Consider the following 72,089-nt stretch of genomic DNA (forward strand, 5'->3'; position numbering starts at 1 on the left):
TGATCTACTTACGCATTTGGGGTGTGATGTCTTATCCAAGGCATTGACCAAGTAGATAAGATCATATGTATATGGGTACATTGGACTAGGACTGATATTGATTATTGATAGATAAATAAGTATTGTTGTTATCGAATCTAATCAATGTCACAATGTTGACCATATGTCAAGTTAAACTTAATTCTGAGTGATAATACTCTACTAATTATATTATTTAAATATTTTGACTTGTTTGTTACTAGCTTACCCTACAGTCTAGCCCATACTTACATCTTGGAGATTTAGTAGTGTAATTGAGTGGGAGTATTAATCATAGACATGAAATACATAGCTTCTGTATGAGAGGTGAAAATATGCCTTCTTTAATAGTTTAGTCTTAAAAGGTAAATGATTGAGCGCTCATATCTGTGATTAAGCTCACAAATTTATCATTTACAAGAGACTTAGTGGGAGTTAAGGATAAATACAAATGTGGGGTATAACAGTAATTTGCACTCAGCTCATTAGTAAGTCAGCAATATAGGATTGAATGACTGCAACAGTTATAACAATAGACAACATATTTGTGGTTTGGTAAAATATGTTATGTGAACTCAAGAGTCCAATTCCGAGTCTATAGTGGAGTCACGATGAATTAATAAGTTGTGAGATAATTTATTGTGATAAATAAACTCATGGGAACTTATTGTAGCTTGGGTTCATGGATCCATGGTCCCCATGTCGTATCTTATCAAATCAAGTTTAATAGTCTCAAAAAATTGATTTAATTATCAATTAGAAATATTAAATTGACCAGGTCAATTTAGTGATATTTACATGTAGTAAGAATTTGGGAATAAAAGAGAATCTTTGGGCAAATTTATTAATATTGATAAATTAGTGTCAATATATATAGATAATATTAAATCAAGCTTCAAATTATAATTAGTTATTTAAATAAGAATTCATTTATTTAATTAATTAAAAGATACATTTTTTTTAATTTAGTCCCAATTGAGATTTAAATTCAAAACAAAGATATTGAGCTCAAGTCCATATGTGGGTTTTATTATTTTAATTAATTTAAATTTAAATAAAGGCCATTAAGTTGCCTATATAAGGAATGTGAGTAAGTTGAGTCTGAGTTGATTCATTGGGTAAGTGAAAATCTAGACATTCTAATTCCCTTCTTGGTCGCTCATTCTCTTGTTCTTCCCTCTCTAATTCTATCGCGTGTGTTGAGAACTTGTCCACTCTTTGTTAGATTTGAAATAGAGATAGGCTTGGAAGACTTTGCCATAATTTAAGCGGTTTAGATTCTTGGCAATACCTTGCTACCACCAGGAATCAAAGGATAGAGAATCTAAATGAATGAGTCATTGTTTTGCTGCGTATTCGTAAGTTTCTACATCTTTGTATTGTTTTAATTTATGAATCTGATGTTCATGTATATGCCATGCTATTCTATGTTTCTATTATGTTTTTGGAAAAATAATAGGGAGCATGCATCTAGATTTAAATTCCACTTTCCTACAATTGGTCTCAGAGCCAGGTTGTCTAGATCAAGATGTTTTGAATGCATAGTTTTGTTTATGAACTTTGACATGTTTAGAAAATTGGATGATTGCATGTTTTAAAAGTTGATGCTCTGCCATGCGTGGTGCTGCCCAAGTGAAAAAAAATTATTTTTTTTTGGGAAACCATAAATTTCAAAAATTGATATTTTTTTGGGAAACTGATTTTTTTTTTAATTTTTTAAAATTTCAAATTAATTATGGTTATTAAATTAATAACTTTTTTTAGTTTCCTTATTTTGTGGGATATTTTCTAAATTTAACAATCAAATTTAAATTTAATTAATTAATTGAATTTTTTTTTATGAATTCTTATATTTAATTAATTGTTTTTAAATTGATAAATGCCTAATTAGTGTTGGTTAGTTAGGATTTATCTATTTTTAGGTAAAATTGTTTATTTTGGAAATAAATGTCATAAATGAGTAACATGTCATATAGATTGATATGCTAGGCCCATCAAATTGTTAGCATGTCATGCATTATAATTAAGTTATTTTTTACATTTTTGCTTTAAATATAAGTATAATGATGACCCAATTTTTTGTTTTGAAAATTGTGGGAAAAACTCAAATAATACTTTCATAAAATGTTAGGTTTTATTTGGGCCAAATTAAACATGTAAAGTTTAAATTCCTCTCTTGTGGGTGGTTCCACTTATGAATGTCCATTCGCTTTGCATTACAAAATTGGGTCTAATCAATTGAATGACAATTAATAAAACGAATGATCGAATTTCTGACTTTTGGGGCTTTATATGGAAGTTAGGGGGCCTTAGTAGTGGGTCCGACATACTGAACCCAGCTCTCGCTCAAATTGTTAAGGCCCATTTACCTAAGTTGGACTTAATTGTATTAGGTTAATCTTTTTAGCTGGACCTAATAATTGATTAGAAACAAATTAATTCTAATTTTTGAAGTAATTTTCAATGGGTAATTTTAGAATTAATGGGAAAATTATAAGCTATGGTTTATTGATTATTTTAATAATTTGGCAAACCTAAGTTGGTTTATTGATTATTTTAATAATTTGGCAGACCTAAGTTGGTTTATCGATTATTTTAAAAATTTGACAAGTCTAAGTTTGTTTATTAATTATTTTAATGATTTTGCAAAGCTAAGTTGGTAATTTTCAAAAGAATAAAGTACTAGAAAAATTAAATAATGTGTTTTCAAAAAATTGAATTCGATCTCCACTGTTGATTCAACAAAGTTAAAGTTTAGTGGGGCCTCATGGCGCTTTGATTTCGTCTCCCTACGGAAGTTGTTCACTGGACTTCTTAACATGGTTAAATTTTTTAGGATAGATGGTATTAGATGAACCTTCTATAGACTCATCCCTACGATAACTATAGGAATTAAGCCTATAATAATCAAAATTGTGGGTCAAACTCATAAAGTAAGAAATATTTGTGACTCTCGCCTATCGGGACACATGGATTTTCGTTACTTTGATTGGATAGATGGGTAGTTAATAAAAGTCTAAATGTTTTATTAATTGAGATGTTTCTCTATTTAACTAAGTGAATATTTGTGACTCTCGCCTACTAGGACACATGGGTTCATGGGAAGTTAAAGTACCTAAGAAATATAAGATAACTGTTTTAGTATTTTTCTTATCTCAAAACATTTTGTATGTTATGCTATTTCTAAAAATTTAATAAATAAATGTTTGTCAAGCAATGCGTTGATTTCTACTTAGTTAATAATCGTAGTTCTAGGCTTCTCACCTCATATTCTCTCTAATCTCTAAAATGTTACTCTATGGTGAGAACCTCATAAAATGTTTGTCCAACATCGAGTTCGTGATAATAAAATATATTCCTATTTTTCCTAGGCAATGTTCACCAAGTCCTTCAAAGAGGATTGTTGAAGGTGGATCGAGCAAAGGAAAGAAGGCTAATATTACTAAACATGTTCAAGGACAAGCTGCCTCAAGCTTCTTCTACAAAGAGCAAATGAGGAAGAAATTCAAACAAAAAGAACAAGAAGTCCACTGGCAAGACACCAAATGCTGTAAAGCATCTTGGAGCAAGACCTGATTATAAGTACACTAAAGGGAGTGTTTCCAACTGCAAGGAGATTGAGAATTGGGACAAGATTGCCCGGTGATTAATTCCCAAAACGTGCATCCACAAAGCGGTGGTTATAGTATAGATCGAGCGGTCGATTCCACAAGGAGGCAAAGAAATAAAGTTAATCAATAAATAAAGTTTAGAGATAAATAATGTGAGAAAATTAGAACAAGTGACAATTTTGTGTTTTTGAGATTTGAAGATTATAAATAAAGATATGATAAAAGTGTGATGTAACAAAAGGTAACAAGTAGGAAGGAGCAAGAGTGACATATATGCATACTTATTTATTTGGATATTTGATTCACAAAAGTTATACAAATGAATAGTTCACATCCCAACTATTTATTTGGAAGATTTAACATTACATCACAAATATATTTCACAAAATGTATTTAAGTGATTAATATTCTTTACCATGGAAGGATGAGATAAATCTCATGAGAAATCTAAAAATGACAATATACCATTGACAATAATGCAATAAAAGATTGGACATAAAACCTAACACAAATATTACTTTTGCTATTTATAAAATACATAGAAATAGCATGACTAATTCTATATAGATTTAGCAAAAGTAAATATATATGAATGAGATCGAGAAAATGAGAAATATATTATCTATATTATTTTTACTAATTTGATAATACATATAAAATGCTTGACAAAATCTATATACTATCAGTAAACATAAATAAAGATAACAAGATGAAGAAATAGAGATGAAAGAAAATAAATCACTCAAATATATAAACTTTAAGCACATGGTGACTAAAAAATACCAAATAAAGTCAGAGTGCATATAGGATCATCCTAACCTTCCTAAGAAGGTTAGCCTATTATGCTAGACATTCTCATAAAATTCTAGAGAGAAAATATGAGAAATGAGACTAAAATTTGGTAGAGTTTTGCAACCTAAAAATTACATATGAAATAGATAAAATAAGCTTTTATTTATAGATCCTAAAACGGACTAAAAATAAATAAATAAATATTAATAATAAATCTTGTATTAAAATTATTTCCATTATTAATATTATTTTTATTGTTGTTATAATTATTGTTTTCTCTTTTAAGCTTTAATTCTTTTAAAAAAATTTTTCATTTCAAAGTGCCAATTTAATTCCTAAAAAATAAAACAAATTAAATATTTTCATTCATAAAATATATCATAATAATTCAATGAACATAATAATTAAAACTTAATTTATTTTGACATTTAAGATCAATAAATGTACATTATTCACCACTAATCACCCAGTACTCAATGCATATGGAAACCAAAATAATGAAATATTTGTCTTGGATGTATGTGATTTTAGAGGATGATTCTTCAATTTTAGATCTTTGAATCAGGATCTACAAAACATGCATGTACTTTTTTTACAACTTTTTAGCATTTGGAAATCCGTTAAGGATGAAAATCTGAAGCTTGGAATCTGAAAAGGGTTGTTCGTATCAGACAAGGAAAAATGATAAGCTTGAATGGATTTTGGAAATAAATATATTATTTTAAGACAATGTTTATTCCGATTGTCAGTGGAAATTTGAATTTTAGATTTCCTTATTACATCAACAACAATTTGTAGTTACTTTCACAAGTAATAAAATCCTATTTCTTTAAATGGATGTGAATTGTGGGGTGGATGTATAGAAAATGGGCTATACCTATTGCAACCAAACGAACCCTATGTACTAAATAATGAGTTGTTTAAGATAGCTAAACCTAGGACCGCTGAACAACAAAAGGTCAATAACATTAGAAATGACGTACCTTTGGCATCTACTATTAGGTCATACTTTCTATGATAGGAGTCAAAGACTAACAAAGGTTGGGCCTTTGAGGGAACTCACCTAGGGTGACCTACCTGTTTGTGAATCTAGTATCGAGGGAAAAATGACAAAGCGTCTGTTCTCTGTGATAGGAGATAGGGCCAAAGAACCACTAGGGCTAGTATATTCAGATGTCCGAGGACAAATGAATGTTTAAGCAAGGGGTGGTTATGAGTATTTCGTCACCTTCTGATTTCTCTAGAGACTAATGTAAGTACCTAAGCATAGGAATTCTAAAAATTTGTTAAGAAGTGCAAAGAATTCATTGTTATGGATTTAAAACCAAATTAGGTAAAACGTTAAAGATCTTGCGATCTGATTAGGGTGAAGGATATTTGGATAATCAGAACCAAGATCATTTAATTGAACTTGGAAAATTATCTAAAGCAACTTTCCTAGGGACTCCGCAACAGAACAATGTTTCTAAGCGGCGTGAATCGCGCGTTTATGAAATATTGTGTTCTATGATAAACTATTCAAATCTACTGACTTCTTTCCCAGATCATTTTTGGAGACATACTTCCTAGACCACATGCGACATTTTTTAAATGTTGTGCCATCTCAAAGTTGTCTCTAGTACGCCACTAGAATTATGGAATGGTCGTGAACATCGTTTACCTCATTATGAAATTTGGGGGTGTCCTGCTCATGCCTTGAGGAAAAAGGTAGGAAAGCTAGAATAACGAACTGAGGTTTTCTTGTTTGTTTGTTATCCTAACGGTACTCAGGGTGGTCTGTTTTATAGTCCAGTAGACAAGAAAGTGTTTGGATCTATAAACGTTACTTTTCTCTATAATGACTTCATAATGAATTTGAAGTCTCGTAACAAAATAATATTAGTTGAAAAATGATAAACTATTGTTCCATCTTCACCGACGCAAGTCGATGAAAACAAGGTAGATTTAGAAACCACCAATCCAAGTCAGAACATTATGGTTCCTCCGTAGTGGGAGGTTTTCTCGGAACTCGATACCTATGAGATGGATAGTGAAGCCCACAAGCTTGTTGGGGACACAAGTAACAATGATCCATTGGACTTTAGACAGACAATGGGTATGTCTGAAAGGGATCTTTGTGTAACGTCCTAAATTTGCTAATAAGGCTTAGTGCCTAGATTAGCGTGTCGGGATGGCAATAATTGATTTAATTGTATTATTACATGATTAATTGTGATATATGTGCAATAATACTTAATTGCATGAGTTATAATATAATGTGAATGTATAAGCATGTTTAGGAGAATTAAATATGCATGTGGGCCTGTTCTTGTTAATAAGGACATATTTGTAATTTTGACCTGTTGATGACATAAATGTGATTATGTGTGTGTTATGCTTCAGACCACAATATTGTGGAGATATATTTGAGATGTGTGGTCTGAGGCGGTCCTAAGGAGCGGATTCCCAGAATAGTCACAATGGGGTCAAATGCCTGACTCAGGGTGACCCTAGGGGTATTTTGGGGAGTTAGTGTGTGTTCGAGATTTACTGGGTAACAGGTAGCTATTTAACGATTATTTGGGTATTCCAAGATTAATTGGGGATTTATAGGAAGACTCGATGAATTAGCTGGAATGTGGCAAATGACAAATTTACCCTTGGTGGTATTAAAGGGCTAAGAGTTATGTTATGAGCAATTTGGTCATTTTCAAAGGATAGACTTGGACTTGTACCTTAGGACTCTAGAACTAATCAGAAAAAACACACTCTCACACCTTATCTCTCTCTCTCACTCTAACTTTGGGAAGTTTTGGTACATTGGAGAATTAGCTCAAGGAATTGGAGATTTGAAGCTTGGGGACTGGGAATTGAAGCTGGGATTAAGTGGGAACAACTCAAGGGAAACGAATTCTTGGATTGAGGTAAGGGTTCTACTCTGATTCTTGGTAGTTTCTGTTGGAACTTTGGGGTTTTTCTTGAGGTATAAACCTTAGGCCTGATTTTGGATTTTGGTAAGGATATGGGGTAGTTTTTGGGGTAGTTAAGTTGATCATGATGTATTGATATGGATTCTGGACACAATTCTAGGTTTAAGATTTGATATGGGTGGATTTCAGTGCTTTTGGCTCAAGAAAAAACATAGGAAATTCTGGGTTCTAGAGCTCGAGTCGCGGCCTTGTTCTTCAGGCACCGCAGTCCGCATGAACCTAGAAGGCTTAGGAAGTCTCTGAAATTGTGTAGGTAGTGCGGCCTGCATCCCCCAGAAGAGAGCATTGGGGCTCTCTGACTTGTAGCGCGCTGCGACCCTAGGGGGCTGGGCCACGACTCAAATTAGGGAAATGGCCAAAACATGGTTTTAAGCTCTGAAACTCAAACTTAAGGGCTCGGGAAGGATTCTACTACCTGGTTTAGTTGGAATCGAGGTCTTGGAGGCAAGAATATTATTCTGAATTTTTTAATTGGTTTAGGGTTTGATGGATATTTATTATTATTGCGTTGTAACTAGGTTTTACCACTATGGCTCGAGATTAGGGGATCGTGCTAGGGATCGCACTATACGGTCAGCTCGGGACTTAGGTAAGAAAACTGTTTGTGCCCATAGAGCAGGGCATGGCCTGATTATCTGTGTTTAGTGTTAGACATGAATTTTTATAATCGTTATGCTATGCTGTGTGTTTATGAATGATTGGAGAAGGTCGGGATCGACAAAGGTCGGGATCGGCGAAGGCCAGGATCAGCGAAGGTCGGGTTCGGCAAAGGCTGGGAATGACGACAAGCATGTTGAATGCAAGCCGAACGGAAACAAGCATGCTAAATGCAGGCCACCATGGCATGGCCATCTACGGTGTTGTACTCACCCGTTCGATGAAGACTGTGAACCCAATGCATGGTAATGCCCTTGGTCGGCATAGGCCGCTATGTGAATAGTTTGTTGTATCTGTTTAAAGTTATGCATTTACTGAAATGAATTGTTGCATGCTATGTGTATGGAGTTTTCTTGCCGGGCTTTGGCTCATGGGTGCTCTATGGTGCGGGTAAGGGCAAGGGAAAGGCCGACCAAGCATGAGTTGGAGGGCATGGAGCGACCGTACATGTTTGGCCTACCTGGTCACCACGACTGGGGTAGTTTTGAGGAACATTGTGCAAACGTTTGATTTTGTCGCCTAGGTCGACTGTACCCTAACTTTTGAGTTGTAAATATATTTTAAAACAATATTTTGGGATCCCAATGTAACACCTTTATGATTTAAATGAATGTCCAACCTTTCTATTAAAGTTACACAAAATGAGTCTTTATTTTGATTTAATCACACTTTGGTCTAATACCTCGATTAGCGAGCTAATGGCACATTTTAAAATCATAGGTAACGACTCTACGGTAAAAGGGCATTACACTTTGGCCCGAAGCCAAGTACCAGGAAATTGAGTCTAAGTACCCTAAATTTGTCTGAGATCTTGTAGATGCGGCATTGGACTTTAGGCCCATGGGATGCAATGTAAAACGCCCTAAACTACTACTTTGTAAAACATCTTCATGCTCATAAACTTATAGAAGAAATCCTCTTATTATATGATGAAAATTCCAGTGGGGCCTTGCTAAAACATGCAAGTTGGGCCCAATAGTTTAAAATAAAATAAAAGTTCTCATGCAACGTTTTTAAAAATAAATATAGTTCAAGTCCTACTGATAAGTTTTGAAACCAAAATAAAACATAACGTCATTCTTTAAAATTGGCGTTTAAGCTGATCGTTTACTCGCCCATAGGATACCCCCACGCCATACACACTTTGACGTCGCAACTCCCCACATCACCACGCGTGCCAAAGAGAAACCTTATTTATTACCTGAAAGGAAAGTAAGGGGATGAGCTAAAAGCCCAGTGAGGAAGTACCACTACTACAAAAATGGGATTTCCTGACAGTTTTTAACCGTCACTATTGAGCAACGACGATAGTTGACTAACTGTTGTATTTTCCTATGCCGGCGTAGGGGTAGCTACGCCGACAGTTATTAGGTGTCGTCGTTGCTGGCTACGCCGACAGTTATTAGGTATCGTCGTTGCTAGCAACGCCGACAGTTATTAGGTGTCACCGTTGCCGGCTACGCCGACAGTTATTAGGTGTCGCCGTTGTTGGCAAAGCCAAAAGTTATTAGGTGTCGCCGTTGCTGGCAACGCCTACAATTTTTTGGTGTCGTCGTTGCTTGCAAAAAAAATTATTTATTTTTATTTTAAATTAAAAATTATGATTTAAATAAAACGTTTATATACAAATCTAAAAAATTATAGATTAAAATAACAAAACTTATACAAAGTATTTACAAATCTAATAAAACAAAAATTTGACAAATATAACACTACTACTTGACTCAAAAATCATATAGCCTTGTCTATAAACATAAACGTCTTGACCTTAAAAAATATATAACTAGATTTACAAAGTAAATAATTAACCACTCAAAAAAGAATAATTTACTCTAATAAAAATTACAAATAAAATAAAACACTAAATTTATTTTCATACAACATATATTTCTTCTTCTTGTCCTTGTACTCACCCTCATTACCAATAGTCTTTCCAAAATAAGAATTTGTATTGCTTCCTACAACAATTAAAAAAAAAGTTAGGATTCTAAATAGTCCAAACTATGATTAGTGTCAAGAGTTTAATCAGACTGTGATTAGTGTGACAATCATAACTGTGAGAAAGACAAAGAAATAGAGATATACCTTTGCCTTATGGTGTAAAAGCAAACTTGTTTCAACACTCTCACGCATTCCTGAGGTGCTACTTGTTACCTTCTGTCGTGAACTTACCTGGAAGCAACAAAATCAATAAATGGAGTCACCCTACAGGATACTAGAAGAACCATAAGTCACGAGACAAAATTTAACCAAACTTTTGAATATGATTTCAGCTCAGATGGACAATATATAAAAAGAGCCATTTCTACAGCTGTCTCAAATTCAGGATCTGTTTTCATACCATGATTTCAAATTATCAACAAAATTTGAACTCCTTACTATTTGTACCTGTTTAATCTAAAGGTACAAGTTTCATAAGAATTTATTTCAATTCATATATGTAGTTATTTCTATATATAAAACATGCAATAATAAAATAGTACACATAAATCTGAATACACCAAAACAGATGGAAATATTATATCAAATTAGATTAAATATCTTTAATGACCCAACTATTTCTAAGACTTAGATCATTAAACCTACTAGACATAACTACTACTTTGAAGAGAACATAAATGTGAAAATTCATAACTTTATTGAAAACTTTAAAATAATATTTGTAATACATAAATGAGCTCATTGTTTCAAAATAAAACATAACTTTAAATGAAATTGTTTACAAAGCTAAATGCGGAAAAATACATAAAAATGTAATTTAAAGAGACTAAAGAAAATAATGTCGTCCTTGAATCGACACGCAGCCCATCCACTCCATTCATCTCAGCACACACAACAAGTTTTCAAGAATCCTTTCGCCTTTGTATCTATTTTCCTGCATCACACTAAAAGTAAAGGAGTGAGCCTAACGCCCAGCAAGGAAAAACTACTAACAACATAAAACATATACATAAATCATATCATAAATATATATTATAAACATATATCTCAACTATAACCCATGTACATGGTAAACATTGGGGTTTGCTAACTAAGCAACTATAAGCCTCAAAATACAATGAGGTTTGCTAGCTAAACAATTATAAGCCCCAAGAACATAAAAGTGTTGGGGTTTGCTATTTAAGCAACTATAAGCCCCAAAAACATATATATCATAACACATAATATCATATCATAACATAACATATTATAGCATAATCATAACATATAAGCATACAAAAATTATCCTATTTTCCTTACCAAAATCGGGATATTTAAGAACAAATGCGAGAATTGGAACACTCATAAAACCAACAATAAGAATGGTGAGTATTTCTAAAGAGTAAAGAATGAATGTGGAAACTAAACCTTCAATAAGAAACTTACCAAGAAAGATCTTTTAGTTTCAAGAACCTAATAAAAAACCAAAATCAAAAGTTAGGATCTGAATAAAAGGAACTAAGGAAAACTAAAGAGTTTTAAAGAACTAGACTTAAAGAATAAGAGTACCTTAGTTGACCTTAAGGATTGGTCTAACTTCAATACCGAAATACACTAAACCTCACTTCCCAAGTATTTTATAAAGCTTAAGAATGGTAAAGCTTTTGCCCAACCCAAGTGTTTATCACTCTATGGTAGTACTAGCACCTTGGAGTTTGATCACAGCTGAAGAGTGAGTGGAAGGGCTGGGTACTAGGTCTTATTTATAGAGTCCAAGGAATAAATATCTTCTTTTTGGATTGAATAAAAATTAATGAATAAAATTGGATATTCGTCAATCAGAGGCTGAAGACTCGGTCAAAATTATCCAGGGCAAGTCTAAGGAGTCAAAAATTATTTAGAAAAAAAAACATCTACTAATGGCGATATATCGCCCCTTATGTGGAGATAAATCGGCTCTGCCCTAATCTCGAGCCTCTGTTCGTACGATCGTGCAACGTCAACGTGTTTTTCGTATTCTTCGTCAGGCGATATATCGGCTTCAATGCTGCGATATATCGACATACGTGAATATTTTAAACATGTAATTGCACTTTTTCAGTATAATTAAGGTTGGATAACTGCTTTGACTGAGTCAAACTACGACCCTAACAGTTTCCGGTGAAGATTAAAGCTTATATTTCCTTATTTTATCATTAAAATACTAATTTCTTAATAGTCATACTAATGACAAGTGTCATAATCCTATTGGCTCTATCTAAACCTTAGGTTATAATAAATATCATATTTATGACAAGCAATATTAATCAAACCTTATGTTATAATTAATATTCTTAAACTATAGGTTAAACTTATAAAATCCATAACTATTGCTAGGAGTTTCCAACAAAGTCCCGGTTTGAACCAAAATCTACGAAATCTAGAATACTACAACCACTACTAACTAGCTAACTAAGTAAACATTCTGGGACTCTACAATATCCCCAATTTAATCATCAAAAAAATATAAAGAGAAAAATTATCCAAATCTAAATAAACAAAGCAATATCATAAACAAAGTATCCCACACTAATGCAGTATCAATGCATTATATTCACTCAGCTATCACTAGAATTATTCTTGCTTCATTTTTTTTTGCCCTTGATGCATTATTTTTCAAATTAGTTCCATAGAAATTACTAGTCATAAAATCTAGTTATTGCTTTTTTTTTCCTGGTTATGATACCAAAGTAGTAGCAGGGCAGTAGGCACCTCAAATGTATGGGTTTTGTCATGCAGTCCCGTAAGTTGAACATGCATTAGTCTTGAAAATTTCTCTCAATAAATGGGGCTGAGATCAGATAAACATTGTATCAACGATGAGAGGAGAAATACTGAGATCATAGTGAGAAAGAATATGGCAGTTATATGGAAACTGAAAGAAATCATCATATTCATAATTACTACTAAGCTGAAAAGTATCACAATATATAAAGTGTGGTTATGAGGAAATGAATAGATTTCATGCTCAAAATCATGATCAAAGTGTCCAACTAAGATACAGGTAATAATTTGTTGGTTTTTATTGATCAAATCAGAGATTATGCGCAGCGGAACAACAATAAAATTGTCAGATTAATCCCATAAGATTTCTAGATCTACTTCTTCACACTCATATATATATTGAATCAAGGACAAGAATAGAAACATTACCTCAGGTCCTTCCTTGCTGCTATCTTTTCGTATGGCTGAATCCTTGAGATCTCACACCAAGATCTTCAAAAATGTTCTCAGTCACCCAAAGAACGAGTGTGGGCTCACTATACAAATAATAGGCAATAACTATTTATCAGATATTCTCAACACATGAGATCTGATAAAGTTTGGACCAAGGTTTTGTGAAGAATAATGACCTTTGTTTTTGTCACTGATCTTCTTCTCTGAGAGAATTCTAGATATTTTTCTATCCCTGAAAACTTGCGTTCTGTGAAAACTGATATCCAATATTTAATAATATCCAATATATTAAAATATTTGTTATTTTAAACAAATTCAAAATAACTGATCAGTTATCAGATTTTTGTTTAAATAATAATATTTAAATCAAATCAAAATATCTCATTATTTATTTAATATTTAAATAACTAAAATTGTGGAATCAAGAGACCAAGTCTCTCTCTTATGCGTGTAGCACAGTGCACATGCACTGTGCCACACGTGTACTGCATGCATGTGCAAGCATGTGATTTTTCCCAATTTTATTATTATTTAAATACCAAAAAATCCCAAAAAATAAATTAATTCAAAATTAATTATATTTTTGTTAAATCAAATAATTAATTAATTCTTAATTAATTAATTACACATAATTAATCAATAATTATGTTTGATACATAGAAAAATATTTTAGTTATCACATAAGTCCTTTTTGCCCATTTTTGTATTTGCCTTTGACAGTGATTATTTGAGCCATTTCGGGGACCATGGACCTATAACATTAAGCTCCAATAAATTGAAACTAAATAATTAAACTCTTTAACTATAATAGTTAATTTATTAATTCTGATATTACTCCACTATAAATTCAGAATTGCACTCTTTATGTTATAGATATACTTTTACAGAAATCTTTTTCTTAAGTCGTCCATAGATATAACCATCTTGCAATAGTTCAACCCTCTAATTAATTAGTTCATAAATTAGAATGGAAGAATTACCATTTAACCTTTCTAATTTACTTCTTATTACTTAAGTACCATTAATTCACTAGTGAATAATTAATCTATAATCTAATTATAGATTTGAGCTCAAAATCATTCAGTTCCAGAATTAACCCTTAAGAGAACTAATATACGATCCGTTAGGAAAGATTAGATTCCATATTGTTGATACATGTTCCCAGCCATCCATGATATTAAATCTCCAAAACAAAAGTCATTAGCCTCATGCTTTGAAGAGACCTTAACGAGTGAATCAAAAGATTTAATAAACATGAACAGGAGTTCATGAACACTCAGGATTTAGGTTGATCTATAAATGATCATCTGTTATGATATGAATTACAAGTCTTTATTGTTAAATGGTTTTTGGATAAAGAGTTTAATTCATATCGGTCCATGTCATATATAATCATATTATATAAAACACCTTTACCGAGATGTCTTTCCACATCAATAATCCGAATATAGATTATTTGTATCATTATGATACTCAGTAAACCGTACTTACAACTCCAATTAAAGAATACCATAACTTTAATTTGTTGTTGTTGACTATTTTTATTCATTCATGTGATCTTAATTCTCTCGTACTAATACAAGATCACACCCTCGATAATGAATATGGAATTTTTATGATATTTACAAAATTATTCAAACAATAATTTAATAATCTAAATATGACAATAATAATAAACCATTGTATTTATTTATTCACAGAAAAAACAAATGTCTTTACATTACATACTTTTAGGACACACTCCTAACATAATTTACATAGAAAACCCAAAAACTTTCCCCTTTTAGACACAAAAAAGAGAGAATAAAATTAATACAACAAAAAATTTAACCTGTAAAACATAACAAATCATGTAATCAAGCACCACAAGCTTTAAATTTGGAAAACCAAGAATATAACAAAACCTCCTTAAATCAGTGCAACTAATGACAATCATACAAAAATTAGACATATTTTTCCACCAAAGTCTCACTTTTTCACTCCATTAAACAAATCTCAAAACAAATAAAAAAACTACAGATATAAACAAAAACAAATCTATAGATCATATTTATTTATCAACAAAAACAAAAACCAACTACAAATCTCATATATTTATCAACCAACTGTAAATCATATATAAATAAATACATATATATACCACAAAATCAAAACTGGTTTTGGGTGATTTTCTTCGTAGTAGCAAATCAGAGACAGAGAGAGAGAGAAAAAAAATGAAGTTAAAACTGAAATAAAATGAATAAAATATGTGTGTGTACCTGGTGAGAGTGAGAGTGTGTCAGGAAAGGTACCTTTCAACTTCACCACTGACTTAACATGACCCTTGAGTGTATGCAACTCCCTAAGTCTGCAATCATAAATCGAAACAAATATTTTTTCTAAGCAGCTCGACAAAATTCAATCACAACAGTTCTTATGATCAAAATATGAGTAACAACACTTTGCTAAGGCGATAGACCCTTAAAAACCTGCCTAGTATGGCAAGCAATACAACTTAAAATTAGAAAGCTGCACTTGCTCACCTTGCCACCTCAGCCCTGCGCTTGGCTTGTTCTGCAATCTATGAAAGCTCCCTGAAACTACTTTTTTCGGGAAAATATTGTTGGATTCCGGTGGTTGAAGACCATGGAGTGTCTTCTGTGTTGCAGCCCATTGTGCTTCTCTCTCTTCTTTTCCATAGTCTTTATTTGTGGTAAAGACAGTCTGTTGTAAGCAGAACGCAAGAAAGCAATCAATAAAACAAAAATGAGAAGTTTAACCAATGATTTGACCTATTCTCCAATCACACGAAAACTTAACAAACTGTCTACGCCTTAATTAATCATGCGCTCTCTTTCGTGTGTGTGCATGTGTTATCCTTGCACATGTATATATAAATATATATATATATATATATATTTATGCTCATATGTATTTAATGTCAAAGACAAAGGCATCATACACGCGTTGAGAGTACTGATAATAGGTAACTTCTGCTATATACTTTGTACTACACACATCTCAATTGCAATTATATCTAATGAGCCACATGCATGATTAATTAAAGTTTTATGACTATTCTGTAATATAAATCATAACATTCTGTTTCAATGCACTAAAAATCAGTGATGAGAAATATACAAAAGACAAAAAAATATATATTGAAGTTTATAACATAGCAATTTATATATATACTTGCAAATTACCATGGAATTTCATCACTTTCTTTTCTGCGCCATATATACATATATATACCTGCACATTACTGATACTTGCATTCATGAATGAAAGGATCCAAAATTTAAGAGCTAAACCAACAATCAAACTCACTCTCATCCTTCATTCTTCCTTTAACTCTCTCTAGTGTGGTGGTCCTTTCTCACTCACATCCACATAATCAAACTTACCACTCTCATTCTATGTGCACATATATAAACCATCAGAACATACTAATTATAAAAAACATATAATACATAAAAATATCAATATTGACCTATTAAAGTTCTCAATCTATAAATCCTCATCCCAGAACATCTAGTAAAATGCGTTAGCAAACCACTTTTGATGAGTCAACATACTATTAATGACTCAAAGATTATAAAAAAAATATATAAGCTAAAGTGTCAAACCAAAGATCTAAATAAAGCCAAAATAGTCAAATACAATTTACCATGTAGTTCTCAGCAAATTTTGGGTTCAACAAGCTTAACCAAGAAAAATTTATGCAACTAAATATTAATCTCTGCAACTAAAAAACAATGTCTGCCATTTATCAAATAGGTTTAAGTTAACCTTACAAAAACAATCTCTGCAACTAAAAACCAAATAGATGCTGAAACCATTCCTGTTCCACTCTGAGAGATCCAGCCCCATCCTTGCGCCCATCGTCAACCCAGCTTTGCCTTCGCTGCGAGCCACCGCACACCTCCGCTGTGAGCAACGTCAGGCCTTCGCAAGCCTCTTCGTGCTCCGCCTTCGCGAATGCTCACCCCGCGGGCTTGACTGTGGTCTTCCATGGATTTGCGAGAAGAAGAAGGGATATGGAGAAAGAGAGAAGAAATGGAGTTCAAGAGAAAAATAGGGAATTTGGGGAGGGAGCGGCAAACAATAAAGATAGCGGGTATTTGGGGATTTAAGGTTTTATTATTATTATTAATTTGATAAAAGGGTTTCATTATTAATTACAGACAACATGTATTTATTTTTTAATTTTAGTTTAAAAAAACACTTATTATTTTAACTTTTTATCTCAATATGTATTATTAATTTAATATATAATAATTGATTAAAAGTACAATATAATAAAAAAACAATTATTAAGATATTAAAAAAATAAATTATTTAAATAACTCATTTTCAACTAAATTACTATAATATATAATGTTAAAAATTATTAATAAATATTTATTAAATTATTTAAAAGATATAAAATTTAAAATAATACATTTACAATTAATATTAATTTTAAAGTATTTTAAAGAATAATAAATATAAATTTTGATATAAAAATGATTATAAATACAAAAGTTAATAATATGAAAAATTTAGAAAAAAAAAATCTAGTTTTAAAAGTTTTTAATAAATACATAATTTTTATAAATATATATTTATATAATTTAGTTTATTTTTTAAATTATACTATTCATTAATTATAATTTTAGATTTTTTATTTGAATTTTGGCGACATTTTATGACTGTCGACATTGGTCTGGAATTAACTGTCGGCGCTGGATCAATAGCGACGCATTTTAACTGTCGGCATTGGTCTCGAATTAACTATTGGCATTGGGGTCAATAGCGACACATTTTAACTGTCGCCATTGGTCTCGAATTAATTGTCGGCATTAAGGTCAATAGCGACAGTCAAAAGCAACGGTGACAGTTATTAGCTGTCGGTGTTGGTCTCTATGCCTATAGTTTTTAACTGTCGGCGTAGAGTCCCACTAAGCAATTACTGTTAGGAACGAGTTTCCTAATACGCAGCGGAATAGTGGTGGGGTTGGCCCGGTGTACAACAAAAATTTTGTAACATATTTAAACTACCTTTAAATATGTGAATCCATTAATATACATACATTAATCATAAGCAAGTTAAGGATAGAATTCATACCTCTTGAAGCCTATCAAGTGTCATTGCTATCTTTTCGTATTTAGAACGATCTTCCTATCACGCTCTCATGTACTCACACCAAGATCTTCCAAAGCGTTCTCTACACCTCAAGAAATGTGTGGGCACTTAGAGAATGAAGGATAGTTTATTTGTGATTCTACTTGATGTACTCAACACATGAGATCAAAAGAATAGGCCTGAGAATTGGTTCTTTATTTTTCAGGGAGAGAAAACTATCGTCCTATTTTTCACAGAGCGAATAGACTGAGTTGTCTCACTTATCTAAAATTTTCTGATTAGTCATACTTAAAAGAAAATATTCAAATTTTAAAAAATAAATATGTAACCAATTTACAATTTACTTTTTAATTAATTAACTATTCTATTAATGAAAAAATCCAAAAACCAATTTTTTGAATTATCCATTAATTAATTAAATAAAAATGAAAATCCTATCCCTGAAAATACCCCTACACGCCAGTGCACGTGTAGCCTCCCTAATTTTAGGGATGTTGGTTTTTCAATTTTTATTTAATTATTTATTCAAACTACTTTGTCAGATAAGATCTAACAACCTCATAATTAATTCAAATTTGAATTAATTATCTTTTTAACTAATTATCAAATATAATTAATTATTTGAATAAACATCAATCTTTTAAATTCAAATCCAATTTGAACTTATCAGATAATTATCTCCCACTCAAATAAAGATATTTAATTAATTCTACCAATTAATTAAATCCAATATTATCGAAAATAAATATTTAATTTATTATAATTTTAAAAATTATAATTAATTAATTATTTAATTAAAATTTGAAATTAATTAATTATTTAATTAAATTTCGAAATTAATTTAATTATTTAATATAATTTCGAAATTAATTTAATTATTTAATATAATTTCGAAAATTATACAATAATTAAATATTAATTAATTTTGTTAACTACAACTAATTTGTAATTAATTAATTAATCACTATTATCATATAATTGCATATTTGGCCTGAAGAACAATTTCTTCTTAAATATGTCTTTAAACTATTTTTCCCTTCATATCAACTCTTACATTGAACAGTGTTGATAGAGCCGCTATAGGGACCTATGGACCTATAATTCCAAGCTCCAATAAATTTGCGATTATTAATTAAACTCTTTAATTAAATAATCTTAATTTATTAATCTCATGATTATTCCACTATAAATATGAGACTGCACTCTTGTAATTATAGACATTTCATTTACTGAGTACTTTATAATCATAAAGCGTCCATTGATATAATCATTGCATATAACTTGACCCTCTAATAATGGTTCATAATTAATCGGAAATAAAATTACCGTTTTATCCTTTTAATTAACTCTTGTTTCCTTAAGTACCATTGACTTTACTAGTGAAGGTTAATTCATAACTAAATTATGAATTTGAGCTCAATAACCTTTCAGTCCCAAAAGTCAACCCTTAAGAGAACCATCATTCAATCTCTTGCGAGAAGGCATAGATTCCATATCTGTATACTATGTCCCCATCCATCTACATTAATGAGTTCCCAAAACAAAAGTTTATAGCCTGATCATTTTGACAGACCCTAACAAGTGAATCAAAGAACTCATATAACATAAACAGGAGTTCATAGTAACTTCAGGATTAAGATCAATTTGTATATGATCATCAGTTGATATATTTAATTAATACTTCGAAACGGTATTTAACTAAGTATTAATAAACATATCTGGTCCAGTTCTATATATTCTCTAATATATAAAGCACCTCCACTAAAGTGTCCTACCACACCAGTGATCCGGATCTAGATCACATGTATTCATAATACTAGTGGACCGTACTTGCAGTAATTAATCTAAAGATTCCATAACTTTATTTTACTACGAACTATTTAAGTTCATGTATCTCAAACACAATCCTCCGGTACCAATACGTGCTTGAGATCACATATATGAACTTAGGAATATTCTTGATATTTACATAATATTATCACAGAATAATATAGTCCATAAAATATATGCATAACAAATTCAATTTATTTATTTATTTCATAAAACAATGTCTACTACATATGCTTTCAGGGCACATTTCCAACAATTACGACAGTCAACAGAGTTGACTGTCGTGGTTGGGTGTCGTGAAAGCCCAGTTTTGTAGTAGTGTACATACAACAAACAAAGAAACACACAACAAAACATAATCATATCGTAAGACTCCTACAACCTCATATACACACATTGTCATACATCATACTTAACATCATCATCATACATAGTACATAAACGTTATTATCATACATCATAATCATGCATCATATATCATTAACATATTCAAACATCATCATCATGATATCTTTGTTAGGAGTGTGTCCTAAAAGTATGTACAGACATTTGTTTTTTCTGTGAATAAATAAATACAATGGTTTATTATTATTGTAATATTTAGATTGTTAAATTATTGTTTGAATAATTTTGTAAATATCAGAAAAATTCCATATTCATTATTGAGGATGTGATCTTGTATTAGTACGAGAGAATTAAGATCACATGAATGAATAAAAATAGTCAACAACAACAAATTAAAGTTATGGAATTCTTTTATTGGAGTTGTAAGTATGGTTTACTGAGTATCATAATGATACAAATAATCTAGATTCGGATTATTGATGTGGAAAGACATCTCGGTAAAGGTGCTTTATATAATATGATTATATATGACATGGACCGATATGAATTAAAGTCTTTATCCAAAAACTATTTAATAATAAAGACTTGTAATTCATATCATAACTGATGATCATTTATAGATCAACCTAAATCCTGAGTGTTCATGAACTCTTGTTCATGTTTATTAAATCTTTTGATTCATTCGTTAAGGTCTCTTCAAAGAATGAGGCTAATGACTTTTGTTTTGGAGATTTAATATCATGGATGGCTGGGAACATGTATCAACAATACAGAATCTAATCTTTCCTAACGGATCGTATATTAGTTCCCTTAAGGGTTAATTCTGGAATTGAATGATTTTGAGCTCAAATCTATAATTAGATTATAGATTAATTATTCACTAGTGAATTAATGGTACTTAAGGAATAAGAAGTAAATTAGAAAGGTTAAATGGTAATTCTTCCATTTTAATTTATGAACTAATTAATTAGAGGGTTGAACTATTGTAAGATGGTTATATCAATGGATGACTTAAGGAAAAAGATTTCTGTAAAAGTATATCTATAACATAAAGAGTGCAGTTCTGAATTTATAGTGGAGTAATATCAGAATTAATAAATTAACTATCATAATTAAAGAGTTTAATTATTTAGTTTCAATTTATCGGAGCTTAATGTTATAGGTCCATGGTCCCCGAAATGGCTCAAACAAACACTGACAAAGGTAAACACAAAAAATAGGCAAAAAGGACTTATGTGATAAGTAAAATATTTTTCTATGTATCAAACATAATTATTGTTTAATTATGTGTAATTAATTAATTATTTGATTTAATAAAAATATAATTAATTTTGAATTAATTTATTTTTGGGATTTTTGGTATTTAAATAATAATAAAAATTGGGAAAAATCACATGCCATCACAGACATGCGGTACATGTGTGGCACAGTGCACAGGCACTGTGCTACACGCATAAGAGAGTGTACTCAGTCTCTCGATTCCACAATTTTAGTTATTTATATATTAAATAAATAATGAGATATTTTAATATGATTAAAATATTATTATTTAAACAAAAATCTGATAACTGATCAGTTATTTTGAATTTGTTTAAAATAACAAATATTTTAATATATAGGATATCAGTTTTTCACAGAACGTAACTTTTCAGGGATAGAAAAATATCTAGAAATCTCTCTTAGAGAAAGAGAACAATGACATAATCAAAAGTCATTGTTCTTCACAAAACCTAGGTCCAAACTTTATCAGATCTCATGTGTTGAGAACATCTGATAAATAGTTTTTGCCTATTATTTGTATAGCGAGCCCACACTCGTTCTTTGTGTGCTGAGAACATTTTGGAAGATCTTAATGTGAGATCTCAAGGATTCAGCCATACGAAAAGATAGCAGCTAGGAAGGACCTGAGGTAATTTTTCTGTTCATGTCCTTGATTCAATATATTTATGCATGTGAAGAAGTAGATATAGAAATCTTATGGGATTAATCTAACAATTTGATTGTTGTTCCGCTGCGTATAATCTCTGATTTGATCAATAAAAACCAACAAATGGTACCAGAGCCATCTTCACACATATATGTATTGAATCTGTGTGGGTTTAATTTTATGCATTTATTTATTTTGATGAATGAATGGATGGCTTAATGTGATTGAATGCGTGTGAATGTGATGGACCCAAAACAGGTATGTTTTAAAAATTTATACTCGCAAGCGCACAAATCGTATTTATAGAATAGTGTTCGTGTAAGCACGAGATCGAACCCAAATGAGTTGTCTAAAATCGAAAAGAAAACTATTTTATATCAAAATTAATAAATTCTAACCTAGCTCCAAAGATTGATGAGAGTTTTGTATAATGAAAATAAAATAAAAGACAATAATAAAGATATTAAAGACAAATATATAAACATAAATTAAAAGTAAAAATCAAGATGGTAAAATAAGATTATTAAGGATTAGAATCCACAAAATATAAGTTCAATAATATTTATAAGTATATTGATTCCCAAGTTTTAGTGATAGTTAAAATAAATTAAACTATAATTTTCCAAATAGATTTATAATTTTAAGCACAAATTACTTCTAAAAAAGATAAGATTTTTCTTCATTTTTCAAAATTATAATTTCAAAGCATTTAGTGTAAATCAATCTAATGAAATAACAAATAAATCAATGAACATTATTTATGAGGCAAAACATAATATTTTTGTTCTAAGCATGGATGTGTACAATTTAATGACACATCTTACACAAAGAATATTATGTTTTTGCAAAATGAAGAACAAAGTGCATATTATCTAACAATCTAAAATATGAGATATTAAAGATGAAATACATATATGAAGAAGAAAATTCCATAAACTTTGTTGCACAAAATGGGAAATCAACATACAAAATAAATACTATCTAGTTACATATTGTTTCATCATCACCTTAATAATCTTAAAAAGATTAGAAACTCATAACTAGAATAGCAAATACACACTAAAAATTACAAACATAAATAGGAAAATTTGGAGGAGAAACCCCCAAATTTTTCCTCTAAAAATACATAGAAAATAACCAAAAAGAAGAAGATGAAGAGAAAAGAGAGGTTTTGAAATGTGTAGAATTTTTGGTATAGTAACCTCTCCCTAAAAATGGACACCTTAAATGGTCTTCAAAACTCCATATTTATAGCCAAAATGAGGTATTAAAATAATCAGTTTAAATTAATTAAATTGATTAAATTAATTTAATTAATTATAATATGGTAAATAGAGGTAAAGTATAAGGTGTAATAATGATGTTTTGGGGTAAAATGTGTAGAAAGTAGGGTAAAAAGTTGGCATTTTTGGCAATTGTGGGACAAGGGAACATTGGCATTTGTTGGGCTCAAGAATAAACCAAAATGGCAGCCATTTTGGTGGCTGGGACAGGCATGATTTCGGCTGGGCTTTATGGGCCAAGTGGGCCTAGGCTGAAGCGTGGAGGCTTGGATGGAGTTGGCATGATGCATGCAATTGAAGAGGAAGACTTGGTGGTGAGTGCGTGCATCAGGTGGCTGGGAAGGAAATGCTTCAGGACTCAGGAGGTGGTCTTGTTGACTTTGGCTGGCGGAGTCACGCAGGGAGGAGAATCAAGAGGCAGCTGATGGGCGGATTGGGCCTGGCAGATGGGTCTTCGGGCCTAGCTTTTCAGAAATGCCACATTTTCCTTATCTTTTCAGTTTTAATTCTTTTCATTTATCTTCTTTTCAAGCACAAAAATGCAACATATTACCTACACAAAATAATATAAATTAAGTCATGATAAAATATTTTCAATTATAAAATAAACTATATTAATTCTTTGAAAATATTAATTACAACTTAATTTAATTTAACATTTAGTTTCAATAATACATACATTTTTTTACTTCCCTAAACACAACAACTTAAATAATTAATTACAACATTTTTCAACAAAATAACTATAAAAACACACAAAAATATATAAAATTAAAATAAACCTAATAAATCCAAAATTACTTAAAAACTTAATAAATCAATTAAAAACTCAAGAATTAAGCAACAATTAGCACATAAAAAGTGGTAAAATAACTCTATTTTGTAGAGTTATCAGAATGTTGAATCATTAATTGTATGGTGTTTTTGGGTTAGGATTTGTTTATGATTAGATCATTGTGTAAGCCATTAAAGGGCATAGGATTTATGTAATTTTATTTGGTTTTTGACACCATAAAATTGTAATTCCGATCACACAAAAGTCAGAACGGAGCCCGGGATTCAGATTTCAGTCACCGATCCTCCGAGGCTGACCTCCGAGCCGAAGCGGGACGTCGTACGGACGGGTCCGTACGGATCCGTACAGTCTAGCCCCGGCGACCTCGTTTTGACGCCATGTGTCCCCGCCTGATTGGTCCAGAATTTTTTTATTTTTTTTTAATTTTTTCTGAAATTAATCTGTTATTTTTTAAAAATTTTAAAATGTTCAAATATCCTATTTTTGAAATTTGATATTTAAATAATGAGATAATTTTGTTATCTTAACAAATTTATTTTAACATCTTATTTAAAATTTATTTTTTCAAAATAACATATTCTAATTTAAATTCATTTCGGTTTTAATTAAAAGTTGTTTTAATTAAAAAATAAAAATAAAAATAATGATTATTTAAAAGTTTGTTTTAATTAATCAAAATAATTTGAAAATTATTTTCTTATTATTATTCTGGACCAACAATGTCACATTTCCTACCGTAGTAAAGTAAAGAAGCCCGATGGAGATCAATGCAGTTTTATTTTATTTTAATTTTATAAAGTGGTTGTAAAATTAGAAATACCCAAAAGCACCCGGTTCAACATTTATTGTTTATTTATTTAAATAATTATTTTCATGTAATTGATGTGATTGATAACATGTTCATGCATTGTATGCCATACATGAAAACCCACACAGTCATAATCATGCATCTCATTAGTAGAAACATGATTATTAGGATTGTCCTATATGTTTATATGAATTTTTTTGTGAAATCAATTGAATGTAAATTACTTAGTTTTATTTTGAAAACTTGGTAAAATATCACACCAAATTTTAAGTCTTTATGACTTAATTTCTTTAAACCAACTTTATTTTAAAAAGTGTTTTTTCTAGTAAAGTTTAGATGAACATGATTGGTAATTTAAAATTGGATATGCACCTAGAAACTCGCTTTCTTTCCAATTTTAATTATGTTCATAAAGTTTAAAGAAACTGTAATTAATTTGGAATTAATTAGGTTAAAAACACTTATTTCAAAATAGTTAGTGGGAGAGGGTTGATATCTCAAACATAACCCATGGTCTCCATTATTAATATAACACCGTGAGATATGAATAGCGCCTCGCGAAGGCTTTGTTTTCGTCCTCCTAAGGAAGGTGTCTGGACATATCAATAGCAAGGTTGTATTTCTTACATAGATAGGAACTAATGATGTATTTTAGGCTTGACTGACCCTAAGGCGGCATGTCCTAATAAGTTAAGTCATGAACTTTGAAATAATGTGTTACACTCACAAAGTCATGATTAACTCGTGTAGTGGATAATCATAACTTGACCAAACTAAGCGGTACTTTAATGTTTAAAAGAGAAAATAAAGAGTTATTTTAAGTATTAAACAGTAAAGATAAGAATGTCTTATAAATTCTCTAAAATTAATTTGACCAACCCTAAGGCGGCACTTTAATTGTTAGAAAATTTTATCGTGGAAATTAATCTTTATTTTATGTGTTTTAATTGTGCTCATGCATCACGTTTAATTTCTGAAAACTTTGATATTTATTTTTCTAAATATAATAATAATATATTTGTATTTTTTATTTTTTATTCAGAATATGTCTATCTCTGGAAATCCCATCACTGCTTTGATTGCACAAGAAAAATTAACTGGTGATAACTTCATAAAATGGAAATCAAATATGAATCTGTTGTTGGTTAGTGAAAACCACAAGTTTGTCCTAAATGAGGAATGTCCTGAAGAACCTGGCGCCAATGCCCCGAAACATGTTCGGGACAAATTTGATGCATGGATTCAATCCAATAACAAAGCCAAGTGCTATATGCTTGTAAGCATAAGTGATGTCTTACGAACAAAGCATGAATCCATGGAAATTGCTTTTGAGATACTAGAATCTCTTAAGGAAATGTTTGGGCGCCCATCTGATCAAAGCCGTCATGAGGCTACTAGACCTACATGAATGCTAAGATGAAGAAAGGTCAATCTGTGCGATAGCATGTTTTGAACATGATCAGTGTACTTCATGAAGCTAAGACGCATGGAGTAGTCATGGATGAACAGACACAAGTAAGCATTATACTTGAGTCTTTAACTCCTGCCTTTTATGCATTCACAACAAATTATGTCATGAACAAATTAGATTTTAACATGACACAATTGCTGAATGAATTACAAAGTTTTGAGTCTTTGAATAAGACCGTCTCAAGTCAGGCTGAAGCAAATGTTGCTGAAGCAAAACCATCTTCTTCAAAGAAGAAAAGAAAAGGCAATAACAATGACAACAAACATAAAAAGGACAATCCGAAAAAGGCAAAGGAAAGTGTTTCCATTGTAATGTTGATGGTCATTGGAAGAGAAACTATCCAAAGTATCTCGTCGAGCTAAAAGAGAAAAAGAATGGTAAATCAGATTTATTTGTACTCGAAGCTTGTATGGTGGAACAAGATAAATTATCATGGATAGTTGATTCTGGTTCCACTAACCATGTTTGTTCTTGTTTGCAGATGCTTGAGTCCGCAAAGCAGTTGGAGCAAGGAGAGATGACTATGAGAGTGGGAAGTGGAGCGCTTGTTTCAGCTAAAGCATGTGGAACAGTCCGTTTAAATTTTAAGAACAATTTTCTAGTTTTGAATAATGTGCTATTTATTCCTGAAATTACTAATAACATTATTTCTTTATCTTTGTTACATGAAATTTTTTTTAACATTTCTTTTAATAATAATATGATTTTTACTTCAAGGAATGGGAACAATATTTGTCATGCAAAACAAAAGAACGGACTGTACATGCTTAATCCAATAGAAAAATCGCTCAATAATTCTGAATTGTTTAAAGTAGCTGTTCCGCAAAGTAACAAAAGACAAAAGGTTTCTAAAGAAAATGACACGTATCTATGGCACTTAAGATTAGGTCATATCAGTCTAGATAGGATAAACCGATTAACTAAAAATGGACCTCTAAGGGAACTAACATTTGGAACCCTACCGGTTTGTGAATCCTGTTTAGAAGGAAAATTGACTAAACGACCTTTCACTTCGAAGGGAAATAGAGCCAAAGAACCACTAGAGCTAATACATAGTGATGTATGTGGTTCAATTAACATTCAAGCTCGAGGTGGTTATGAATATTTTGTCACATTTACTGACGACTATTCTAGATACGGTCATGTGTACCTAATGCTTAAGAAGTCAGAAACTTTTGATAGGTTTAAAGACTTCAAAGCTTTAGCTGAGAAGCAATTAGGCAAATCTTTAAAAACACTCCGATCTGATCGTGGTGGTGAATATTTGGATTCTGAATTCAAAGATTTCTTGCTGGAGCATGGAATTCTATCCCAACTCACAGCACCCGGAACGCCACAACAAAACGGAGTTTCAGAGAGAAGAAACCAGACTCTATTGGACATGGTCAGGTCTATGTTAAGCTACTCTTCACTTCCCTTATCGTTTTGGGGACATGCATTTCAAACGGCAAACTACATTTTGAATGTAGTTCCGTCCAAAGCTGTGAAAAAGACACCTCTGGAATTATGGAATGGAAATAAACCTAGTTTATGGCATTTCCGTATTTGGGGTTGTCCTGCTCATGTGCTAAGACCTAAATCTAGAAAACTGGATTCTAGGTCTGAAGTGTGTATATTTGTGGGCTATGCTCCAGAAACAAGGGGTGGATATTTCTATAGCCCAAGTGATCAAAAGGTATTTGTTTCGACAAATGCAACCTTTTTAGAACACGACTATATGAATGATTTTAAACCTCGGAGCAAAGTAGTTTTAGAGGAACTAATGACAGATAATATTTCATCAATTAATGATAAAACAACCAAAGAAACCACATTTCCTGAAAAGGAAAAACCAGTGCAACGTCGTAGTGGGAGGATTGTGAGACAACCTATTCGTTACAAACATGAGGCACACGTTCTTGTATCAGATACTGAAAAGGATGATCCATTGACTTTTAAAGTAGCAATGGAAGACCCTGATGTTGATAAATGGCAAGAAGCCATGAATCAAGAAATGGAATCAATGTATTCCAATTCAGTCTGGGAACTTGTAGATCTGCCTGACAATGTTAATGCCATTGGATGCAAATGGATCAACAACAAGAAAAGGGGTGCAGATGGAAAGGTAGAAACCTATAAAGCAAGGCTTGTGGCCAAAGGCTACACAAAAAGAGAGGGTGTGGACTATGAAGAAACATTTTCTCCTGTGGCCATGCTTAAGTCCATTCGCATACTTTTATCCATAGCTGCCATCTATAATTATGAGATATGGCAAATGGACGTCAAGACAGCTTTTCTGGATGGCCACCTTGATGAAACCATTTATATGGAACAACCAGAAGGGTTTATAAAGAAGGATCAAGATCAAAAGGTATGAAAATTGTTGAAATCCATATATGGACTGAAACAAGCATCAAGATCTTGGAACTTAACATTTGATGAAACTATTAAAACATATGGTTTCGAACAAAATGTTGACGAAGCATGTGTTTATAAATATATCAAAGGAAAAATTGTGGTTTTCTTAGTTCTTTACGTTGATGATATCCTACTCATTGGGAATGATGTAGAGACATTATCAAATGCAAAGAAATGGTTGGCTGACAAATTCCAAATGAAAGATTTGGGAGAAGCGAGCTATGTTCTAGGCATTAAAATTCTAAGAGATAGAAAGAACAATCTCCTAGCACTTTCACAAGCAAATTATATTGATAAAGTGCTTGAAAGATTCTCTATGGAGAATTCCAAAAAGGTTCAATTGCCGACCAAACATGGAATTACTCTTTGCAAAGATCAGTGTCCAAAGACACCACAAGAGCAAGAGGATATGAGAAAGTATCCCTATGCATCAGCTGTAGGGAGCCTAATGTATGCAATGTTATGTACTAGACCTGACATATGTTATGCAGTAGGGATTGTCAATCATTATCAATCAAATCCAGGTTTGGAACACTAGATTGCGGTGAAACATATTCTCAAGTATCTCAGGAGAACGAGAGACTATATGCTAGCATATAGAGTGCATAAAACATGAAAACTATTTTCCTATTTTAACTAATAGTCATCCAATCATATTTTGCTAAGACCAAACATAATAGGAAAGAAAAATCCCCTATAGCCACTATAGTCCACATGCCACCTTCCATTTCCTTTTCCTTAATTTTTTTTCTAACTAAATAAAATAAATCTAATAAAAGGAAACATTAAAATGTGTCGAACATTCTATGCATGTGCACCATGAAACCATGCACATACACACACTTAAGTACTAGGGTGCATTACTACCTACCATGCACCCTAGTTCATTCAACCAAAACTCATATATTCACAAAAATAAATTAATAAATAAATAAAACAATTAACAATTAAAAAAACACAAAATTTCTACCAAACTATTCTAAAAATAAAAATTCACAACACTTAACAATTAAATAAAACAAAGCAAAAAATTAATAAAATAAAATAAAAATTGGTGTGCTACAATATACCCTCCTTAAAAGGAATTTCCTCCTGAAATTATTCCTTACCAAATAACTCAGGGTATCTTTCTCTCATGTCCTCCTCCAACTCCCATGTTGTTTCTCGTTCCATATTATTCTTTCACAGGACCTTAACTAATGGAATCCTTTTGGATCTCAATTCCTTGATTCCCTTTTCAATAACACGCTCTGGCTGTTCATCATAACTCAGGTCCTGCTTCAGCTATAATGGCTCGTAACTCAAAACATGAGAGGGATCTGATATGTACTGACGCAACATTGAGATGTGAAAGACATTATGCGTTTTGGCTAGTGCTGAGGGCAGTGCTAAACGGTATGCAACCTGCCCTACTCTGTCCAAAATCTCAAATGGACCTATATATCTAGGGCTCAACTTCCCTTTCTTTCCAAAACGCATAACACCCTTCATCGGCGAGACTCTCAAGAATACAAACTCTCCCATTGAAAATTCGATGTCCCTTTTCTTAAGGTCCGCATAACTCTTTTGCCTACTCTGCACGGTAAGCATCCTTTGGCTAATTTTCTCAATCGCCTCATTGGCTTCCCTAACTACCTCAGGGCCTAAAATCTGTTTCTCCCCAACCTCATCCTAGTGCAAAGGAGATCTACACTTACGCCAATAAAGCATCTCATAGGGAGTCATCCCAATAGTGGATTGATAACTATTATTATAGGAGAACTCCATTAGGGGTAGGTATCAGTTCCAAGACTCTGAAAAGTCCAAATCACAACATCTCAACATGTCATCAAGAATCTGTATAGTTTTCTCAGACTGTCCACCAGTCTGAGGATGGAATGCGGTACTAAACTTTAATCTTGTTCCCATAGCTCTCTGTAGCCCCTTCCAAAAGTTCAATGTGAACACTGACCCTCAATCATAAATTATCGACTTTGGAATCCCATGAAGTCTGACTATTTCACTCACGTATAATTCTGCATATTGGTCCGCCGAGTAGGTAGTCTTAACTGGCAGAAAATGGGTGGACATAGCAAGCCTATCCACTATTACCCAAACAAAATCATGCTACTTTGTGGTCTTGGGTAATCCTACCACAAAATCCATTATTATATCCTCTCATTTCCATTATGGAATGTAAAGCGGTTAAAGTAACCCTAATGGCCTTTAGTGTTCTGCCTTGACCTACTAGCATGTCAAGCATCTGGCAACAAACTAAGCAATATCCCTTTTCATTCCAGGCCACCAGTATAATGCCTTAAGGTCTTAGTACACCTTCGTCGACCCTGGGTGTAAGGAGTGGGGTTTTGTATGCGCCTCTTTCGTAATACTTTATTTAATCTCATCATTATCAGACACACAAATCCTATCCTTGTATCACAACAATCCACCGTTGGACGTCGTGAAGTCACTGCTACCATTCTCCTATACCAAAGCCTCTTGCTTCATTAGGGCTTCATCCACTTTTTGTCATTCTCTAATTTGTTCCACCAGGGAGGACTGTAATGTGAGTTTCGCTAGGCCTCCTGTCATGAATTCAATGCAGGCATTAATAATTTCCTTCTGAAAAGGCATCTCTATTGTATTTAGTGCTGAGACACTCCTATGTCCCTGCCTACTCAATGCATCTGCAGCCACATTGGCCTTGCTGGGGTGATATATTATTTCACAATCGTAGTCTTTCACTAGTTCCAACCATCTTCGTTGTCTCATATTCAGTTCCTTCCGAGTGAAGAAGTATTTCAGCCTTTTGTGGCCAGTGTAGATTTCACACTTATCCCCATATAGGTGCGAACACCATTGCTGCCAACTCAAGATCATGAGTGGGATACTGTTGCTCGTAGTCCTTGAGTTGTCTGGAAGCATAAGCTACTACCTTCCCATCCTGCATCAACACACACCCCAAGTCATTCTTTGATGCGTCACAATACACCACAAATTTCCCGCCTTCCGTGGGAACACAAAGGATAGGCCCAGAAATCAACTTATCCTTCATGGTCTGAAAGCTTTCTTCACATTTCTCAATCCATGCAAACTTCTGATGTTTGCGGGTCAAATTGATCAGGGGTGTGGCGATCTTTGAGAAACCCTCAACAAACTTCCGATAATAACCTGCTAATCCTAAGAAGCTTCGAACCTCTGAGGCATTCTTCGGCTGGGGCCAGTCTCTAATGGCCTCGATCATTGATGGATCCACTGCTATCCCATTCTTGGACACTATATGCCCTAGGAAAGTTACTTGTTCCAACCAAAACTCACACTTAGAGAACTAAGCATAAAACTGATGTTCTCGTAGTCTTTTTAGGGTCAACCCCAAATGTTCCTCATGCTCCTCCTTGGTTTTCGAGTAGATAGGGATATCATATATGAACACTACTACAAACTTGTCCAAATAATCCTTAAATACCCTGTTCATCATGTCCGTGAATGTTGTTGGGGCGTTAGTGAGTCCAAAAGACATCACTAGGAACTTATAGTGCCCGTAGCGAGTTCTGAAAGCCGTCTTCAGAATGTCTCCCTCTTTTACTTTCAACTGATGATACCCAGATCACAGATCAATCTTTGAGAATACTGTTGCCCCTTGCAGTTGATCAAAAAGGTCATCTATCCTAGGCAAAGGATAGTTTTTCTTAATGGTGACCTCATTGAGTTCTTGGTAATCGATGCACATTCTAAAGCTCCCATCCTTCTTTTTCACAAATAGGATTGGTGCTCCCCATGGCAAAAGACTAGGCCTTATGAACCCCTTATCCAACAATTCCTGTAGTTGGATCTTGAGTTCCTTCAACTCTGCAGGTGCCATTCGATAGGGTGCTTTAGAGATCGGTGTTGTTTCTGGTGCAAGTTCGATCACAAATTCGATTTCTCTATCTAGGGGTAATCCTGGTAATTCCTCGGGAAACACTTTCAGAAACTCACAAACAATATGCACACTCTCCAGTTTTAACTCTGTTTCCTTGGATTTATCCACCACACGAGCTAGAAATGTTGATCAGCCATCTTGCATCACATTCTGTGCTTCCAGTGCCGATATTATGGGTGTACGAAAACCCGCTACTTCTCCTTTAAAAGAAAAGATTTCTCCTTCTTCTGGTCTGAAATCCACAGTCTTTTTCCGACAATCAATCGCCGCTCCATGTTTAGATAACCAATCCATGCCAAGTATGGCATCATAATCTGGTATATTTAGTTCTATAAGGTCTGTCAGGCACTCCCTGCCCTCTATTGTTATAGATGCTGACTGTAACCACCTAGTTGACAACGTCATGTCTCCCAACAGTAACATTGCATTAAAAATATGCTCAAACAGTTTATAAGGCATACCCAACTTATCAATCATAGTCATGGAAATATAAGAGCGAATCGCTTCAGAATCCATGAGGACTCTACACATCATACCAGATATAAGGACCTAACCTGTGACTACGGTATTACTGTTGGTTGCTTCATTTTTGGTTAAGGCAAAGACTTGTGCTGGCTCTAGATTGTTGTGATTGTTCTTTCCCATTTTTCATTGTGTGCAATCCTTTCTCAGATGACCTACCTGATTGCATTTGAAACATTTGTTGGTGTCGACCTGGCATTCTCCCATATGTCTTTTCGAGCATTTAGGACAGGTGGGGTGCTCTACTTTGTTGCTTTGGTGATTCCCATGGCTCCGATCATTATAATGACTGTTGTGGTTGTTAGGGTGGTTCTGAGTGTTGTGACTGCTATTATTTGTGGTCGGGGGTCTCGGTCTCTTGTCGGTGCCACTATTTTGCCCTTCATTAGCTTTCCTCTTATTGCCCTCATTGAAGCCCTTCTTTCGGTGGGCATCTATTTTGGCAGTATTGTCCTTCCATATCCGATCCTCCAATTATTCTGCCTTAAGTGCCCTATCTAGTACTTTGGCATAACTGACCACTTCAGCACTAGTCATCTTAACTTCCCTAGCAATCATAGGCTTGAGTCCCGTCATGAACCTTTGGACTCATAGAGCTTCAGTTGGAATAACTTCAGGAGCGAATTTTGCTAACCTATCGAACTTCTGTGCATAATCAGTGATAGATAGATTTCCCTGAACCAAAGTCACGAACTCATCTACTTTGGTTGCTTACACGGTCACACTGTAATACTTCTTACTAAAAGCCTGAACAAAATCTGCCCAAGTCATGGTATTCGAGTCTGGTTTAATCACATCCCACCATATCAGCGCATCCAACTTAAGTAGGTGGGCTGCACATGAGATTCTCTGGCGATCATTTAACTCCATATGATCGAAGATGGCCTCAAATAATCTTAACCAATCTTCCGCCACCATGGGATCAACTTTCCCTTTAAAGGTCGGTGGGCCTTGCTTTCTGAAATGTTCATAAACTAGCTCGAACTCATAAGTCACAGGTAGTGGTGTAGGTAGTGGTGTTGGTGGCTGAGGCTGGGCCACTGGTACTTGAGGAACTTGGGGCGCTTGCCTAGCATGTGCTAATTCCTCATCTCTCAGCCTTAGTTGTTCCCTTAACCTTGCTACTTCTGCGGCCAGATCCACAGTTGGTGCAGCTGGGGCTGCAGGTTGGACTGATGGCACTCCTACTTCATGTGGCCTTAGATCTTGTGGAGACACCCTTTCCTCAGCCTCCTCCTCTTCCCTTGCCTCCTCGTCCTCTTGTCGACATTATGAGATTCTAAGGCACCAAAAGAAAATCATAAGAGAGGACAAATCGCATAATGGTTTGATATATATTTGTGAAAATCATACATTCCAAATCCACACCATTTAGAGTTCGTACGAGGAAAAATATTAAACCATAGCATTCAAAGTGTGTTCAAAATTATTCCAAAATTCAAACAACTCATAAAGTATTCAATAACCAAAAACATAAGTCCTTATAGTTTTTAAAGAAAAATATCCCATCTTATTCATTAACATTTCACTGAACGATCTACGTGACAGACTCTAGTCCTCAAGTGTGGACTCGTCCTTAGAGTTGTAGTCTAAGACGTCCTTTGAGATGTGGAAGTAGTTGGGGGTGCTCGCCAATGCTCTCATTCTAGCGCTCACTAGTGGTATGGCATGAACTACCTCTTGACATGCCATAACTCTTTCCAAATCGTGCACCATCTCATGACGCTCCTCCATCTCTTCGTTGTCCATCTTTACCATAACTGACTGCTCATAACTAAAATCGTAGTTGTCCATAAGATCGTAGATCACGTACTCAAAGGTGCTAAAGTCTAGGTCATCTTGAATGACGTCGTGCCATGACACGCCTCGGGATACACCGACAGTGCTTCCCTTAACACCCAATATTGTTCTATGGGCCATAGCAATGCCCCTCTTTTGTTCATGATTCCTTGTATACGATTGCAAACCACCGTCGTTGTTTTCAACACCACAATCCTCCAATCGCATGGGTTCTCCTCAAGATGGACCTTGGGTATCGCACAGATTTCCTTAAGTAGCTGTTTCTTAGTGGTTTTTATAATGGGAGGCATCTTACTATGCTACAGTAACAAAACTATAAAATTAAAAATAAAAAGAAATAAACCATAACATATAGAACAAATAATTACGACGCGATGATGTGAGATTTTCCCATCTTTAGCGTGTATGGGGAGGGTCCTTGGAAACATGGACGATTGTCTCTGATACCATTTGTAAAACTCCCTAGACTACTACTTTGTGAAACATCCCCATGCTCATAAAATTATAGAAGAAAACCTCTTATTATATGAAAATTCCAATGGGGCCTTGCTAAAACATGCAAGTTGGGCCCAATAGTTTAAAATAAAATAAAAGTTCTCATGCAACATTTCTAAAAATAAATATAGTTCAAGTCCCACTAATAAGTTTTTTAAACAAAACAAAACATAACGTCATTCTTTAAAATTGGTGTTTAAGATGATCGTTTACTCGCCCATAGGATACCCCCACGCCATACACAATCTGATGTCGGAACTCCCCACATTACCATGCGTGCCAAAGAGAAACCCTATTTATTACCTAAAAGGGAAAGTAAGGGGTGAGCTAAAAGCCCAGTAAGGAAGTACAAACAACAAACAAAGAAAAACACAACAAAACATAATCATATTGTAAGACTCCTACAACATCATATACACACATCGTCATACATCGTACTTAACGTCATCATCATACATATTACATAAACATTATCATCATACATCATACATCATTATCATGCATCATATACCATTAACATATTCAAACATCATCATCATATCTTAGTGAACATGGCACCCTCTCTTGTCCATGTCACATCTTGAGGTAAACAGGAGGCTCTGGTCCTTGACTAACATCGGCGCGTCCGCCCTATGAGTTACGTCTTTATATCCTTAGTAACTCGGGTTACGTTTTTCTATCCTTAGTAACCCCTTTGTCGTGTCGCGTTCGACACTCTAACAACCATTTGCTTTTCATACAACATACAAAATACATGCATTCCAGTCATATCAACACAAAGGAAATACATGATTCATAAAATTCATCATATCATTTCAAAATAGCATTTCATACTTCACATCACATGGTACATCATCATACATAACATTTAACCTCAAAAAACCCCATCTTATCGTTCATAGCATAAATAAATAGAATTCTATCTAACTTCCTTACCTCAGGTCCGAGCAAAGCAAAAATTGAACAAACTTCACAACAAGCCTATAGCCACAATCAAATAGCATTCTTTAGCATCATATAAGATTTTCTTGTGCCCAACTCACATATCCCATGTGTGCATGGTGCAATTTACACATAATTTCCAACACATGCACATTTTTCACATAGAATCACAAAAGAATAATGTCAATTCTACCTACTATCCATGCATGGTTTTTCAGTAAAAATTATATGGTTGAATAATAAACATATTTTTTAATGTAAAAGTGCATTTGCATGCGACATGTTTACGTGGGAGCGTTATTAAAAAGTAGGGGTGGCAATTTGGGTCACGACACGATGACACAACACGACACGACACGATTAAGGTAAACACGAACACGACACGTTTAATAATCGTGTCGTGTTCGTGTTTGAGTTTTTGACACGTTTAATAATCGTGTCGTGTTCGTGTTTACCTTAATCGTGTCGTGTCATAATCGTGTCGACCCATTTAATAATCGTGTCGTGTCATAATCGTGTCAGACACGATAACACGAATACTTTACATAGGTTTTCTGATTTTTTTCGTATAATTATGATTAATCGTGTCATAATCGTGTCATAATCGTGTTATCGTGTTCGTGTCGTGTTTACCCGTTTAATAATCGTGTCGTGTTCGTGTTCATATTTTTGACACGTTTAATAATCGTGTCGTGTTCGTGTTGACCTTAATCGTGTTGTGTCATAATCGTGTCGACACGAATCTGACACGTTTACACGAATTGCCACCCCTATTAAAAAGTGACGTTAAAAACGATAATTTCTACACACTTATTTCTAACATTTTCAAAATAAAGATTTAGTAACATAATTTCCTCAGCATTATTTATTTCCTTTAAATTCCTAAGTTGACTAAATCTCTTAAGACATTATTTTTATTTCATAAAAATAATTTATATATCCATAAAAAAAAATTCCATTTATTCTTTTTAAATTTCTTAAAAAAAAATAACAAAAGCTTGGAATTATCCAAAAGTACTTATAAATATCACGTTTCTTTTAGAAAATAACACTTTATTTAAATTAATAAAATTACAAGATTTGATGTGAGAAAAATATAAAATATAATTTTATGGGTGAGAAAAATATATTTTTGCTTGTATTATTTAAGGCTTAATTTATGTAGTGTAAACTCATATGTGATAACTAAAATAATTATTTTTAATTTAGTAAACTAAACTTTCAGCCACCATTTATTTTGTTTAAAATCACAAGTGAATCTAAACTCAACATTTTTCTTAATAAAAATAAAGAAAACCATACTTATTAACATGTGAACATTCACGGTTACATTTAAACTATCTTTTAAATTTATATATAGTTTAGGGTATTAATTTATTTCAACATACGCACAAACTTCTTTTCATTTAAAAGATATTTCATAATTTTTACCAAGACTTCCAGCAACAAATTAAACCCTAAAAAATGACCATATTGCAATTAAAACTCATATTTTCTTTATAAAATATATAAAAAAAACTGTAGGTATTTATTTGAGTAAAAATATAATTTTAATGTAAATTAAAATACCCTTTTAATTTCATAAAATCATCATAGCACTTGCAAAAATATATATGCATGCAAATCATTATTTCACCAAATTTCTCATCATTTAAATACAAAAATCAGCAAGCCTATTAAGTCATAAAATTCATTCTTTTACATCATGCTTCACAAAACTCATACAATAATCATACATGTTTAATCAACACAATTTAAACACAAACCCTAACATGTTTCTACACATCTTTTAAGCATTTAATAGGACCATTAGTATACAATAATTAATCAAACCACCTTAAAACACACTCACAAGGCCAAAACATCCTTAGTACTGTTTTCAAAATATATCACCAAATTTCTGTGCCCTTTTTAAGAAAATAAATCATTAGGTTTACACAAGAACATATACAAGATTATTCATTTAAACCCATCATGATTTAAAAAATATCATAATCATCTCTCAAATCCAAAGGTTATTTCAAAGCTTAAGAGAAAACAATAACCCTAGAACATGAATCCAACATAGCAACATAAAAAAAATTATAAGAATTCCCTACATTATGCTTGGTCGAAACCCTCATGAACCTGAACATAAAATACCAAAATCATCATACATCATATTCAAGTATCTCAATGACCACCTAAATCAACACATGGAAAAATTCAAATAGGAACCAAAACATCAACAATCCATTAGATATAAATACAAAACCAAAACAAAGCTAGTGATCAACTACCTCCTTTGATTGAGTTCAAAAACTCAATTCGGCCACCACTCTTGATCACTTCCCCTAGGGATTTCGAACACCACAAGAACAAGAAAGAAAAACCACAAATTATTTCTTAGATTTCAAGAAGAAGAAGATTTATGACTAAGGATTTAAAAACACCAAAACATAAGCACATACCTAGGGTTTTCGAAACCCTACCCTTCTTCCTCTTCTCTTCTCCTTCTTTCTCTTATCTCTCTCTCTAGAATTCGTGCCTCTCCTCTCTCTCTCTCTCTCTCTCCTTCTCTTGAATTCAGCAGCCCAAGCAAAAATGGCTCCTCTATTTTCTTTATTCCCCATTTATCTAACCTAAGGCAATTACTAGTCCAAATAGAAAAATGGTAAGTTTCCTATTTGTCCATATTTTCATTTATTTTTATTCTTATTTGATTTTTCTCTTGATGGTAGGAAAATAAAGAGTGCATAAAAGATGACAACTTTTTTCCTATTTTAACTAATAGTTATCCAATCATATTGTGCTAAGACCAAACCAAATAGGAAAGAAAAATACCCCATTCCCACTATAGTCCACACGTCACCTTCTATTTCCTTTTCCTTTATTTTTATTTGTTTTTTTCTAATTAAATAAAATAAATCTAATAAAAGGAAATAATAAAATGTGCAAAATATTCTATGCAAGTGCACCATGCAACCATGTACACGCACACACTTAGGTACTAGGGTGCATCACTACTTACCATGCACCTTGTTACATTCAATCAAAACTCATATATTCACAAAAATAAATAACACAATTAACAATTAAATAAACACAAAATTTCTACCAAACAATTCTAACATATAAAATAAAAATTCACAACACTTAACAATTAAATAAAACAAAGCACAAAATTAATAAAATAAAAACAAAAATTGGTGTGCTACATACAAGTGGATCGATAAGAAGAAGAGGGGAGCTGATGGAAAGGACGAGACATTTAAGGCTCAACTCGTGGCAGAGAGAGAAAGTCAACTTAGAGAAAAAAAAATCTCCGGTAGCCATTTTTAAATTCATTTAGTATACTCTTATTCATAGCCACAACTCTTGATTAAGAGATAAGGCAAATTGAGATCACTGAAGAATTTTTAATGGCTATCTTGATGATACCATTAACATGGATCAATCAGAAGGATTTAAAGTAGTTGGACAGGAAAGTCGGAAAGCTGAGTAGGTCAATCTATGAACTTAAACAAGCTTTGCGCTTCTGGAACTTAAGATTTAATGGAAACATTAAGACCTATGGTTTTGAACAAAATGTAGTTGAGCCTTGTGTTTAGCCAACTCAGGGAAAAAGACATTGTGGTATTCTTAATCCTGTATGTAGATGATATCTTACTCATTGGAAACAATGTCAAGAAATTATCAGGCATAAAGAACTGGCTAGAACAAATTTTTCAGATTTCGTTGTAGCAAGTTGTGTTCTTGGTATCCAAATCACCAAGGACAAAAAGAATTAAATTTTGGCTCTATTCAAGTGACCTACTTAGGTAAGGTGTGTGGCCATTATTCTATAACAAATTATGAGAAAGGATGTTTAGCGTCTTGACATAAAATTTATCTTTGTAAGCAGCAGTCTCCACAGACTCCTCAAGAGAAAGAAAAGATGAAATAAATTCCTTATGCATTTGCAATTAGAAGTTTAGTGCATGCTATATTGTGTGCTGTGACTGGAGATCTACTATGCAGTGAGAGTGGTGAGGAAGTGCCAGTGAAACCTTGGAAATGAACATTAGATAGTGGTCGGTATCTTAGATGGACTAGAGACTATATGTTAGTCTATTAAGGTGGATCTTTGAGCCCATTAGACTACACATATACAGATTTTAGACTGATGTTGATGACATGAAGTCTACTTCTGAAAAAGGTATTTACTCTTGGGGGTGGAGCTATGATTTGGAGAAGTGATAGGTTGTCTTCCATCTCAATAGTTGTGATTTGGAGAAGCGTTAGGCTATCTACCATTTCAGATTCCACCTTGAAGGTTGAGTACATAGTTGCGTCTATGGTAGCTAAGGAAATAGTCAAGCTAAGGAAGTTTTATATGGATCTCGGTGTTATTCCAAAAATGGACAAACCGCTCATTTTGTCAAGAGACAATAATGAGGCAATAGCGATTTCGAAAGAACATCAAAGCCACAAAAGAGCAAAGCATGTAGAGAGAAAGTACCACATTATCGAGGATGTGTGGCGATGGCGTGATGTGAAGGTGATGAAGACAACATTATGTTGACCCTTGATTTGGTCAACGACACGGAGTCAAGTAAAACGATAGAAATGAGATGAATTCAAGACAAAAAGATAAATGACACAGATATTCATAGTGGTTCAGCCCCAGAGATGGTAATGACCTACGTCCACTTAGTGTTTTTATTAATCTAATGAAAACATGCGATCAGTAAACTAAGGTCGACTGAGTTTCACAAGCCTAACAAAAGATACAAGGTATTGCGTGAAAACAATAATTCTCCCTCTCAAGATCTAAAGCCCCCTCAAATGAACCCTTTGAGTCTTATTTATAGGCTCAAGGATCTTCTTGTGGGCCTTTGGGCCTAGATTACATTTAATACAAGCGTATCTCAAATAGTAATGGAAATTAGAATTATTACATAAATGCGAGATCACGTATCAATAGAAAGTAATTGATATATTGCTACTAGCCTAGTCACCAATGAAATATGCCTTTTGCCGAGTGAATTCTCCTCTGGTCGATGGTCGACCAGAAACGTAACTGCTTAAATGGTCACACGCTCCCCACGTGCGTACTGGTCTTGCCACGTCATCAGATGAATCTTTTTTCGGTAAACATTTACCTCCCAAGTTTATTTTACTGCGACCAGCGTTTAATAAACTTACTCGACCAGCTATTCGTCTGACCTGTCACATCTGTCAGCACCTTATTGAAAAAGTAAGCAATCATGACCTTTACAGTTTCCCACAAATATTTCGACGGCTAATGCAATTTCCCATGCATCGAAATCTTACCCCCATCATTACCTCTTTAACTGCACCACGATCTATATAAATATATTACTTTTCTCACTTTCCACTTTTTACCGTATCCTTATCTCTCCTCAAGAACTCAAAAGAACTTCCCAAGAAAAACCCAAAAAGCTTCGGTGATCCGAGATGTGTTCGATCAACTCCGAGCAACAACCTTCGTGATTTCTCTGAAAACTGCAATCCAAGTAAGTTTTGAACTCATCTTCTCTGTTGTATAATTTAGAATAGATTTTATAAGTTTTCTGGTTTGGGTTTTTAATGTTCTTGAGAAAAAACTTTGGCTAATCGGGTTTGTATGCAGAAACATGATAGACTAGGAATTTTAGGTAGTAAAATGCATTATGTGAGGCTTAGAAATCAATGTGGAAAATAGTAATACTATTTTAAGGCCCGAAATCGAAGTGAAAATTCGATTTGACTGTTTTCGGAAAAACTAGGTTTTTCCCGCTTGTTTTTCGGAGTCGAAAAGTTTTCTTGAAAAAAATTTCACTTCCACTTTTTGATCCATTTTTCCAAAATGCTCACATGTTTGTAGCGTTCATAATAGGATGCTGCTAGTTGTATAAAAGCTTAAATTTTATACACGAGCAACGTTATCCATATTTTTCCTTTTCTTCTATCTATTGGTCGTAGATTCTCATTTCCCCTTTACTCTTATCAGATATTCATCCACGATCCTTGGGGAGGTGAGAGGCCAACAGACGACGATCTTCTCACGTTGTTGTTCAAAGATCAAGAGCAACCACCATTTCCTTTCTCTGACTTTCCATCTTCACAACAAAACCCCACGACCAGTTCTCCAAACCGTCAGCCATACATGGGTCGTGTTAAACACATAGCTCGTAGGAAAAAGAAAACCACCCATTCTACTTCTAACCAACTTGCAACCAACACTGAGGGTCCTTAAAATGATCCTCAACTTGTAAATTTTGCACCACCATAAATTCAACTCAAAGCCCGGCCTCGCGACGGCCTTTGACCAGAAGTTGACTGGTACATCGCGCCTCCTAGTGTCATATCGCTTAGGACGGTGACAAGATACCTCAAGAAGTACGGTATTCTTGTGGTACCTTAATCAAACCTACCTCCGACAATGGGCAAACGTGCCTGGAGGCTCTGAAGCGCCTGGTTAAGGTTTCACATTGAGGCAGGGGCAATCTTGCCCCTGCACGAATTTTTTCAAGGGATTGCCAATTACTTCGAGGTTGCCCCCTTTCAAATAACACCCAATGGATATAGAGCGATATTAGCACTCTATATCCTTTACAACCATAAAAGTGGCCTATGCCTACACCATACGAGATCAATTATCTTTTTGATCTCAAGTCCAACCCCAACCAAAACAACATAGGATTTTTCCACTTCTGTCACTAGGAATCTGCTCACATATTCCTGAGTGACGTTACCTACAAATCCAACGTAGGAAAGTACTTCCAGAAGTACTTCCTTATGACGGACTTGGTCGCCGACAACCTGACCTTCACACGAGGAGGTAAATTTCTCAATCTTTGGTCGTTTCTTTTTATTGGTTTTTCCTTCACCATCCTTAGAACATTGGTGTTGTGTCTAGGTCCATGGTACTGACCATACCCCACTCCAGAGATGGAGATGAGGGCTACAGCTCTGGCCTGCATGACGAACATTGAAAAGAGTGTCAAGGAGTGGTCACTGAGAGCAATCTAAGGCTGGTCGGCCTTTTGGCACCTCACAAGGATGTGAGGGAGTCCACTGCAGGGAGTGCCATTGGAGAGGAAATCCTCGAGCAGTAGCAAGATGTGTCACAACCCCTAAGGCAACGGGCGACGGGAGTGACCATCCGGGAACCATCTAACAACCCTCGGGCTGCTGCTGCCCCTGCCCAACATGGGAGGGGCAAGCAAAAACTACCGGAGTATACCGACCCTGTACTTGAGTCTTCTGATGAGAACGGTATTGAATTCTCACTCTTAGATAGCTTGGCCATCCCCTATCATTTATTTGACAGAGAAGGCAACTTTAAATTTACAACCAGTAATTTTAATTCAAACTTCTTTAAGGTAGAGAGGGAGTGTAGTTATAGTTCTATAAATAATGTATCGACCAGTAATAATAGCTCGGGTATATTACTTAGAATTTCCCTTTTCATTATTCCCTTACTCCTTTAAATTATATTGTATGATCGTTTGTTTTTGTCTTGCAGTCATGCCTTTTGAGGATGCCTTTGACATATACACAAATGTCGAAGCTCCTGCGAGCAAAAAGAAAACGAGCAGGCGGCACCCTGGGGAGAGCAGTAATGATCCCTCCAAGAAAAGGGCTCAAACAGAGGACCCTCCAGCACCCACTCCATCCAGGACTACAACTCCTCCTCCTCGCAATAACCCTCCCCCGAGTAGGCGGGGAGATCCATGGCCAACAACCTGCTGGGTAGTGCCTACAACGCTACCCATGAGAAGCTACAAAGGCTATCCAGGCATCGTCGTAGCCAGGAAGCCTTTTATCATCTCCCTCCACTAAAGAACAACCAGGTTATCAGCCGTAGGCTGTCTGAAGTCCTAAGTGTAAGTGTATTTCTTCTTTTTTCTTTAGTCGAACAACACTTTCTTTAATTTCCCTTGATTGGTTTACTTTTATTTTTCTGTTTGCAGGGTATCCTAACCATAGGCCATAGCTGGCACCGTGCTGAGGAGACCAAGGCCAAACATGCCGAGGAGATCAAGGCGGTCGAGGCTAGACATGCCGAGGAGATTAAGGCGGCCGAGGGTAGAATTGCTAGCCTGAGCGAGCAGTTAAGGAAATGCCAAGAGTTGGTGGCCAAAGTTACTGTCGTCAAGGAGAAGTTTAAGGAGGCTTCAGAGATTAACTTCAAAGAAGCAACCAAGCTTCAAGATGACCTGGTGATTAGTCCGAAGGAAACCACTGAGCTGGAGGGGCGAGTTAAACTGCTCGAGGAAACCAACTCTCGCAATCTGGAGAAGTTCAAAGGAGCGACCTTCAACTGCTTCTACTTGTTCTGGAAAAATAATCCAGAGGCGAACTTCAACTATCTTCCCGAGCAGGTAAAGTAGGCTGAACTGGCGAAGTGTGCCGCTCGCCTAGAAGAGGAGAAGAGAGCTCATGAAACTCTTGAAATCTCCTTGGCGACTGACACTGAAGCTGTTGAAGAGGATGCAGGGACCATAGTCGACCAACAATCCCAGCTAGATCCTTCTCTTGCTCATTGATTTAAATACTTTTTTTTTTATATATTTGTAACTGAAACATATGAACTACGGTTTGTAATGTCCAAACAATTTTGCTGCTCAAGGCTTCTTTCCTTTAAATTTTTAATTTACATCCGAGCAGTAACTGCTCGCGGTGTAAAACATTTCGTTTTGATATTATAATATTTGCTTATACTATAACATCTATTTGAATGACCAAACTTAGCATAGCACTTTGTTCTAATTTTACAAAATTTAAACTAAATTTTTGGAAAAATACTCTAAGGGTCGTAGTATACTTTCCCTTATTTTGCTCGTGTGTTTACATATATCTGTTGATATGCTTTGCTTGCTTGGTATCTTATATGTCCCCAAAGTGATTGAAGAGCTTAAGGTTCTCGGTCACTTGCCATGACCAAGTCCTGTTCGAATATTACTGCTTGCGTACTTGTCAACAATTATTGATAATATAGCAAAACAACACACGTAATGAGCAAATACTAGTAATAAATACAATAAATGGCAAGAATAACTGGCTGCGCACAGTTCCTTTGATTTCTCGTAATAAATGGACAAAATCATGTTTGTATGAGTGATCAAAATTGATCTTACACTTATAAGCGACCAGTCATATAATTGACTAGCCCTTGTTCATAAACTTTTAAAAAGTGAAATTAATACAAGCCAGTTCTTTAAAAATAAATGTTTATTGATAATAATTGTGCAGGTGTTCTCCATTCCAATAGCGAGGAATGAGATATCCGTTTAAGCAAGCAAGTTTATTTATGCCTGGTTGTAGTGTCCCAGAATTTTTACTTAGCTAGATAGTAGTAGTTGTTAGTAATAGTTTGTAGTATGTTAGTTTCCGTGGATTTTGGTTCAAGCTGGGACTTAGTTGGAAACTCATAGCAACAGTTATGGATTTTATAAGTTTAACCTATAGTTTAGAAATATTAATTATAACATAAGGTTTGATTAATATTGCTAGTCCTAGAAATATTAATTATTATAACCTAATGTTTAGATAGAATTAATAAGAGCATGACACTTGTCATAATCATGTTTGTTAAGGATTTAAGTATTTTTTTATGAATAGTTTAATTAAAAGAAAGATTTAGAAGCTCTAGAACCTTCCAGCAGCTGTTAGGATCACGTTTTGACTCAGTCAAAGCTGTTTAATCAATTCAAAATATGTTGAAAAAATGCAAATATGTGTTTGATATATCAATGTATCTCGATATATCACAGCTATAGGGGTCGAAATATCACCAACGGAAGATACGGAAAACACGTCGACTTCGCGCGAACGAACAAACAGGGCTCGGGAAAATGGTCTAGGTGATGTATCGCCCAGGGTAGGCGATACATCGCCTCTGGTGCATTTTTTTTAAAGTTTGGGATTTTAAATTTAAAAACAGCCTTAACCACTTAGACCTGCCTTTGAACGATTTTGACCAAGTTCTGGGTGTCTGTTGAACGAAAATTCAAATCTTTTTCATTTTATATTCATTTATTTATTCAAATTAAAAAGGGGTTAGTTTCACTCATTGAACTCTATAAATAGGACCTAGTACTCAACCATTTCCTTCATTCATTCAAGCATTGAGAGCCTCCAAGCTACTAAGGTTACTATAGAGAGGAACAATTGGTTTTTGGGTTAAAAAGCTTTTCCAATCTAAGCTTTTCTAAACACTTAGGAAGTAAGATATAGAGTTATTTCAGTATCGAGGTATAGACAAGTCATAAGATCATTCAAGGTATTCTTATCCTTAAGTTTAATTTTTCATAGTTCTTTAGTTTTCTTTTATTTTCTTTCAGATCCTAACTCTTGTTTATGATTCTTGATTAGGTGTTTAAGTTTCTTGAAACTTAAGGTTTTCAGTAAGTTTCTACTCGGATGGTTTAGTTTTCTTTTCATCTCCTTTTCTTTAGAAACTCATAGATTCTACTGTTGGTTTTAAGAGTGTTCCAAATCCCGTTCTTGTTCTCAAATATCCCAGTTTTTGGTAAGGAAAATAGGTTAGATTATATGTGTTTATATGTTTATGTTATGATATGTTTTATGCTATGATATGTATATGTATAAAAATGTTTTGTAGTCGCTTGGGCATATGACTTTCTTAGATAGCAAGCCTCAATAATTTTTATCATTTTCATGGTTTAGAGTTATGATTTACCCTACCTCGATTAGTAGACAGAGGACCTAGATGGGTTATCATATACTATAGTGTGATCTAACCTACCTCAATTAGTAAATAAAGGACCTAGATGGTTTTATCACATACCATGTTGATGAGTTAATGGCCATTAATATCGTAGTCCTATATGATATACGTTTTTTTATAGTCATATGTTTAGTAGTATATGCATATGATCTTATGTTTATGATTTTTGATATATATTGTTAGTATATTTTCCTTGCTAGGCATTAGGCTCATTCCTTTATATTTAGTATGAGGCAAGAAAAATGAATATGGAAGGCAGGAAGGTTTCGTGGCAGCTTGGCATGTGTGTTGAGGATGAATGGACTGATGGAAGATCGAGGATGACGTTGTTTAAAGTCTTTTAATTCATGTTTAGATGTATTTTCACACTTCGTATTTTAAACAATTGATTTATGTTTTATAACAATGGGATCCCATACCATATTTTATATTTCATGTCACATATTATATTTTTATCTTATTTTGTATTTGGTACAATATTTTTGGTTTTAAATAAAGTTATGTTATTTCTTATGTATGTATTCAAATTAGTAGCTATGTCATAGTAGTTTTTAATGGTCCGAGGTCTTAGAAATAGTCGGGTCATTAAAGTTGGTATCAGAGCAACAATTCATATGCATGAAGGTCTCCTTGATACACATGCACAAGCTCTGAATCTAACCGCCAATATAAGTGTTTATGTTTATTATGGTTATGTTTATGTTTATAGCTAACGTTTTAGCCATTATGTTTTAAGTTATAATGGATGGAGCCTTTACCTATCAGGATATCCGAGCCATTAAGGCATTAACAATGATTAGAGAGCCAAAGAATACAGTAGGAGTGTTAGAAAGAATCACTCAGAGATTAATCTTATTCCACAAGGAGATAGTCCATCTTCAAACCACTAAGCAAATTATGATGAGAGCTACGAAGCAATATGTCCTAATAATTAGGCTTTTTAAAGATTTTCCTTCTGTAATTTCAACATTAGAAGAAATATGGGAGACTATAGATGATGATGATGGTTTACCAGTAGCCATGAGATATTATTTTCTCATACTTAGGTTCACCTAAGATCCTGATTTTTAGATTCACCCTAGTTATGTTAGTTTAGTTTATTTATTTATTTATTATTTTTGCACTTATGATTGTACTTAGTGAAAATATTTTTCTAAATGAATATTATTGTTGTTTTTGAATGACATGTATGAGTTTGATTTTTTTTTTTACAATCATAATAAATTTGGAATAAATAAATAATGACTGAGTTCGGTGAGGGTGGATACAAATCAATGGACCGGGTTCTGTATTGAGAGTTTAGGGGGCCAAAGTATTGGGAACGATTTTACTGATCCCAGCCCTCCCTCAATATGGTTAACTTTGGAACAATGACGAGTTTCGAGCCTGAGAATTAAGTCATATAGGATAATTAGAAACAGACTTAGAAAATAATAAAGATGGCTGATTTTCTAAGTATAGAAACACACCCTAATTATAAAGAAGGCTTACATAATTAATTTTTCATAAGAAATCATAACAAATAGGTCCGAGTTATGTTTGCTTAGATTAAATTTTTCCTTAGAGCCTATTAGGGTAAGTTCTAACACACTTTTTCTCGACTGTTAGAACTTTGCTGAAGATGTCGCTTAGAAGATCTGCACGCACAGCCGGCAATGCCTCCAACGCTGCCAATGAGACTAACGAAGCCCCTCCAGTTCCCAGAAGGGGAACGCATGCTACCAATACTGCTGCTAACAGAAGTGCACCGCCTCCGGTTGACAACACCACTGAGATTGTCCGACTACAGCAACAAGTAGAAGAATTACTGCAGCAACAACGACAGGCTCAGCCACAGACTCAGCCTCAGCCATAGCCGCAACCGCAGCCTCAGCAAATGGCTCAAGCACCCCAACAAGTAGGTCCTTGTGGGGGATGGCCAATGGAAAATTATGCACCTTATCCAGCTCAGTACATAGAGCCAATCTACGAGTGGTTTCGTAAGCAACACGCTCCAAACTTTGAAGGGACAATCGACCCCTTTGCGGTGAAAGAATGGCTCATGAATGTAGAGCTAATCCTAGCACACATGAATCTCGGCAACGCAGACCGCATATCCTGCATTCCGTCTCTTCTAAAGAAGGATGCTAGAATCTGGTGAGATTTAGTACATCAGACTCACAACGTCACCACCATGACATGGACTAGATTTGTGGAGCTCTTTCATAAGAAATATTACAACTCATAAACTTAACGGTAGCAGAGTATGCTCGACAGTTCGACCGACTAGCCAAGTTCGTGCCAGAGTTGGTCCCAACCGACTTTTTGATGGTCACCAAGTTCGTTAGAGGACTCATACCAAATATTGAGCTAGGATTTACACTGACTTGCCAATCTACGATATGATCTACTTACATAGTACAGTGTTATGTTCTTTCCAGAATATTAGCAAAGTAGATAAGATCGGATGTATTTGTTACATCGGACAGGACCGATATTGACAGTTGATAAGATAAGTAAACATACTGTTATTATCTATTCTAGTCATATCATATAGTTGACCATGGGTCAATTCAATCTCAATTCTGAGTGGTTAGTATTCTAACTGATTGTATTATTTGAGTTCTTTGACTTGTTCGTTACCAGCTTATCCTACGGACTAGCCCATACTTACATCTGGGAACTCGGTAGTATAATTGAGTGGGAGTGTTAATCATAGATATGAACATCTATAGCTTCTGATGAAGAAGTGAAACGATGGTTTCCTTTTAGTTTGGTTCAAGGTGTTAAATGATAGAGATCTCATTTCAGTAATTAAATTACTTTACTGAAATATCATTTACAATGAACTAAGTGTTTTAAGGATAAAATACAATGAGGGGTAAAACGGTATTTTAGTCCTATCTCATTGTAGACCGTCTATAGAGGATTGAGTGACAATGATGGACCCTAAACGGGTATGTTTAAAAATTTATATATCGCAAGCGCACGAATCGTCCATATAGAATAGTGATCGTAAGCAAGGATGTCGAACCCAAAGGAGTTGTCTAAAATCGAAAATGAAACTATTTTAAATCAAAAGTAATAAATTCTAACCTAGTTCCAAAGATTGATGAGTTTTAATAGTATGAACATAAAATGAAATATTGAAAAATAAAGCTTTTTAAGATAATGAAAATAAACCAATAATGAGTTGAAAATAAGTATTAAAAGAAAAGATTATTAAGATACTAGAATCCACAAAATGTAAGTTTAATAATATTTATTAGTATATTGATTCCCAAGTTTTAGTGATAGTTAAAATAATTTAAACTATCATTTTCCAAAAATATTTATAATTTTAAGCACAATTTTCTTATAAAAAGATAGGATTTTTCTTCACTTTTCAAAATTATAATTTCAAAGCATTTAGTGTAAATCAATCTAATGAAATAACAAATAAATCAATGAACATTATTTATAAGGCAAAACATAATATTTTTGTTCTAAGCATGGATGTGTACAATTTAATGACACATCTTACACAAAGAATATTATGTTTATGCACTAATGAAGAACAAAGTGTAAAAATGTTCTAACAATCTAAAATACAAGATATTTAAGATGAAAGAAATATATGAAGAAGAAAAATCCATAGACTTTGTTGCATTACAAGGGAAATCAACATACAACATAAATATTACCTAGTTACAAGTTGCTTCATCATGATCTTAATAATCTTATGAAAAAGATTAGAAGCACATAACTAGAATAGAAATTACAAAATAAATGACATACATACTTGCAAAATGCTCTTGAAAAACCCAAATGGAAGAGAGAATGGTAGAGAGAAAATGAGAGAAAAAGATGGTAACCAAAAAATTAAGCACCCCAAAAATGGTCTTGAAAGTCCATATTTATAGCCAAAGTGAGTTTATTAAAATAATCAATTTAAATTAATTAAATTGATTAGATTAATTAAATAAAATAAATATGGTATGTAGAGGTAAATTATAGGGTGTAATGATGATGTTGTGGTGAAAATGTGTAGGAAAAAGGGTAAAAAGTTGGCATTTTTGTCATAGGGGACAAAGGGACAAATTGCATTTTTGTTGGGCTCAATAAGGGAAATGGCAGCAATGTGGTGGTTGGGTGTTGGAGGGGGGGCCACGGGTTGGGCCTAGAGTGGGCCTCACGTGGTTGGGCTTTTGGAGAAACACCATTTTTCTTGTTACTTTCTTTCAAAATTACCATCTTTCCTTTGATTTTCTTGCTTTTCAAGGGCAATAATTTTCCTACACAATAAATTATAAACTAAATTAAAATTAAATATTTTCATTAATAAAATATATCATATAACTCCCATGAAAACATTAATTAAAATTTAATTTACATAACATTTAATTTCAATAAAATCATATTTTTAGCATTCAAACTAACAATACTAATTTTAAATAATTAAACTACAACATATTATAATAACATATCTATAAAAACATATAAAAATCTAGAAAACTACAATAAGACTAATAAATTAAAAATTACATAAAAACTTAATAAGTTAATTAAAAACTCATGAACTAAGCAACAATTAGCATGTAAAACATGGTAAAATAACTCTATTTTGTAGAGTTATCACACCCCCAAACTTAAAGTTTTGCTAGTCCTCAAGCAAAAGAAAAATTAAAATACACATATATATATATTTTTTTTATTGGTGATATAAAAATGATTTTCTCAAAAATTGCACAATGAAAATAACTCTCAGAAATTATTATGAATAAAAGTTAAGCTTATATAATTAATTAAATTGTCAATTTTGCTTTTAGAAAATATGTTTTTATTAAAATTATTTTTCACTTAAACTTATAGGAAATAAGAGTTTTTATGAAAAATGCAATTTTTGTTACAAGCAAAATTGACCTTATAATTAAAAACAAAGCTTAAAAATTATTCATATTTTTAAGAGAATTAATTTCAAACTCAATCAGAATTTTTATCATTGAAAATGAAAAATATCACCAATTTTTTTTTTTTTTTTTTTTGTAAATAATTTTTTTAATTTTTTTTTTTTTGAATTTTTATGAAAATGAACAAATAAAAAAAAAAATTAACAAAACCACAACATATAAATAAATAAAAAAAAATTCAAACAAACATTTTTTTTCTTTTCAAACAAGCATACATAAAATAAAACACAAAACATTAAAAACAATGCAAAGCAAACATAAATAAAACACAAAACAAACACAATAAAACTCGATACCCCCAAACTTAATTTAAGCATTGTCCTCAATGTGTCAAAATATAAATATAAATTAAAATTGACAAGAGTGTAAAGTTTAGAATGGTCGTACCTCGATATTGTGCATTGCGAAGATAGAACAAGATAGAACAGGATACAACTAACAAAAATTAAATCGCACATAAAACAACAATACAAATAAAACACAAGTTATCAAGATCACACAGGAATCAAAGAGCATGGTAAACAGGGTCCTCAAGGAGTATCTCATCCACTTCATCAGTTTTTAATTCCAAAAATGGTTTTAATTTTTGTCCATTAACTTTAAATATATCACCATTTTTAGGATTTTCAATTTCAATAGCTCCATGTGAAAAAACAATACGAACAATGTAAGGACCAGACCACCTAGAGCGTAACTTTCCCGGGAATAAATGCAAACGAGAGTTGTATAAAAGGACTTTCTGACCTGGATAAAAATCTTTTCTCAAAATATTTTTATCATGGTAAAATTTCATGCGATCCTTATACTTTTTTGAATAGTCATATGCATCATTCCTAATTTCGTCTAGTTCATTGAGTTGAAGCTTTCGTTTCTCACCTGCTTTGTCTAAAGAAAAATTTAACTGCTTAATTGCCCAGAAGGCTCTATGTTCTAACTCAACAGGTAAATGGCACGCCTTCCCATACACAAGTCTGTAGGGTGACATGCCAATGGGCGTTTTGTACGCGGTACGATACGCCCATAATGCATCAGTGAGTCTTAAGGACCAATCTTTCCTAGTTGGATTCACAGTTTTTTCTAAAATGTGCTTAACTTCCCTATTAGACACTTCAACTTGACCACTAGTTTGTGGGTGATATGGTGTTGAGACTTTATGCGTAATGCCATATTGTTTCATCAAATGTTCAAATGGCCTATTACAAAAGTGTGTACCGTTATCACTAATTATAGCACGTGGTGAACCAAAACGAGAAAATATATTTTCTTTCAAAAAACGAAGCACAACTTTGTGGTCATTAGTGTGGCATGCAATAGCTTCAACCCATTTAGACACATAATCGACTCCAACAAGAATATAAAGATTACCAAAAGAGTTAGGAAATGGTCCCATAAAATCAATGCCCCAAACATCAAATATGTCAATAATAAGAATAGGATTTAAAGGCATCATATTTCTTTTAGTTAAACTTCCTAACTTTTGGCAACGTTCACAAGCTTTACAATAAACATATGTATCATGAAAGATAGTAGGCCAATAAAAACCACATTGTAAAACTTTAGCAGCTGTTTTCTTACCACTAAAATGTCCTCCACATGCATGATCATGACAGAAAGATATGATTTTAGATTGATCACAGTTTGGAATGCATCTTCTAATTATTTGATCAGGGCAGTATTTAAACAAGTAAGGATCATCCCAAATAAAGTTTTTCACCTCAGAATAAAATTTAGATTTATCATGCTTAGACCAATGAGATGGTATTTCTTTAGTGACCAAATAATTAACAATATCAGCATACCAAGGCAAGGAAGAAACATGCATCAATTGTTCATCAGGAAAAGTTTCAGTGATAGGGGTGGAATCATGTATAGTTTCAACAACTAGTCTAGATAAATGATCAGCAACAACATTTTCAAATCCTTTTTTATCACGTATTTCTAAGTCAAATTCTTGTAAAAGCAGGATCCAACGGATCAAACGAGACTTAGCATCTTTTTTCGACAAGAGATATTTTAATGCAGCATGATCAGAATAGACAATAATTTTAGACCCTAACAGATAAGATCTAAATTTCTCCAATGCAAAAACAACAGCAAGCAATTCTTTTTCGGTTGTGGAGTAATTTAATTGAGCATCATTTAAAGTTTTGCTAGCATAGTAAATTACATGAGGTATTTTTTCAAGTCTTTGTCCTAAGACAGCACCTATAGCATAATCAGAAGCATCACACATTATTTCAAAAGGTATTTTCCAATCAGGAGGTCGAATAATGGGTGCAGTAGTCAACAAATTTTTTAATTTTTCAAAGGCAACATGGCAATTATTATCAAAGACAAAAGCATTTTCTTTTCCAAGTAAATGGCATAAAGGCCGAGAAATTTTGCTAAAGTCTTTTATAAATCTTCTATAAAAACCGGCATGGCCTAAGAATGATCTAATTTCTTTAACAGTTTTAGGTGGGGGAAGTTTTGAAATAAGATCAACTTTAGCTTTATCAACTTCTATTCCATCAGATGAGATTACATGACCTAAAACAATTCCTTTTTTAACCATAAAATGACATTTTTCCCAGTTAAGCACAAGGTTTTTCTCTTTGCAACGAATTAAAACAAGTGAAAGATGATGCAGACATTCATCAAAGGAAGAACCAAACACAGAAAAATCATCCATAAATACTTCAAGAAATCTTTCAACCATGTCAGAAAAAATCGAAATCATACATCTTTGAAAAGTCGCAGGTGCATTACATAATCCAAAAGGCATGCGACGATAGGCAAAAGTCCCAAAAGGGCATGTAAATGTAGTCTTTTCTTGATCTTCTGGGGCAATGGGGATTTGGTTATATCCCGAATACCCATCAAGAAAACAATAATATGCATGGCCAGCTAATCGTTCAAGCATTTGATCAATAAAGGGTAATGGAAAATGGTCTTTTCTAGTAACGTTATTCAGCTTTCTATAATCTATGCACACTCTCCACCCTGTTTGTACTCTAGTAGGGATTAATTCATTTTTCTCATTTTCAACAACTGTGATCCCAGACTTCTTAGGCACAACTTGAACTGGACTAACCCATTGACTATCAGAAATAGGGTAAATGATACCTACGTCCAACAATTTTATGACCTCTTCTCTAACTACTTCTTTCATATTTGGATTTAATCTTTTTTGACATTCCCGAGAGGTTTTAGCATTCTCTTCTAGATGGATTCTATGCATACATATGGATGGGCTAATTCCTTTAATGTCTCCAATGGTCCAACCTATGGCTTCTTTATGTTTTCTAAGGACATCTAACAATTTACCTTCTTGTTCTTTATCTAAAGCGGATGCTATGATAACAGGTAAGGTTTCAGACTCTCCTAGAAAAGCATATTTTAAATTTTCTGGCAAAGGTTTAAGGTCTAACTTTGGAGACTCAGAAATTGATTGAACATGACCTAAGGGTGAAAAAGGTTCAACTTTGGTTTCATTTAAGGGTATAGACTCTAGCAAAGCATTCACATCATCATTAAAGTCATCAATATGCAAGTTCATACCAAAGTATTTTTCACAAAAATCAAGTAAGTCATTTCCATCATCTTCACAAATACTATCTATCATGTTAACTTCACGCACTTCTTCACACTCAACAGATTTAACCACATTAAATACATTCAATTCAACAGTCATATTTCCAAAAGATAATTTCAAAACACCATTACGACAATTTATGATTGCATTAGATGTAGCTAAGAATGGTCTACCTAAAATGATAGGAATTTGAGCATGCATATTTTCCACAGGTTGAGTATCAAGAACAATGAAGTCAACAGGAAAATAAAATTTATCAACTTTTATCAAAACATCCTCTATAATGCCTCTAGGAATTTTCACAGAACGATCGGCTAATTGAAGAGTTATAGAGGTAGGTTTTAGCTCACCAAGACCAAGTTGCTTATAAACAGAATAAGGCAACAAATTCACACTAGCACCCAAATCAAGTAAAGCTTTGTTAATAAAATGATCACCAATAATGCATGAAATTGTGGGACACCCAGGATCTTTATATTTAACAAGACTTTTATATTGGATAATGGAACTAGCTTGTTCAGTTAAAAACGCCTTTTTAGGAACATTAGTGTTTCTCTTAACAGTACAAAGATCCTTTAAAAATTTGGAGTAGGCAGGAATTTGTTTAATGGCATCTAAGAAAGGGATGTTGATACTAACTTGTTTAAAAACTTCTAAGATGTCATTATATTGGCCACCTTTTTTAATTGGAAGTAATCTTTGTGGGAATGGGGCTTTTGGAATGAAAGGATGGATTGGAATTTCTTTGTTTGAAAAGTCACTGGCATTAGAACTAGAAGACTGACTCTTTTCTTTTTCTTTTTCGTTTTCAACCTCGGGTATGTAATCGGGTTTGACAATTTTCTTTCCAGACCTAAGAGTTGAAATTGATTTGACTTCTCCATTATGACTAGACTTTCCTATCTCATATTGACCTTTTGGATTAGGGATAGGTTGACTAGGGAATGTTCCTTTCTCTCTATCATCTAAAGCAGTGGCGAGTTGTCCTACTTGTGTCTCGAGTTTGGTAATAGATTGAGATTGATTTTGTAGGATTTGTTGGGTGGATTGCATAAATTGTTGTAAAGTATCTTCTAAGGAAGGTTTTCTTTGTTGCGGATATGGTTGATTTTGTGGGGCATGAGCTTGGTTTTGTGTGTTGTATTGGTGCCCTTGATTCATTTGGGGTTGGTTTTGTCTCCATGAAAAGTTCGGATGGTTTCTCCAATTTGGATTGTAGGTGGACGAAAATGGGCTATCATTTGGTTTCCCATAAGTATGAAGTGCATTGGCCTCCTCAGAAAAGGCTTCTTGGTAGGAAGGGCATGATTGGGCATTATGGCAAGGACTAGAACATATAGAACAAACATCTTTTCTAGGTTGAATTGGAGAGTTTATAGTTTGGCTTATGGCTAAAGCTTCTACTTTTCTCGCTAATTTATCTAAGGATGTTCTTAAGTCTAATTCTTCTTTTACTTCATACCTTCCTCCTCTTTTTGGTGAATTAGTTGACCTAGACCTAGGATCAAAATAATTCCATTGTTGTGAATTGACAGATAAATCTTCAAGGGCGTCCCACGCCTCTTGTCCTTGAAATTTTAAAAATTTTCCAGTATGCATAGATTGAATCATTTGACGATTAGAGGGAGTCAAACCATCATAAAAATATTTTACAAGTCTCCATTTTTCAAAACCATGATGAGGACATTTTAATAATAAATCTTTAAATCTTTCCCAACATTCATAAAACTCTTCATTATCTTTTTGAAAAAACTCAAAGATTTCTCTCCTTAGACTATCAGTTTTAGACATAGGAAAAAATTTCAGTAAGAATTTATTATAAAGTTGATCCCATGTAGTTATAGACCCCGTGGGAAGGGAATTTAACCAGGCTTTTGATTTGTCTTTTAATGAAAAAGGGAACAATCTTAGTTTGACCGACTCATCAGAAAAATTTTGAAATTTAAATGTTGAGCAAATTTCTAAGAAATCTTTGACATGCATGTAAGGATCCTCTCTATCTAACCCATAAAAAGATGGCAATAATTGAATGATTGCGGGTTTAAGCTCAAAATGAGTAGCAGAAGTAGTAGGTAAAACAATGCATGAAGGAGCATTAGATGAAATAGGTGCAAAATATTCAAGCAAAGTTTTTTCAGGCACAACATTTTCATCAAGAATATTAGCAATAGGTTCCATGATGCTCAAATTTTTACTAACACTTTCAATTTCAAACAAAGATAAACGTCTTTTTACTAATCGTTTTTTAGAGTTACGTTCCCAATGATGCATACAATTTTTCACAAACAAGGCAACAAGGATAATCTCAAACAAACAATTTTCTGATGTGGAAGATCAGTTAAAACCGCAACCACAGAGCATACTTAGAATTTTTAGAGATTTCACAACAATATAATTCTTATGGTTTACTTGTCCCCAGGCCTATTTGATTCCACTTACTCGCGCACTACTAACAACTCCCCGAGGTTAATTAGTAGAGGCGGATGGGAATTTTGGTCAAATTTCCTTTAAGCAAGAATTGCTTATGGTGAAAGGACAAGATTTAGGTTTTTTTTTTTTTTTTTCAAGTATTTTTCACAATATTACACTACAATATTAAAGAAGACAAAGAAAAATAAGGCAAAAATTAAATAAGACTAAAATTTAGGCAAGAGTAGGGAGGCATAGCATGCCATCAACCATAACAAAATTAAGGTAAAAACTAGGAGGCACAAGTGCCATCAACTTAAACATAAGATAGAGGACTAGGAGGCAAAAATTGCCATCAACTAGCTAGGAGGCAAAATTGCCATCAACTAGTAATTTGCGGAAATTAAATAAAATAAAAATTACAACAATATAAATAAAGAAAATTACAACAAATGTCAAGAGGCACAAGTGCCATCAATTAACAAAGATATAAAAGAAATAAAATTACAACAAAATTATAACAAAATTAGGAGGCACAAGTGCCATCGCCTATAAAAATTAAAAGGATAGATAGGAGGCACAAGTGCCGTCAACTAAATAAAAAAAAACAATAAATATAGAAATATAAGTATATATTTTTTATGGGTGGTTGAACCGTCCCAAATTTTCTTCTTATCTTTTTTTTTTATAGTATATATATTTTTTAGTTTTTTTTTTAAGTGCAAAAATTAAAATAACTAGTAGAAGAATTTACTAACCTTGAGATAATTTTCGTTTCTTTTCTCTTGCAACTCCCCGGCAACGGCGCCAAAAACTTGATGGACCCTAAACGGGTATGTTTAAAAATTTATATATCGCAAGCGCACGAATCGTCCATATAGAATAGTGATCGTAAGCAAGGATGTCGAACCCAAAGGAGTTGTCTAAAATCGAAAATGAAACTATTTTAAATCAAAAGTAATAAATTCTAACCTAGTTCCAAAGATTGATGAGTTTTAATAGTATGAACATAAAATGAAATATTGAAAAATAAAGCTTTTTAAGATAATGAAAATAAACCAATAATGAGTTGAAAATAAGTATTAAAAGAAAAGATTATTAAGATACTAGAATCCACAAAATGTAAGTTTAATAATATTTATTAGTATATTGATTCCCAAGTTTTAGTGATAGTTAAAATAATTTAAACTATCATTTTCCAAAAATATTTATAATTTTAAGCACAATTTTCTTATAAAAAGATAGGATTTTTCTTCACTTTTCAAAATTATAATTTCAAAGCATTTAGTGTAAATCAATCTAATGAAATAACAAATAAATCAATGAACATTATTTATAAGGCAAAACATAATATTTTTGTTCTAAGCATGGATGTGTACAATTTAATGACACATCTTACACAAAGAATATTATGTTTATGCACTAATGAAGAACAAAGTGTAAAAATGTTCTAACAATCTAAAATACAAGATATTTAAGATGAAAGAAATATATGAAGAAGAAAAATCCATAGACTTTGTTGCATTACAAGGGAAATCAACATACAACATAAATATTACCTAGTTACAAGTTGCTTCATCATGATCTTAATAATCTTATGAAAAAGATTAGAAGCACATAACTAGAATAGAAATTACAAAATAAATGACATACATACTTGCAAAATGCTCTTGAAAAACCCAAATGGAAGAGAGAATGGTAGAGAGAAAATGAGAGAAAAAGATGGTAACCAAAAAATTAAGCACCCCAAAAATGGTCTTGAAAGTCCATATTTATAGCCAAAGTGAGTTTATTAAAATAATCAATTTAAATTAATTAAATTGATTAGATTAATTAAATAAAATAAATATGGTATGTAGAGGTAAATTATAGGGTGTAATGATGATGTTGTGGTGAAAATGTGTAGGAAAAAGGGTAAAAAGTTGGCATTTTTGTCATAGGGGACAAAGGGACAAATTGCATTTTTGTTGGGCTCAATAAGGGAAATGGCAGCAATGTGGTGGTTGGGTGTTGGAGGGGGGGCCACGGGTTGGGCCTAGAGTGGGCCTCACGTGGTTGGGCTTTTGGAGAAACACCATTTTTCTTGTTACTTTCTTTCAAAATTACCATCTTTCCTTTGATTTTCTTGCTTTTCAAGGGCAATAATTTTCCTACACAATAAATTATAAACTAAATTAAAATTAAATATTTTCATTAATAAAATATATCATATAACTCCCATGAAAACATTAATTAAAATTTAATTTACATAACATTTAATTTCAATAAAATCATATTTTTAGCATTCAAACTAACAATACTAATTTTAAATAATTAAACTACAACATATTATAATAACATATCTATAAAAACATATAAAAATCTAGAAAACTACAATAAGACTAATAAATTAAAAATTACATAAAAACTTAATAAGTTAATTAAAAACTCATGAACTAAGCAACAATTAGCATGTAAAACATGGTAAAATAACTCTATTTTGTAGAGTTATCACACCCCCAAACTTAAAGTTTTGCTAGTCCTCAAGCAAAAGAAAAATTAAAATACACATATATATATATTTTTTTTATTGGTGATATAAAAATGATTTTCTCAAAAATTGCACAATGAAAATAACTCTCAGAAATTATTATGAATAAAAGTTAAGCTTATATAATTAATTAAATTGTCAATTTTGCTTTTAGAAAATATGTTTTTATTAAAATTATTTTTCACTTAAACTTATAGGAAATAAGAGTTTTTATGAAAAATGCAATTTTTGTTACAAGCAAAATTGACCTTATAATTAAAAACAAAGCTTAAAAATTATTCATATTTTTAAGAGAATTAATTTCAAACTCAATCAGAATTTTTATCATTGAAAATGAAAAATATCACCAATTTTTTTTTTTTTTTTTTTGTAAATAATTTTTTTAATTTTTTTTTTTTGAATTTTTATGAAAATGAACAAATAAAAAAAAAATTAGCAAAACCACAACATATAAATAAATAAAAAAAAATTCAAACAAACATTTTTTTTCTTTTCAAACAAGCATACATAAAATAAAACACAAAACATTAAAAACAATGCAAAGCAAACATAAATAAAACACAAAACAAACACAATAAAACTCGATACCCCCAAACTTAATTTAAGCATTGTCCTCAATGTGTCAAAATATAAATATAAATTAAAATTGACAAGAGTGTAAAGTTTAGAATGATAAATTGGTTAAATTTTGAAATATATCATTTTTTTTAGCCAATTAATAAAAAATATATATTTTTAATAAATGGGATTTAAATTAACTTTGGTTAATTATTGATAAATCCTATTTAAATTAAATTAATATTTTTTTTTCAAATTAACCTAAAACCAAGTTGATTGTTGATAAATGAAATTTAAATTAACTACTATTAATTGTTGATAAATTTTATTTAAATTGACTTATTTTTTTGTAAAAATTTAATTAATTTGAATTTTTTTTATAAATTCTAGATAATTAATTGTGGTATTTTTGCAAATGAAATAAATTATGGTATTTTTGCATAAATTCATAGAATTGCTCATATAGTAACATGATTAGGCCCATCCAATTATAACATGTCTGTTTGCACTATATGTGGTATTTTTGCAATTGGGCTTAGATGCATATAGTGGCCCATATGTTTGTTAGATATATGGTATTTTGCCAAATAAAATATTCATAAAATGATAGGTTTTATTTGGGCCCATTAGAAAATGTAAAGTTTAAATTCCTCTCTTGTGGGTGATTCCACTTGTGAAGGCCCATTTGTTTTGCATGACTATAGTGGGCCTAATCAATTAATAACAATTAATAAAACGAATGTTTAAATTCCTGTCTTTTAGATCTTGTATGGAAGATAGGGGGCCTTTGTAGTGGGAACGACATACTGGACCCAACCCTCCTCCGTACAAGCCCAATTATTAAGGCTCATTTACCTGAGTTGGACTTAATTGTATAGGTTCATTATATTAGTTAAACTTAAATATTGATTAGCAACAAATTAATTCTAAATTTATTGAATTTGTTTCAATGTGACACTTTAGAATTAAAAGGAAATTATAGGACTTTGGTTTTAAAAATTTTAATCTGTTTAATTTTTTTTGGAAAAACCATAGTCATTAATTTTCTAAAAATAAATAATAAAAATACTAATTTTAATTTTATAATGAGCTTATTTTAAGGATTTTATTCGATCTCCACCGTTTGTTTTAATGGGGCCTCGAGGCGCTTTAATTCGTCCCCCTACGGAAGGTGTTCAATAGTTATTTTGACAAGGTTAGATTTTGAAAGATAAATAATTATAGGTCAAATTCTACTAGACTCACCCCTACGGTGACTACTAGGACTAAATCTATAATTATTGAAACCGTGGGTCTAGCTCATAAAATAAGAGATTTTGTTTTCTTATTTTGATCGAATAGTAGGTTGTTAATAGTGGTATCCATTATTAAATGAGTTTGCAACTCTATTTAACTAGTGGTATTTTTGACTCTCGCCAATCGGGACAAGGGTATCATAGATTAGTTAAAAACCTAAAGAAATAGAGATATGATTGTTTTTGGTATTTTTTCTCATATCTTACATATTTTTGGTATATGTTGTGTTATTTCTTGAAATTTGTGTGAATAGAAGTTTTATTGAGCAAATGTGATTGATTTCTATTTTATTGGTAATTTGTAGTTTTGAGTTATGGCTGTGTCTACTCCCATCCTTTCTCAACTTTTGACGGAGAAACTCACTGGAGAAAACTTCCTTAAATGGAAGCAAAACATCAACATTGTGTTGATAGGTGACAACTCCAAGTTCGTCATGACTGAGGAATCCCCGGAAGTTCCAGCTGAAGGAGCTACCAAGTCTGTGAGGGACAAGTATGAGCGTTGGTAGGCGGCTAACAACAAGGTGCGGTACTACATGTTGACTAGTATGGTCGACACTCTCAAGAAAAAGATGGAGAATGTCGAGGCAGCCTACGAAATCATGGATCAGCTCCAAGACATGTTTGGTGCCAAGTCAGCGCAGAGTCGTTTTGAGGCCACCAAGAAATATGCCAATGCTCGAATGGCACCTTCTCAACATGTTCGTGATCACCTGATCAAGATGACAAACTACTTTCAGGAAGCTGAATTGCACGGAGCCATAATAGATGAGGAAACTCAAGTTGGCTTAATCCTCAACAGTCTTTCTCCAGCTTTCCTTTCATTCACCACCAACTATGTGTTGAATAAACTCAACTATGGTCTGACGCAGCTCATGAATGAGCTTCAGACTTTTAAGTCTATCATGGGTGGACCTAGTAAGGGAGAGGAGAAAAGAAGACAACTACAACTACTGCTGCTGATCCAGCTAAGGCTGAAGCTAACCAAGCTTCATCTTCAAAAGCTGGAAACAAGAGGAAAGGTGGGCAAAACTACAACCCCAAGCCTGCAAAGGCGAGTGCACAACCAAGTGCACAGACACCTAAGGGGAAAAACAAGAAAAATAAGAAAGGTAAAGGTAAATTTTTTCACTGCAAAGAGAAAGGGCATTGGAAACAAGATTGCCCCAAGTTTCTAGCAGATAAAAACAAAGGTAATGATTATAGTTCATTTATCTTGGAAACATGTGTTTTAGAGAATGATAACTCTATTTGGATTATTGATTCTAGATCGACTAACCATGTTTGTAACTCTTTACAGCTTCTTGAATCGTGGGAGTAAGTGAACGAAGGCGGCTTAAAGCTTAGAGTTGGGAACGGAGGGTTCGTTGCGGTCCAAGCTAGAGGAAGAGCTAGTTTGAAGTTCGGAAATAAATTTTTAATTTTAAAAGATATATTTTTTATTCCGGATTTTAGTAGAAATTTAATTTCAGTTTCCATGTTGCAATTAGAACGATTTGTTATGACTTTCACAAGTTTTAATATAACTATTTCTTTCAATGGATCACAATTGTGTATTGCATGTTTGGAAAATGAGCTTTATATTCTGCGACCTAACGAATCCCTCGCTCTTAATAATGATTTATTCAAAGTAGCTATTCCTAGGACCAGTAAATGTCAAAAGACCGATAACAATAATATGACGTATTTATGGAACTTGAGACTAGGTCACATTGGCTATGATAGGATTCAAAGACTTACAAAGGACGGACCTTTGAGAGAACTCACCTTAGGTGAATTACCTGTCTGTGAATCTTGTCTAAAAGGCAAACTTGCCAAGCGTCTATTCTCTGCAAAGGGTGATAGGGCCAAAGAACCACTTGGTCTTGTGCATTCAGATGTTTGTGGACTTTTGAATGTACAAGCTAGGGGTGGTTTTGAGTATTTTGTCACTTTCATTGACGATTACTCTAGATACTCATGTCTTTACCTAATGCATAGTAGGGGTGCACACGGGTCGGATTTTCGGGTTTCGAGTTCATCGGGTTTGGGTTTTACGGGTTTCGGGTTAAGAAAAATGGTACCGAAACTGATCCGAAATTTTTGGGTTTTTTCGGGTTTTACTTGGGTTCGGGTTTGATTCGGGTTGGGCTGGGCCATTTGTGTTTTGGGATGAAAAGCCAAATTTTGCAAAAATAGCATTTTTTACACTTTTTTTTTCAAAAATACCATTTTTTAAGATTTCGGGTTTGATTTTGGGTTGGGCTGAGCCTATTGGGTTTTGGGCCGAAATGCTCAATTTTGCAAAAATACCATTTTTTTACACTTTTTTTAAAAAATACCATTTTTTTTTTCAGATTTCGGGTTTGAACCCGAACCCGAGGCTAACAAATTTCAAACCTGAACCCGACCCGACTTTTTTCGGGTTCGGGTCGGATTTAACCCGATTTCGACGGGTTTTCTCAAAAAACCGGTTTTCGGGTTGCGGGTCGGGCGGGTTTGCGGGTTTTTCGGGTCAAATGTTCACCCCTAATGCATAGGAAATCAGAAATATTTTCAAAGTTTCAGGAATTCCTAGCAATGGCTTAGAACCAATTAGGTAAAACGTTAAAGATCTTGCGATCTGATAGGGGTGGACAATATTTGGATATGCAGTTCCAAGATCATTTAACTGAACTTGGGATTTTATCACAACTTACTGCCCCAGGTACTCTGCAACAAAATGGTGTAGTGGAACGCCGAAACAGAACTTTATTGGAAATTGTTAGATGCATGCTTAGTTACTCAACTCTACCAACTTCGTTCTGGGGACATGCAATTGAAACCGCGAATGACATTCTCAATGTCATGCCGTCAAAATCAATCCCCAAAACACCTTTAGAACGTTGAAATGGTCATGAACCTAGTTTACACCATTATAGAATTTGGGAGTGTCCAGCTCACGTCCTGAGGAAAAATGAGGGAAAGCTAGAACTGCGAACTGAAGTTTGCATGTTTGTTGGCTATCCTAAAGGTACTCGGGGTGGACTTTTCTATAGTCATTCAGAAAAGAAAGTGTTTACTTCTACAAATGCTACTTTTTTTGGAAAATGACTATGTCCAGAACTTTAAACCTCGCAGTAAAGTAGTTTTAGAGGAGATGGTTAAAGAATTGACTCTAGCCAATATTCCATCATCATCAACGCGAGTTAATGATGAAATTCCCACTCTTCACGTCCAACCGACGCAAGTCGGTTTAAATGAAGAAAGTACCATTGTTCCTGAGCAAAAACTCACGGAGCCTCATCGTAGTGGGAGGGTTTCTAGGAACCCAGTTCGCTATGGTTTGGAAGGTGAAACCAATATGGTTGTTGGTGACACTAGTGATGATGATCCGTTGTCTTTCAAACAGGCAATGGCTAACCCTGAAAAGGAACTATGGCTCGAAGCCATGAAATAGGAAATGTAGTCCATGTACTCAAATTCCGTCAGGGATCTTGTGGAAGCACCTTGTGACTTTAGGGCCATTGGGTGCAAGTGGATCTACAAGAAGAAACGAGGTGTTGATGGAAATATCCAGACTTATAAAGCTCGATTAGTGGCAAAGGGTTATACCCAAAGAGAAGGCGTGGACTATAAGGAAACTTTTAGTCCGGTAGCCATGCTCAAATCCATTCGCATCCTCCTATCCATAGCAGCCGCTCTCAACTGTGAGTTCTGGCAAATGGATGTCAAGACAGCTTTTCTTAATGGAAAGCTTGACGAAGTCATTTATATGGATCAGCCAGAAGGATTTAAAGTATCTGGACAAGAAGGAAAATTTTGCAAGTTGAATAGCTCCATCTATGGACTTAAGCAAGCTTCTCGTTCCTGGAATCTTAGGTTTGATGAAATAATCAAAACCTATGGCTTTGAACAAAATATTGATAAGCCCTGTGTTTACCAACTGAAGGCAAATCAAATAGTGGTATTCCTGGTCTTTATGTAGATTGGAAACAATGCTAAGAAATTATCAGATGTGAAGAATTGGCTGAGCACTCAACTCTAGATGAAGGATTTGGGTGAAGCAAGTTATGTTCTAGGTATCCAGATCATCAGGGATAGAAAGAACAGACTCTTAGCTTTATCTCAAGCAGCTTACATAGATAAAGTGCTTGAACGTTTCTCAATGACAAATTCCAAGAAAGGGTGTCTACCGTCTCGCCATGGAATTCATCTTTCAATGAAGTAGTCTCCCTAGACTCTTGAAGAGGAAGATGCAATGAGAAGAGTTCCTTATGCATCTATAGTTGGAAGTCTGATGTATGTCATGTTGTGTACTAGACCAGATATCTGCTATGCAGTGGGAGTAGTGAGCAGGTATCAGTCAAACCCAGGACCGGAACACTGGATAGCAGTTAAGCATATCCTGAAGTATTTGAGACAGACTAGGTATTATATGTTGGTCTACAAGGGTGGTGTTCTGAACCCTGTAGGCTACACCAATTCAGATTTTCAAACTGATGTCGATGACAGGAAGTCTACTTCTGGAATGGTGTTTACTCTTGGGGTGGAGCTGTGATTTGGAGAAGCGTAAAGCAGTCTGCAATCTCAGATTCCACCATGGAGGCTGAGTACATAGCCGCGTCAGAAGCAGCTAAGGAAATAGTCTGGCTAAAGAAGTTCTATTAAGATCTTGGTGTTATTCTAGAAATGGATAAACCGCTTGTGTTGTTCTGTGACAATACAGGAGAGATAGCCAACTCGAAAGAACCTCGAAGTCACAAAAGGAGTAAGCATATAGAAAGGAAGTATCACATTATTCGAGAATATGTGGCCAGGGGAGATGTGAAGATTATGAAGATTGCAACTGAAAACAATCTTGTGGATCCGTTTACAAAGACACAATCAGAAGCTACATTTGATAAGCATATCAAGGAAATGGGATTAGTAGAATTAAGGCATTAGTTTCATTTAGTGCAAGTGGGAGTATGTTGGGGTTTTATGCCCTAATTAAAACTCAAATTCTTTGTAATCTCATTTTATTATCAATAAAAGAATAGAAATAATTTTTTGACTTGGTTAATCACTTTGCTCACATGTTTTATTTTCATGATTATTTGTTTAATATAAAATTCTATTAAATCCTAAGCATATAGCTAATCTATTTATAGTGACGTAATCACAGTGGAATATAAATATGATTATATGTTCACACTAAGTTAGTCCTGAGATTAGTCAGTGCACAGAATTTACACTGACTTGCCAATTTACGATATGATCTACTTACACAGTACAATGTTATGTTCTTTCCAGAATATTAGCAAAGTAGATAAGATCGGATGTATTTGTTACATCGGATAGGACCGATATTGACAGTTGATAAGATAAGTAAACATACCGTTATTATCTATTCTAGTCATATCATATAGTTGACCATAGGTCAATTCAATCTCAATTCTGAGTGGTTAGTATTCTAACTGATTGTATTATTTGAGTTCTTTGACTTGTTCGTTACCAGCTTACCCTACGGACTAGCCCATACTTACATCTTGGGAACTCGGTAGTATAATTGAGTGGGAGTGTTAATCATAGATATGAACATCTATAGCTTCTGATGAAGAAGTGAAATGATGGTTTCCTTTTAGAGTGGTTCAAGGTGTTAAATGATAGAGATCTCATTTCAGTAATTAAATTAGTTTACTGAAATATCATTTACAAGGAACTAAGTGTTTTAAGGATAAAATACAATGAGGGGTAAAACGGTATTTTAGTCCTATCTCATTGTAGACCGTCTATAGAGGATTGAGTGACAATTATGGTTGTAACAATGGATAATTAATAGCGTATCTATATTTGTTATAGAACATTCTATGAATTCAAGAGTGCAATTCCGAGTCTATAGTGGAGTCACAAGGAATTAATAAGTTAGTAAATTTATTTGTTAGATTTATGATAACTTATTAGAGCTTGATTTCATAGGCCCATGGTCCCCATTGTACCTTGGATAAAATCATCTAGATAGTATCAATTAATTGATTTAATCATCAATTAGAATTATCAAAGTTGACTAAGTCAATTTTGGATAGTTTCACAGAGTTGTGTAATTTTGAGAAGAAAAGAGAAATTATGGCAGATTTATTAATTAAGATAAATTGGTATCTAAATTAATAAATAAGTTTAAATCAAGGTTCAAATTATAAATAATTAATTTGATAAATGATTTAAATAATTATTTAATTAATTAAATCGATAGAAAATAATACAGGCCTTGATTTTAAGTCCAATGAGCTTATAATCAAATGGGAAATTTCACGGGCCTAAAGCCCATGATAACTTCGACCTAGGGATTTAAAATGACTATTATTTTATTGATTTTTTAATTAAATTAAATAGCCTAATTGAGTCTATAAAAGGAGTGCTTAGAGAGAAGTCAAAACATAAGTCACAAGTTAAGTTTTCTGATAGTTTTAGATTCTCTCTAAACACAAGTCATTTTCTAAGCCTCTTTGTTATTTTCTCTTCTTCTCTCTATATCTATCTCATGTGCTGAGAATTGCCCACACTAGTCTAGGTGGTTCTAAGGATACATTGGAAGATTGTGAAGAAAATAGAAGATCAGTTCAGTTTCTTGATAATACTCTGCGACAGAGAGGATACAAGAGTTAAAGAAACTGAAGGAATGACTGTTTTATTCCGTTGCGTATACTGTAAGTATTCTATTCTTTGTTTCTCTTTGAATTCAATTTTAGAAACATGTTTTAGGCTATCTCGTATTAATTTATATAATATTAGATATACATGAAAATAAATAAAAATCTTGTATAAGTTTTCCTAACATGAATACCGTGTTAAATGTGTCGTGTCATAGATTAGCCTGTTTATAAACGTGTTGTGTTCGTGCTTATATTTTATGACACATTATTTAATCGGGTCGTGTTCGTGTCATGCCGAAATCGTGTTGACCCAACACGAAACGATAACATGAATTTACATCCCTAGTCGGACCCTTATGGTGGTGGGTGTGGGACTTGAAGACCGGTCCTGCACACCTTTACGTTGAGCGCGAATCACTCGTCCCATTGCTGGAATATTAGGGTTGGGGTTTTTGAGGGCTAGGAGAAAAGTGTGTTGGGGACGAACGAGGGTTTATACATGATGAATCGTGTAAGAGTAAAAGATAAAAGTACATAAAATGTTATTTATAAAAAGATATACTCGAGTTGATAATTTCAAAAGGAATATAGTATTTTTCATTACGTTTAGAATTCATTAGTTTTTCAACAAAATGAAAAAAAAATGCACGTGTATGATTTTGTTGAGCTCTTTTGTCTCTCTTAAGTCTTCACAAACAATATATAGGGCAATAGGTCACGCACCAAGCTTAATATCCTGACTTTCGACCCAAATAAAATTACAAAAGACCCTTGTTTATTGGGAAATCTACAAAAATGCACTAAAAGTAAAATATATATATATGAAAAATACGGTGCATTACAAAAATACGAAATTTTTGGATAAAAACACGGATGGATAATAGTGTAAATACGAAGTAGCAAAATCGTAAATAAAAGTGGTAAAGGACCATCTTTTGTGATCAATATTTACAAACCTGTAAATATCTATTACAAAATTGTAATATCTATTACATGTTTGTAAATAATATTTACAAAAATCAGTTATAGAATTGTAGATTATATTTGTAGATATAACTTACAAACAAATTCGTAACTAATTTTTTTTTATTTTTGTAACAATAGTTTACAAATCTAGTTTTACAACTAAGAAATATATTTTTGTAACTAACTTTACGAAAATATTTTATAGTTAAGAAATCATAACCAAAATATACATAAAAATATTATACTTTTCCATATCGTTACAATATTATACTAAAAAATTACAGGAATCTTCATATTTATGATATACAACTTAAAAATATAAATTTAAGATATTCATTATTTATAAAAAAAAAATACTTTATTGAATATATTTAATAGTGAAATACAATATTTTTTTAAACAAGTTTTACATTTTTGTAACAGCAGTTTATAAAACTAATTTCACAATCAAAAAGTTTATTTTTGTAACTAACATTTATATAAATATTTATAAATTTATTTAACATAATTGTTATACAGATTTATAAAATTAAGCTTAATTTCAATTAACTCGATATTAACTTGTATAAATATTTATTTATTTTATATATAATTGTATAAATATTTATTTTTAATATTAATAAATATATTCATTTTAAATAAAAATAAATTAATCTACTTTATTAAAAGTAGTAGCTATAATTATTATTACTTTTATTATTATATTATTTGCTACACCTAAATGCTCATTAAGAAGGGAGACAAAAAGGCACAAAAAAAATTAAAACGTAAAAATTAGAAAGATATCAGCGAGAGAGAATAACTTATATGTAGTTTTAGAAGAGATAAAATTATAATTTCGATAATACATCATTAATTGACCGACACTCAACATACTCACTCTGTTTACATCGAACAATCTACATAATAATAATAATAATAGAATTTGTGTTGCTAAAAGATTAATGAAATTGTCAAGTTTGTAGTACTGTAGTCTGTATTGTGTGTAACGTTTTCTTGTTACTTGCCTCTCCTAATATTTCTTTGTATTTTTTAGCTGCTTTTGAAATTATTTAGTTGTATAAAAATAAAAATAAAATAAAATAAAATTATTTGGTAGTAATTTTGATATATTTTTATTTATATATTTACACAATGACAATAGTTTTGTTTGTAATAAAAGTGGTTGTTTCTTTCCATATTCTTTTACAATTGTATTAACGTATTTACACAGGTGTTGTCCTCTGATGATTTTACTTCACTCAAACCTCAGTTGCAGTTGTTTATATATATGTTTGTTTGAAATAGTAGTGTGGTTAAATCTACTCTCCAATGATTTTTCCCTTTGTTGCGAGAGAGACCAACAATCGATGTTGAGTCAAGGATCGTCTGTTTAGATATTTTTTTAAGAGGAACTTACATGTAATGTAGTAAAATCATAATTTATCTTTAATACATTCTTTTTAGTTTTATAATATTTGTTTTTCTTTTCTTTTATTGTACGATTAAACTCGCAATTGAGTACTCATCGAAATTCCTGCTGCATAATGGCATTTGAATTATACGATGAGCAAGGGCGAAGACAGATACATGATATAATTTTTTTTTCAATTATAAAACTAACATCATAATCAAATAAATGTTCAAAATAATCTTTTATTTTATTGATTTTATTGCAATATACCATAATAAATTTTCATTATTTGAAATTGCTTCATAGAATCTTATTA

General features: G+C 33.1%; 1 protein-coding gene, 1 long non-coding RNA gene and 1 other non-coding gene across 6 annotated transcripts; 1 reads left to right on the top strand and 2 right to left on the bottom strand.

Moving 5' to 3' along the window:
- Positions 1-10,665: 10,665 nt before the first annotated feature.
- LOC133792715 (uncharacterized) lies at positions 10,666-14,172 on the bottom strand. The gene is made up of 2 exons (XR_009874258.1): positions 13,160-14,172; positions 10,666-10,932 (listed from the first exon to the last, which is right to left on the bottom strand). It is a non-coding gene; the product is annotated as an uncharacterized LOC133792715 (long non-coding RNA).
- A 546-nt stretch (positions 14,173-14,718) lies between these two features.
- On the bottom strand, positions 14,719-17,291 carry LOC133792713 (ATPase 5, plasma membrane-type-like). 4 transcript variants are annotated; one of them, XR_009874257.1, is made up of 4 exons: positions 16,960-17,291; positions 16,369-16,427; positions 15,706-15,886; positions 14,719-15,530 (listed from the first exon to the last, which is right to left on the bottom strand). XR_009874257.1 is itself a non-coding variant. In XM_062230619.1 (3 exons), exons 1-3 carry the CDS (start codon positions 17,045-17,047, stop codon positions 15,484-15,486), a joined length of 321 nt encoding a protein of 106 aa, XP_062086603.1. In that variant the 5' UTR covers positions 17,048-17,291; the 3' UTR covers positions 14,723-15,483. The 4 variants fall into 4 exon arrangements, 3 of the variants coding, with proteins under 3 accessions (XP_062086603.1, XP_062086604.1, XP_062086602.1); XM_062230619.1 differs by lacking the exon at positions 16,369-16,427 and having other exon boundaries at positions 14,723-15,530; positions 16,955-17,291; XM_062230620.1 differs by lacking the exons at positions 14,719-15,530; positions 16,369-16,427 and having other exon boundaries at positions 15,553-15,886.
- Positions 17,292-57,698: 40,407 nt separating this feature from the next.
- LOC133793093 (small nucleolar RNA R71) lies at positions 57,699-57,805 on the top strand. Its single transcript, XR_009874554.1, has one exon. It is a non-coding gene; the product is annotated as a small nucleolar RNA R71 (small nucleolar RNA).
- Positions 57,806-72,089: the final 14,284 nt, after the last annotated feature.

The sequence above is a fragment of the Humulus lupulus genome, chromosome 7 (assembly GCF_963169125.1).
Source record: "Humulus lupulus chromosome 7, drHumLupu1.1, whole genome shotgun sequence".
Taxonomy (NCBI): Eukaryota; Viridiplantae; Streptophyta; class Magnoliopsida; order Rosales; family Cannabaceae; genus Humulus; species Humulus lupulus.

What these genes read in the sequence shown, in the direction of transcription:
- LOC133792713 (XM_062230618.1), bottom strand. Translation starts at nt 17,047, where the DNA reads ATGGGCGCAAGGATGGGGCTGGATCTCTCAGAGTGGAACAGGAATGGT. An exon ending in GCAGAGATTGTTTTTGTAAG is followed by an intron (nt 15,887 to 16,954) that starts GTTAACTTAAAC and finishes TGCTTACAACAG; the next exon opens with ACTGTCTTTACCACAAATAA.